This window comes from Hemicordylus capensis, chromosome 6 (assembly GCF_027244095.1).
Source record: "Hemicordylus capensis ecotype Gifberg chromosome 6, rHemCap1.1.pri, whole genome shotgun sequence".
NCBI lineage: Eukaryota > Metazoa > Chordata > Lepidosauria > Squamata > Cordylidae > Hemicordylus > Hemicordylus capensis.
The window spans coordinates 40,612,272-40,673,219 of record NC_069662.1 but is presented as its reverse complement, the minus strand read 5'-3'; the positions used below and the strand labels follow the sequence as shown (position 1 = coordinate 40,673,219).

At 43.6% G+C, this 60,948-nt stretch overlaps 2 protein-coding genes across 5 annotated transcripts; both read right to left on the bottom strand.

Annotated features, from left to right (window-relative positions):
* Nucleotides 1-334: 334 nt before the first annotated feature.
* On the bottom strand, nt 335-2,462 carry HOXB8 (homeobox B8). 2 transcript variants are annotated; one of them, XM_053262778.1, is made up of 2 exons: nt 2,042-2,462; nt 335-1,202 (listed from the first exon to the last, which is right to left on the bottom strand). In XM_053262778.1, exons 1-2 carry the CDS (start codon nt 2,460-2,462, stop codon nt 895-897), a joined length of 729 nt encoding a protein of 242 aa, XP_053118753.1. In that variant the 3' UTR covers nt 335-894. The 2 variants fall into 2 exon arrangements, with proteins under 2 accessions (XP_053118753.1, XP_053118754.1); XM_053262779.1 differs by having other exon boundaries at nt 335-1,199.
* Nucleotides 2,463-10,789: 8,327 nt separating this feature from the next.
* HOXB9 (homeobox B9) lies at nt 10,790-45,099 on the bottom strand. 3 transcript variants are annotated; one of them, XM_053266340.1, is made up of 2 exons: nt 44,167-45,099; nt 10,790-11,985 (listed from the first exon to the last, which is right to left on the bottom strand). In XM_053266340.1, exons 1-2 carry the CDS (start codon nt 44,756-44,758, stop codon nt 11,750-11,752), a joined length of 828 nt encoding a protein of 275 aa, XP_053122315.1. In that variant the 5' UTR covers nt 44,759-45,099; the 3' UTR covers nt 10,790-11,749. The 3 variants fall into 3 exon arrangements, with proteins under 3 accessions (XP_053122315.1, XP_053122316.1, XP_053122317.1); XM_053266341.1 differs by lacking the exon at nt 44,167-45,099 and adding an exon at nt 15,418-15,928; XM_053266342.1 differs by lacking the exon at nt 10,790-11,985 and adding an exon at nt 30,700-31,225.
* Nucleotides 45,100-60,948: the final 15,849 nt, after the last annotated feature.

The following is a 60,948-nucleotide window of genomic DNA, read 5'->3' as shown; positions in this document are numbered from 1 at the left end:
AAGAAAACACTTTTTACAACTTCTTCCACTGTGCGCATGCTAACTAAATGGAGGGAGGGAGAGAGGAAGAGAGAGAGAGAGAGAGAGGAGGAGGAGGAGGAGAGGGAGAGAGAGAGAGAGAGAGTTTTCTTCTTTCTTTTTAAAAGATAGAGACACTTAAAAAGACAAACGCATAAGCAAAGCAAAATGGGAAGCCAGGAGAGAGAGAGAACTACATTATAAGTAGGCAGTTTCATGTTGTCGGGGGTGTGTGTTTTCAGAGCTACCTCCAGAAGAGTTTAACCACAACAAGAGGAGAGAGTAAGAGAGAGAGAGGAGAAGGGGGGTTGTTTTAAAAGTGCACTATGTATGATTTTCACATATTTTCTATATTTGAGAGAGAGAAAGAGAGAGAGACAGAGTGAAGGAGAGAGGGGAAAAGAGGGAGGTGAGAGAGAGTCTTCAAAAGTGCAGTATATAATTTTCACATAATTTCTACAGCACTGAGAGTGTGCCCTCACCCCAATTAGTGAGGGGGCACGAGGCAGGAAAGAGAGGGGGGAGGAAGGGAGAGAGGGTGAGAGAGGGAGAAATAATGTTCACAGTCATGGTTAACAGAAGCTATTGCATTACACTATTACTAATTCTTAACTGGCAAGGAAACGAAAAATAACAACAAGGCTAAAAAGACCCCAAAAGCTCTCTTTTTTTTAAATATAGATATAGTTCATTGTATGTATCAAAGGACAATCAGGAGAAGAAGACGCTCACAGCTATAGTGTTTTACAGCAATGAAAGGGGAGATTCCCCTCCCCTAAGCACTGTTTATCCCCCACCCCATCACCTCTCACATTAGCTGGCATGAATGGAAGGACGAGGGGCTTTCTGGGGCTTGCCTGTCCAGTCTTCCAGCTCTTACTTCTTGTCCCCCGTCTGTGCTTCTCCGCCCTCTTCCACCTCCTGCGCCCTTTCCATTTTCTGTTTCTCCAATTCTTCCTGTTCGCATTTGCTGCTCGGAAACTTATCTTTGTTGTTTTCCTTTTTCCACTTCATCCTCCGGTTCTGAAACCAGATTTTCACTTGCCTTTCGGTCAGTCCCAGAGCGTGCGACACTTCGATTCTCCGCTTGCGGGTCAGGTACGGATTAAAAAGGAATTCTTTCTCCAGCTCCAAGGTCTGGTAGCGGCTGTACGTCTGCCTGCCTCTCCTCCGTCCAGCGGCTGCTGGGGTGTTGCAAAAGGGAGGTGGGAGGGAGAGACAAGGAGGTTGAGAAGACACATAAAACAGCTTAGGGGACAGAGAGAGGGGGGGAGAGGGAGAGGGAGAGGGAGACGGAGGCTGCACACACACACTCACTCACACAAAGGCAGGGACGGAACTGCCCTTCTATAATGTTACAAAGGGGAGGGTAATTATCCGGGGAAGGGTGGAGGGAGAGAGGGGCGAAAAGGACCACATATGTGTTCAATCCTCGCCGCCTGCATTACCACCCTGCTTTCTTGAGAGGAAATATTGCTCTCAACACTCGCCCCCCTCTATCATTTCTTTGAGAAAAAATATTCCCTCTTTAGTATCTCCCTTGCCTTGCAAGGAGCCCCCCCCCACTCCTCCCACGTTCCCAGTCCCTACAAATGCCCCCCATCATCTCCTGCCCCCATCACATCTCCAGAGGGTTAAAAGATAATAACTAATGCGGGGAGGGGGGTGGAGAGGAGGAGGAGGAGGTTCAGGAGAGACACAAAAAGGGGGTCTTGGAGGTTGTAAAAGTACCATAAACTTTAGGGGAAGCTTCGCACATTGAAAGCGGGGGGGGGAGAGAAGTCCAGTGCTCCCCATTCAGAAGAAAAAGGGTTCCTTTCAGGGTAATTAAGCGATAAAGCAATTGAGAGGTGCAAAAGTTTAGGCTCATAAAACAGTAAAAAGTCACTGAGTGTTGGTTGGGGGAAGGGAGGGGGACAGATAGTGGGAAGAGGTGGGAAAAGGAGGGCTAACTTGTTTTATGGGTTCAGGAAATGCCTTGGCGGTGGCTGGGCGGCCGGCCCTTTCTAAGATGCCTCCTCACCTTGCGGTCTCATCCAGGGGAAGAGCTGTGTGGGAGAAGGGCTCTGCTCGGAATTGTCCGCGTCTTCTCCCAGGCCGGTGGAGGCGAGCTTGCAGTCCGGATACTGCACCAGGTCGGATTCCTGGGCGCTGAAGAGGCTTTGTCTCTGCAACGGGTCATAGCCGTAGAAGTTCCCGGGGTCCCCGTGGCACGTTACGGCGCAGGGATTCTGTTGGTAAGGGGAGCTGGAGAGAGAAGATGCCCCGTGGTAGAACTCCTGGATCTGGGTGGGGTGCTGAAAGGTGCCCCCCGTGCTCGGCCCGTACACCACTGTCGGTCTCCCTCCGAGCTCCTGGGCGAACCCACAATCATAGAAGTTGGGGCGCAAGGAGTCCCCGGTTTTGTACTTGGAGAAGAGGGAGTTGACAAAATAGGAGCTCATTGTAATATAAATAGCTTATTTTAAATAGATATGGATATAGGTCTAAGGTAAGGTATATCAAAAGCCACAGGATATCAGCCACAAAATCAGAAGAAAGCGATGAGATGCTAACCCAGGAGTCTTTGTGATTTCCAGGAATATATACAGATATACATAGATTTAAAAAAAAAAAATCCCGAGAATTGAGTCAAAACTCTGTGCCACAGTACATGGTATCGGATTCCTCTTTTTATTGTTGTTATTATTATTATTCCTTTCTCTCTCTCTCTCTCGCTCTCTGTCTCTCTCTCTCTCTTTCTTCTCCTTTTTCTTCTTTTTCCCCTTCTTCTTCTTCTTCTTCTTCTTCTTCTTCAACCCCCCCTAAAAAAAAAAATCGGCACTTAAAAAGAGTTCTCGTTTTACATTTCCAAGGAGAGGTGCCAGTTCATAAACAGTTTTCCGTGATTTACTTCGGAGCAAATGAGTTTGTTCATATTTCGCAGTGTCTTTTCTGGATCATTTGCATCTATTACGGAACCCTCATCCTATTGGTTTCCACGTACTCCACACGGACTCTGAACAGCCTGCGAGCAGAAAGGAGAGTGAGACAGAGGAGGAAAGAGAGAGAGAGAGAGAGAGAGAGTGGGGGAGAGAGCGAGAGAGCGAGGGAGCGCGAGCGAGAGCAGGGAGAGAGAGGGGGGTGGGGTGGGGTAAATATAGAGATTAAATATGCTAAACTATCTACGTTAATGAGATATCTCTCGCCTCACGACAAATCATCTACCTAAGCCCACCCAAAAGATTGATATTTGGGGAGGGTTGAAAAATTAAAGAGAGGCTTTGCTCCCACCGTTAATTTCCTTTTTTTTTTTTTTTTTTAACGAGGCAGTTTTAGCCTTTGGAAAATGTCAGGGTTGCTTTGGAAAACTGTAAAAAGAGGCCGGATTTAATTGCTACCCGTTTTTTTCTAAAAGCCTCCTATAAATGTAATTGGTATTTTAATACCAAGTTATCAAATCGTACGGCGTCCTGTAGCCTCAACATATTTTAAAACAAACGAGGTAGTCAGATTTAACATTTTAATGATCAATTTCCTTATTATTGATAAAGGTTTAACTATCAGCGCGAAAAGGAGAGAAATGGCCCATTTGTAATGGCCCCCCAAAAAGAGGGGGCCGTAAACTGTTTAACAAACTATAAAGCGCAATAAAATAAAAAAACAAAAATAAATAAATAAATAAATAACACACACACCCGGAGATGTTCTTGCTGGTTATATCGCACTACATAAAAAGCTGTTAAAGGGTTTTTACGAGTTCTTTCCTCTACTGCTATAAAAACCCAGGCTTCGATTGGCGCCTAAACTCCATTATCGCAAGATGTTGGGGTGTCAATACTGAATTAAAATGATTATAGTTTTTCATATATAACATTGACTTTTCGGCTCTCTCGCATCCCCCCACCCCCACCCTCCCGTTCTCCCTCCTCCTCCCCTCTTCCACATAGGAGAAGAAGATGCGATGTTGCGTCTCTTATCACCTCCAAAATACCCACATTTATGGATATTATTAACTGAGCATTCAAATTCACCATTCCCAGCTCCACCATCACCACTCCCAGGAAACTTCGCAGCACAAGGTGTTTCTAGCAGGGGAATGGGGGTGAAAGGGGGTTTCTTAGAGAGGCTGGGGGGGAAGAAGGTGGGGGCTTTGTATTTTACCGACGTTTGTTAAAGTTGCCTTCAGCTTTTAACACGCTAACTCGGCAATTTTTCCCGATTTAAGCACACAGGGGGTAAATTCTAGAAACCCTTAACCGCAGTCAGCAACTATTGCGAAGACGCTTCCTCAAATCATAACACTTCGGAGCTTTCGACACACACACACGCCTGAAACCCCTAACCTCCGTCCTAATCACCATCAGCCCTTCAAAGAAGGGTCCCCATAAGATTCCTGCTGCCCCCTTCAAGTATCTTTCTGCAATAGAATTAAACTATAAAGACACTTCTTGGGTATCTGGACCTCTTTCGCTTGCCCTGGATCTGTCTAAATTGCCATATCCTCACCCCCACCCCATCACCCCAGCAGCCATCTTCTCTTTACACCCCAAAGGCGGATTAAAACATAATCTCAACACCTTTGGAACGGAAGGGTCTCCTCAAAACAAACCGTTACTAAAACATCATATCCTTTAATCAATATTTTCGGCTATATCCCTTGAAAGATAAGTTATATGATGGCCCAATAAATGAACAGAAGGAAGGAAGGAAGGAAGACTTTAAAGTTTATGCAGACTCGTTTCTATTAAACTAAGAGCTATTCTGTTTTATATCGTAAAAGATTATTTTTCTCCTACTTCAGATCCTTTCTCCCACGCAATTAAACGTATTTTACTGCTTGAAATGCCTTAAATGAGAGCTTTTCCCTCACAAAAGAATGGTCAGATTTTATTTTTATAATCTCTTTTACTTTCCACTAAGCAGAAGAAATTTGGCATTTTAAAAAATGATGTATTACTCTCCAGAAATTCGCCAAACATCAGAACAATACAGGACCCGGGTTTCTTTCCTCCCATCCACTATTTTGAACGATTTAAAGTTTCAGGTACTTCTCGAAAGATGGTTTGAGAAAGAAAGTGGTTTTGTTCTGTTTTACAATGTTTCTATTATAAAATGTGAACCAATGTGTATGAGTTCATAGACATTTGAGGTCACTAGTTATAAGTAAAATAGTATTTCCTAGATAGGCTTTCCCAACAGTTTAAACAAATAAGAATAAAAATATTAGTACTTGGACGTTGGCATTTCTAAAATATACATGTGTGGCATGCAGATATGTCTATTGCCCTAGAAATATGCACGCATAGGAGCCAAGAAGTGTGGACTTTATGTATGCATATAAGAAGAAGTGGGCAGGGAGAGAGAGGAGGGCTAAGTTGTCCTGCAAGTTAACATTTTACCAAATGTACTAGAGTTTCAGTGCATGATGTGCTACTAAGCGCCACCAATGGATCAAGAATCAGTCGCTGGCATTAAATCACTGGCATACTGTACTAGGGACCTCTGATGAAAGGAAAATGTTTCTATTGTAGAGGAGACGAAAACCAAGAGAGAAAGTGGAAACATAATTTACAAATACCCAGTGGAGGGGAGATCTATTAGCAAATCTCCCCCCAAAATACATCACTTGGTAAACTGTAACTTCCCATTACTTTATGGCTCCATGAGGGGTGTGTGTGTGTGTGTGTGTGTGTGTTCCACTTTAAAGGTCTTTCTATTAATGTGCACAAACTGTTTCTGGTTAAAGGATGACTTTTTTATACAGTGCAGAGTTCCTAAAATTTGCCTTTTGGGTGGAACTGGAGATTTGCAGCTGAGGATCCGGGCATTTCTTTTCCTTGTCCTTTGTTTCTTCCTGGGTTCCGTTTTGTTTTAAAACAGGCTGTGTTTCATTTTTAACAAAATTGTGTCTCAAATTGCACCAATCTGCGGCATTTTTTACTCCAAGCATTTCTACAAGACCTTGTAAGTTTTCGACAGAAATCTTGTATTAAGTTAGAATTCCGTTCCTAACCCCCCCCTTCTCTAGTGATGTTATTTTTGTCCAACAACGGAGATGCTTTATTTAAAATAATGGCCATTGATTATCATTGGAATGTTTTTTTGGGGGGGTGGGGGCAAATCAGAGGAAAGCGTTTTTTAAAAAGCGAATTTATGGAAGCAAAAGTGCTGCTGGTGTTCCTACTACTTGGACCAAAGTAATCTCACCAAAGGCTCATATCAGAGGTACATTCATATTTGCTCTTTATTCCTTCCTAACACCCCCCCCCCGCCCCACTTCTTATGTATGTATTGATAAACACATCAGACACAGGAAAGTGTGTGGAGAGGGCATCACCAAGGTTAACCAAAAGATGGGTGAGTGCCTGAGGAGGCTCAGTGGTTCAAGAGCCCTACAAGCCATTTAAGTGTTTAAAAACACTTAAGGATGGTCCCTTTGAATGGTTTACACAGTGTAATCTGCTACAACGATCCCCACCAAGGTATAATGGGAATAGATGTACGGTGGAATAAAAAATTCGTAGCCCTCTGCACTCAATCTGTAATCCATCCTTCGTTGAGCAAAATCAATCCTAGATTTTGGAAACTGGCATACAAATACCGTAGCCTTATAACACCACAAGCGGAGGAGCAAAACGACATTCTTTGACGCTGTACTGTTGTGCCACTAAACGAGTATTTGTTTGTTTGCTTGATGCAGATGCCTGCTTCATCAGGGCACCAGATACCCAAGGCAGGAAAGCAACGGGAAAATGTCCTGCGAAAGCCCCAGTCAAATGTATGAGACCTCTTCAGGATCTCTTGCACAATTACCCATCATTGCAGTGCGGTTTGCGCAGGAGAACTTCCCGACTTATTTGTGCAAATGTTTAACGTTTTGGGGATTTTCATCTTCAAATGCAATACATTTATAGATCCTACAGGGAAAAAGAAGGTGAGGTCGCCATAATTAACCCTATATTTTATGTCGGGGAATTGATTCACAATGGTTTTTGAGCAACAATTCAGTTTATTGTTTCTAATGAAATCAAGGTGTTGTGGACTCTAGAGAAGAAACTAAAGAAACCTCCGCTCGGAGGTTTCTAAAGTGGAGTAATAGCGCCATCTAACGATCATTCGAAGTAAGACGCTCTTAAAAAAAATCATACACAGCCAATACACGAAGATGGGTTAGGAAGATTATTCGATGCGTGCGTGTGCTTTATGGATCTCTCCTTCTTTTCCTTTGTGTATGCGTTTTGAAACATTGTTGCATAGGCTAAAAGATTTATGAAATTGTAAGGTTCGGTGTATGTGTGGGAATGGGAAGGGAGCATCGCCTCCGTCTCAGAAGTCTCTCGATTTGCACTGAGGCACCACTTTCCATCCGGTCGTTTTCAGGGCAATAAAAGACAGAGGCTAGGGTTTAGCTTTTGAAAACCACCATTGTTTCAAAACCCGAGACTAAACAATTGAAGTATTCTGCTCTGGAAGGGGAAAGCTGGGGCTGTAAATAGATTAAAGGGGGGGGGGGGAGAAAAGCTTTCGAAACCCAGACGTCTCGCCAGAACTTTGGGTGTGAGTCTATATCTGGGGTGGTGGTGTGTTGCCGGGTGGGGGTCGTTGCTGTGAGTTTATGATCCAGGATGCTGGCAGCGTGGAAGAGATAAGAAGCTCTCTAGACAAAGAGTGAAGCAATCCAGAACGCTGGGTTTTCACAGCATCCGCAAGAGGAGGATAAATTAATTTCTTTACCTCCTCCTTCTTTCTAAGAGAACACAGATTTTTTTTTTTTTTAAAGTCTTTCTTGTATCTGGGTAAGATACAGAAAGAAATATCTGCCTCCACGTTGGATTCCCACCTCTTCCTCCTCCATCTCTCACTCCCCTCCACCCCTTTTCTGAAGACATCCTAGTAATTTAAGAGCTTCTGAAAGTTTTCTACTCTTGTTTGCTTTACAGTTGCTTAGTTCCTTAACCTTCAGAAATTTATACCCTATAAAGTTTTATGGCGGTCATATTATTTTATTGCAGCCTACTGCGCTGAGTTTTCTTCTTCTTCTTCTTGTTCTTCTCTTTCTCTTTTATGACAAGCTACCCTCTTCCTCTACTGCTCCAGGAAGATCCAAACATCGTCCTCTCTCTCTCTCTTTTTTTCCAGAGTTTGTTAAAAGATTACAGGATTGGAGGGGTGGTGGGGTGGTGGTGTGAGAAACCGTGGAAATAGCGAGCCAATTTTGCTTTGCAAAGTTAATTTTCAAAGAAAAAGAACATTGTGGTGGATTTCCTCCTTGTCTGCTGGTTTGAACTTTGGACAGCGGTAATTGAAAACAAGAATATACAAATAAATATTATTTTTCCAAGGTGTAATGATTCTGTCTGAAGCACAGGTGCCCTTTGGGAAGCAGAATTACAAAACAGTTTATTGGGCGTGCAATGAAGTAACTGCTATGTTTATCCTTTTTTAAACTTTAAGAGCCAAGTTGTGGGATTCTGGGTTTCTACAGCCTCGTGGAAAGTGAACAAGAACATTTTAATCCACCTTACAATCATGGGATAAGACAGAGACGCCTCTCAAATTGAAACGTGTACACACAACATTCACTCTCACTCTCACTCTCATTCATTCATTCATCGTCCATGGTTATTCTCCCCGCCCCCCAAGTAATAATAAGGAATATCCTTTCGACACAAATGAAAAGACGGAAAACCGCATTTATTTTTCTTTTGCTGAATGGGTTTAGAAATGCAGCCGGTTTAACACGGAAGCAAAGAAATACACGAAAAATGACTTTTTATCATCTTTTCTAATCGACATTCTTTTACAAAACGAATCTCTGACCAAAACAAAAACAAGAACAAATAGATATTTATAATTCACTCTAAAAAATCTACTAAAGAAAAAGCAAACGAAATTGCAAATATTTCTGAAGTCCTTGAAGAAGCAGTATAACACAATGAGATATAGGTACAGGTCTCCCTCCCCACAAACAGATTTTTATTCTGAGGCATTAAACAACATAGTGACCTTAAGGGATGGAAGAAACAATAAAGGTGTTTCAACTCTCAGCTCCTAAGATAGAATTTTCTCTAATGAAACCAACTACTTTATTTATCCATGCTTTAGCAAAAAATAAAAAAAAAAATGTTTTTTTAAAAACATCTCTTAAATTTGCTAGTAGAATCTAGGAATGAGTATGACTAAAGTGAGTGAAAATGCTAATACATTTATAGAGAGGGTTTGCTTTACAAAATGTTAATGTTATGCTTGAAAAGGTTTCAGGACGATTTTCCCTGAAGTCGATTTTTAGATTCATGAGGGGCACCAGCAAGTAACACAGACAAATCACAGAATTCTACCAGACCTCTGCTGGCTCAAGAGACATTCTTTTAAAACAACAATAATAACAACAATGGTGTTTTAAATTTAAAAAAGAAAACATACACCGTCTAATTAATTTTTAGTAGAAGAAAACAAATGGGACACTTCCTTAACACTGTCACTATTAAATTGGTTTGGTAACCAATTTCTAATCAAGATGAAGTTTAGCTAGATATAAGCCAATGAGTTTTATTAAACTGGAGATTTTAAGCTATAAAAAGCAATTCGTCTACTGTTTGCCTTCTAGGGCAAACATTCTTCCCCCCCAAAATAAGACTTACTGAGGATATGAAGCATTCCGGAGAAAAGTGATCTAAATCTTACAACCTTCTTTTTAAAATGCAGAAAGGTTTTTACACGATATATGTGAAGTAAACCTTCACATATTTATTTTCTTCTCATCTTCAGAGAACCCTGCAAACCGGGCAATCCTATCTCGAAAGGTCAAAAAATGCCTATTCACTCTCTAAAGAACAACCGCTTACCAGCAGGCAAAAAATGGTATAAAAATCCTATACAACATTCTATGAAATTAGATTTCTCGTTGGGACTGTTTTGTCCGGAAAAGCACCTGAAAGATACCTCCCTCCCTCCCTCCCTCCCTCCCTCTCTCTCATTCTCTGTAGCGTATCCCACCCCCTTAATTATCTTATGAAAACTTGTCACCACATACAGTGTTATTTCTAGAAAGATACTGGCAGCGCAGAATGGAACTATGTAAAAGTCAGGGGAAGCATATTCTCCCCCAGTTCTGAAACTAACAGGTATATAGACCCCATTTTATATTTCTAAAAGACACAGAAAACGAGTGGAACATTCACAAAAGCACAACCACCAACACCTTTGAAAACAAAAACGCACACTCTACATAATCACCTTGTACTAAAGTTACTTACCTACCTACTTCTCCCCAAGCCCTCCAAAGAAGGGGAATAACTAATTTAAGCAGTCATAAAAGAAACGGAATCCCATGTTGGGTGTTTTTTTTGTGGGGGAGGGAGCTGGATTCCAGCAGCGTTTTCAGAAATGATAACCCCCTTTTTCTGAGTATGAAATTGATGCATATTTGTTACATTAAAAATAATGCCTCCCGCAAAGGCCAGAACGACCCTTTTATGCCACTTTAAGTTCATTTTCGTGTGGACGTAAAGCATGTCCCCCATGAGTGATGGGACATAGACGAAAACATTCCTGGGATATTCAAGTATTAAAACTTCTCAGCAGAAACCTGGACTAAGGAGAAGAAGAAAGATCCAGAGACATACCCCATACCATACTTGGCGGCACCTGAATGCTTTCCCCAATATTCCTTTTAACAATACATTATAAAAAGCCGGACACTAGGAAGGCTTACCAAGGTAGGCTTACCAAGGTAGGTTCCTGCCCTCCACCCCACCCACCCCCACCCCCCACCCCCCAGAAACTTTCCTCTCCTGCTCCGTCCCTGGCCTTTTGAAAGTCAGAACCAACTTGGTAGGATAAAATAGGCACACAGGCCCCTGGTAAGTTCTCCTGCGTACGCCCATTTAATTTAATGGGAGTCCTCGCAAAAAATTGTGCCTTATGATCTTATGGTGGTCTCTTTTACACCAGCAACATTGATCAAAATGTGGGTTTTATTTGTTAAAATGCATTGCTTTGTAAATAAATTTCTAAATTTCTGCTCGAAATGTGGCTTTATCTGCCAGAGGTGGATTCATGTTAAGGTGGGGAGGGGAATAAATGGCACAGTGGGACTTCGACTGATCCTCAGGAAAACGACTTCTAAAAGTTGAGTTGAATGGTTAACTTCATGGAAATCCCCACCGGGTTCTCTTATGTTCCTTTGATAATTCCACTCATACAGATCTACCTAATGATTTTCGATCCTCGAGGAAGAGGAACGTAGAATAGGGAAAGTTTGGGGCCACAATTCATCTGTAACTCCCCAGTGCTGGTGCGCAGCTCCAACTCATTCAGGGTGGCTTGCTTAGGGGGACTTCCGGGTGAAATGTACTCTGTCTTTGAAACAGCTTTCTTATCCTCAGTTTTTTTGGGTGGGGAATCAGTCCAAAGGCTGAATGAGGAGCATCCCAAGGAAGCACTTAAGCGTACAGATGAAATCATCACCAGTTATCTCATATAAGTAACACCAACATCATCACCCCAAATTATGTGTCCTCAATCTAGAGTTACCTCCTCAATAGTTTTAAGAGTGAACAAGACCCAATGGAAACAAAACAGGTGTAATCATGATGGACTCCTTGCATGCAAACCAGGAGGTCTTCATCTGGTCACCACCACACCATCTCAAACACTGTTCAGAAGTCATTGCCCATAAATAGAACAAAAGTTTCGAGATGGGCCAGAATTGGGGGAGAGGAGAGGGAGGGGGAAGGAGAGGGAATCTTCATTCTTTCCCCTGTTCCTTGTTCATTTTCTTCATCTTCATCCTTCGATTCTGAAACCAGATTTTGACTTGTCTTTCGCTCAGGTTGAGAAGCCTGGCCACTTCGTGTCTACGGTCCCTGGTGAGATACATGTTGAACAGAAACTCCTTCTCCAGTTCCAGCGTCTGGTACTTCGTGTATGGACATCGTTTCTTTCTGGAGGAGCGAGCGTGCAACCAGTTGGCCGCAGGGTTACCTGAAAGGAAAAGAGCAAAGACTTGTCAGCATCGACATACTCTCGTTTCTCAGAAGGACTCTTAGCCGACCATTGGTATCAAAAGAACTTTCGTGCTGGTGGAAGATCAGTACGTGTGAAGAGGGCGCCCTGGGTTTGACGGGTTACAAGAGAAGACCACGTGGAAGAAAAGTGTACAAGCAAGCTTACCAACGAATATATCAATTTTTATGCAAATATGCAAACATACGTAGGATAGGGGCTGATGGGAGGAAGAGAAAAAGTTAATGCCCGAAGGAAGGAAGGACATTCTTAGACGTTTAGGTATATGTGAGAGGGAGAGAAGCTTACAAAGATGGAAGGAAAGATCTATTTTGATATGAATATTATAAAGTTTCTCTTCACATCATGTTTGGTGGATGGAGTGTATGTGTTTGTCTATGTAGCGGAGTGTCGAACGCACGCACACACACAACAAATTCATTATAAAATCTGATGAATAATTTAGCAGTCTCTCTTCTTTGGCTGCTTCTACCCCCCTCCCCCCACCCCATTCATGATATAGTATCTATACTACCAACAGGAAAACAAATTGCCTGATGGGGTCTGTTCGCGGTGTTGCCCAGGAAAAGCTTTTTACATCACAGTCTTCCTAGAGCCACAAAGAACTATTGCGACGGGGAGGGTGGGGGTAAAATACTATGGGGCACAATTTACCCAGACGTAATTCAGCGCAAATCTTGCAGGAGCTACCCAGAAGTCCACCCCGCCTCCTGAACAATTTTAACCCAAATAGTAACATAAGAATCTGGGACTATCTGGGACTATCACAACCCACACACTTTTTGAGCGACGCTATTCATACTACTAGGACTACTCAGGAGTTAAAAGGAAAATTGTGGTTTAAGCTTTGATCAAGAATCTTAGAATACATCTATATTCTATATTCTATATTCTATATACTTACTCTCTCTCTAGAGAGAGAGAGAGAACAGCACATGCACACAATATGCACTGAGCTAAAATCCAAAGCGGGTATCTGTTAGTTTTTTTTCTTTCACAAAAGTGGAATCTTCTCACAAGGAAAAGAAATAAGACACGAAGTTTTGTATATGAAAGTCATACTTCTGTCTGACTTCCCTGATGGCTTCTGAAAATCCAGCAGCCCCATAAGCTCAGCTTCCTATTAAGTCCTTCAGAAAGCCATGCCATTTCCCTTTCCGAAAAATGAACTGCATGTTGCATTCTGTTTTTAAAAATCAGGTTGGACTTCTCCTGCCTTCCAGTCCAAACCCCTACCAGCCGCTTCCACGACAGAAGTGACTGGCTCTAATAGGCAGCATTAAATATTAAAGAAGAGGCATGCTGTTAATAATTAATACTGCTACCTATCTTTTAATGGCATTTGGATGAAATCTCCACCAATGACCCTCCTTTTAGTCGTGTTTGGGTATGTGTGTGTGATTTCTTGGCACTTCAAGGAACCATGACGTCTGCCACAGGAAAACGAGTTTATCTTTCATTTCACACTATTCCCCAAACAGGAAACAAAAATGAGAAATGTTTGTCTGGCACGCCACTCTTGAAAAACAAGGGAGAGGGGGGAAAGGGGATGAAAAGTTAGTGAGGTGGGGGGAGGAAAAAACCACACACATGTCTATATTCACAATAAGACATATTCGCAGGGTGAGCATTCTGGACAGCGAAACGCCTTGAGAAAGTCAGGCAAACCTCGAAAGGGGCTGCTGGAATGCCCAGGCACTAACGTCTGTTTCCGAGATGGAGTTTCCCCTCTCCCTGCTTTTCTGTTTGCTGCCATTTCTCTCCCCCCGCCCCCGCCCCGCATCTGACCAAACATACCTTCTACACTACAGTCCACAGAAAGCACACGGTACCCGGGCTCCCTGGAACCGAGCGAGTTTCTTAACCAATCGTTTAATATATTTTCAGTTCCCGGACTACGGCGGAGGGGGAGAAGCTTGCGGGGTGGGGGTGGGGTAGGGTGCGAACTTCCTTCTTCTGAATAGTCCACCTTTTAAGCCGCTGACCAAGAATTTCTGCCCAGTACCCCAACACAAAACGCGCATTTTCTCCCCCTCCCACTGTGCGCGCTTGAGAGAAATCCCAGGAAGGGAAACAGAAATACACAAGCGAGCAGATGCCTAGTAAATTGTCATTCACAGTTGCCCGGCTTTTCTTTCAGATTGGGGATTGAGAAAGAAAGAAAGAAAGAAAGAAAGAAAGAAAGAAAGAAAGAAAGAAAGAAAGAAAGAAAGAAAGAAAGAAAGAAAGAAAGAAAGAAAGACTAGTAAAGTAGGATAAATTAAAGTAATATACTAATAGGTGTATTACTGTTTTTCTTCTCCCCCCCCCTCCCAAGTTCTTAGGGAGCCATCCCCGCGGTGGAAACAGGAACTTTGAGCTTTTAACCCGTCAAGTAATCCCCCCCCCCCGCAATTCCCCTACAGAACCAAAATACTGAATTAGGTTATTCCACTGTTCAGAAAAATCTGGGAGGATTCCCCCCCCCCTTTGCGACAACTCTAGATACTTAAAGGCCATCGAGAAAGGAGTTTGGTTCACGGTTGCAGAGGAAGGGTGAGGAAAAGATTGTATTATATTTCATTACGCCCCCCCTCCTTTTCACTATTTTTTTTGCTCTAAGGGGGGGAAAAAAACGATAATGGCCACCATCCACCACCAGGTTGCAAAACGAAGCACACGATTAAGTTTAAGACTTTGCCAGTCTGTTCCCTTTAGCAAATAAAAGACCCAATTAAGCTCCATTCCCTTTTTACTGTTTTGTGGAAAGGGGTGGGGGAGGGAAGCTGTGGCTCTGAAATATTCATACGCACGTCGGGTGCATTTAATAAACAAACAACAATCAACTATCAAGAAAGTAGAGTGACAGAAGAAAGCCACGGAGGGAACCGGGGGTCCTTCAAGGTAAACAAGGGCACAGAGGAACAAAGCCCCCTCCTCACTTCTCCACGTGAACGTTTTCCCATCCCTTTTAAAAAACAAATCTCTTCTCCACATCCCGACCTGCATCCCGCCAGACCCACACACGCACACGCCTCTCAATCTTTTCTCGTTTCTCCCTCCGACAATTTTTCACAAGAGGACGAAAGACACAAGTCATCTCTCAGACTTTTTCAAGCCACTGGGTGAGGAGTGTGGAATCGCCTCCCCCCCCCCCTTTACATCATATTTAATTGAAGTTCAAACAAACAAACAAACAACAATCGAAATAAACGAGGCATCTCTGCCATTTCCTCATCTCCTCCCCCCTACCACCCTAGGTTAGCACCAATGGGTTTTGGGGGGTAGGAAGAGACCTTCTCTTTTAAGACTTGGATTTTTTTTTTAAAGCTTCCCTCACCCATTGTGCCATTTTATGACACCCCCTCTTAGGTTTTTATGCTGTTTACTTCCTCACTTTTTATAACTTACTTTGATCTGGCCTGCTTTTGTCCTCGCTTCCTTCACAAACTTTATTGTCCTCGAAGCTGGGCCTTTGATTGGAAGCGATCCCTTCCCCTCCAGCAGAAGTTTCTAAATGGTACTCCTGTGTCCCCTGTTTACGGATCTCCCCGGGGTGTCCCAGCAGCGGTTCTGTTTTAACTGGTCCCTGCCCGGCTATGTTTTCTGTTCTGGGCACTGGGTCCAGCCAGCTCCGTAGATACCTGCTATCGGAGGTAGGGATGTTTTGATGCTGGATGTAGGGATGGTAGACCGAAGGAAGGGTAGCAGCAGTGTGTGGCGTCAAAGGCGTCCAGGAAGCGCTGAAAACGGAGGATTTGGGCTGGAAACTACAAGAGGGGAACTCGAGGTGCTCAGTGTGGCTAGTTTGCCTGGAGTTTGAATACTGCCCGGAAGAGAATTTGGCGGCGGGAGAATCTTCGCTGTCATGACTTATAATGGAGTCGACATAATAATTGCTAAGAGTTCCAGAAATGGACATTCTTGGACATCATACGAGCCCCACGGTTCAGTGAAGGGGAAAGCAAGCAAGCAAAGCAAGCAATAAAAAAATGGAAAAAGAGTAGATCTCTAGTTAAGCTGGCGCTATAGATATTAAGGGATGGGGGGGGGCAGCTGTAAAAAAAGGCGACACTCTCGCTTAACCCCCTTTCCTCCTCCAGCATCAACTTCCTAGCCAAGAAAAAGTACAGTCGGGACTGCCGGGTTGGGAGCTTCCAGCAAAATGATTGGTCAAACTTTTTTCGTGAGGCTGATAAAGCGTCAGGGCAGGCGTAAATCAATCCTAGCGGAGGGGGTTGCGCGGGGCTGTCAAACCGCCCTCTGCATTCCATATCAAGGATGGATTGGGTTATGTTGATGCGATGTTGCAAAACGTCGGGAGTTCAGAAAGCGCGAAACGTACAGTGCAAACGGGGGCGGGGAGGGGAAGGAGCGTGGTGGGGGGTGATTGCCGGGCTGCCGGGGGGGGGGCGGTCATCGATCGCTTTCGTCGGGTTTGGTGCGGTTGCGTGTGTGTGCTTCTGAGACATGAAAGAGAAATGCTGAGTTTTGCCCTCTCTCTGCCTTCCATAATCCTCTCCTGGGGAATTCTCTCCTCCCCCAACTCCAAATCTATAAACTGCAATTCTAGACGGGCGCTCTTTCCTCCGATATGCCAATGACATTTAGCTGAGGGAAAATACAATATATACATTGCGGCTGCGTTACTTTGAAGTTTCCTACGAGGGGGTGGCGGGGAGGGATACCGTGCATGGCTACAATGGAATATATATATACATATACGGGGGGGGGAGGGTTCTGCTTTTTTTTTTTTTTTTTTTTTTGGCGGGGGTGTCGGTGGAAGGGTAATCATCTGTAAGCACGTTCTTCGTACAGTCTTTTGTATCGGACCTCCCTGCCTTCCCATCCCGGTCAAGTGCGTGTTGTATACAGTCATGTCTGTGTATATTATCTATTAAAAACTGCTGCGTGTATATGTTATATAATATGCTTGTGTGTACGTACCTGCAGGCGTGTATCTGCATGGATTTTATGTGTGCCTGCGTGAAATCTATCGCCTGTAGTGAAACCCATACAGTAAATGTATAATAAGCATATAATTAAAAGACACAATGAAACCTCTGGCCATGCATGCATATAGCTCTCTCTCTCTCTCTCTGTGGTATGCACACAAGCTTAGTGAGGCTATAGGTTTCAAAGTGCAATATCTTAATTATATGTGTGTGCCATTCTCTGATCTCACGTTTCAAAAAGATAGATAGATAGATAGATAGATAGATAGATAGATAGATAGATAGATAGATAGATATTCTGTAGGTTTCCTAGTGTAATCGCCGGTTTGTTTTGAAAGCATAGAAGGGGTGGAGGGAGGCTGCGAGAGGGGACTGGGCTGCATTGCTGAAATCAACATTCTCTCTCGCCTCCTTCCCTCCCCGCCATATACACGCACTTTAATTTTACTACCCTTGTAAAATGTCCAATCCGGTACGGATCCTCTTTGTTTCCTTACAGAAGGCGTTAGACTTGAGACGGTTAAAGAGTTGAATAAAACTTACATTAGCTTTCTTTGATTTTTATAGCCTTGAATTTACTGCCTGTGGAAAAGGAGGGTGGTTTAAAAAAAAAAAAAAAGCCAGGGGGTACCTCGCAGCATCGCAGAGCCGGTCTTCCTCCATCCCTCTTTCTCCGCAACCTTTTTTGATGCTCCAGATCCCATCTTGTTAAGCTCTAGCCTTTTGGATTTCAGTTGATGATTCCGCCATAGGTTCCACAGTCACAACGCAACGTTTGCTCCAGAGGAATCCTATTGATGTTAACGGGTTGTGGGGTGTAGAGGGCCCATCCCGATCCTATGCACATATATGTGCAAGTTTATTTCCACTCATTTCAGGGGGAATTACTTCCAAGTAAGTATTTTTAGGACCGCAGGGTGTATGTCAATAGATAGTAAATAGATAGTATGAGGTTGATAGTAACGTGCTTCGGCTTAACTGCCTCATGGACAGAGGTGATTGTGATTGTCTTTGTCATAGACTCCACGAAACCCTTTTGTGAATTCGTCTTTTGTAACCTGGAGGATTCCAGGTTTATTTCATTTCATTTCATTTTTGTCCTACCACAGGAGGAAGGGATGTTTTAACTAGAGACAGTTCTGAACTACTCCAGCGCTGGAAAAGAGAAAGATCCTTTAGAGTGCCCTAGCAAGTGTTGTCCAACACAATTCTAAATGCTATGCTGAAATGTCAAATATTAGTGAGAGAAAGGGGGCAAATGTATTCCAAACGGGGCTTCTCCTGAGCTATTGTCCTCTTTACATTTAATTCCACTCATCGTTATGTAATTCCTACTCTGAAGAAAAGCTTAACAACAGCAACAGTAGCAAAGGAAATTTGTTCTTTTGCTCAAGTATTCTTCTCCCAAGGGATGGAGGTGCTGTGTGTGTGCGTGTACCTGTGCCTGCATGCGTGTATTGTACACAAAGGTATTGTGTAGGTAGAGAGTAAAACCGATCTGAAATGGATGAAAGTATATATAGATGGATAGAAAAAGAGACAGGGAAATAAGGTAGGTAGGTAGGTAGGTAGGTAGGTAGTCAGTCGAAAATATCTGAGCAAATATGTTTAAGTGTCATTTAAAAAAAAAAATCCAAAGGAATAATATAACTGAACTCCTGAGAACACTTATTTGGAAGTATTTTTAATAAGTGTCTTACTTCTGAGTAAAAGGAGAATTTTGAAAGAAGAGGCTGAATGTGGAAGGAAAGAGGGGAAGAAATGGAAAACATAATGAAGATAGGATGGTGGAACTGGTGGATGGCACAGATATTCGTATGGAAAGGGGGACAGACAGGCAGACTAAAGTACAGTTTATCTTGGTGATAGGACCTGAAACCAATTCCTAGAACCTGTCTCCCTCTCAAGCAACTGGATAAGCTTTATCACTAGGATACGAGAGGGAGAGAGGGAAGGACACATCTAAGTCCAAAAAGTTTTTAAAAACCTTTTGTTCCATTGATTTTAAGGGTAGATTTAAGACATTGTATCACTCTCTCACTAAAAGGAATGGGAGTTAAAACCTTGAGTGGATCCTGTCCTTCAATACCCGGAAAAGGTTTGGCATCAGCAATATGAAAAATGAATGATTCTTGCATTTGTGGTAGACTTTTGTAGCTAGTTGAAAAATTGATATGGGCTCCAAGGAAAGCCACATTCTACTTGCTCTTTGGCCAAATATTAGTCAAAGATAGGCTTCTCCTGAGAAGGGCAACACTGTCCAGTGATATTAACCTGACATGGCTTTGTTTATTCGAGGATAATCTTTCCAAAATAAACACAAGTGTGTCCTTTACAAAAACTACTGTCCAAAATACGACCAATACCAAACATATATTCCAAACAATTTCCCACTGAGGTCTCTGTGTTATGTAAGCAATATATACAATGTCTGATGTTCCTAATTTCTTAAAAACAGAACAAAACCCTTACTCAAGAGGTTTTATTCAAAATAGAGGAGTCCCCCAGTGTAATTAAAGCTGAACATCAAGTATATATTCAGTTTTATGCCCTTCCAGAAATAATTGGATTTCAAATCAGTCTGATTTGTACGATCTCTCCAGATCTTTGAGTTGTGAGAGGGGGCATCAAAAATATAAGAGAGATGATTTAAAGGCACTGTGGAAAAGGAAAGTCAAGCTTGTTGATTGGCGGGAGTGATGGATAAACAGTAATTTTGGGTTGTTGTGGAAGGGGTTAAAAATTAAGTAGCTTTGAAATTTACTGATCATTAATTGAAAGGAAACACCTGTTCAGGGTTTTGCAAGATAAATTGTCCATGTTGTACCTGTAATAAATATATTATTGGAAAATCCTCGGGCACCTCCTATAAATAATTATGAGGCATGTCAGCAGCGGAGTATATAATTTTCTGGAGTATATAAATTCATAATAAAATGACTTAGGGAAAGTTACCCTGAAGTAGAACTCAGGGCTTTGAGGGATTCCCCTGTGCAGTAAACCACACAAGAAGACCTGCAAAAGCAATTTGCCTTTTCATGCTTTGGAGTTTTACCTAGGGATGTATTAATTTTCATTTCTTCTCCTCCTTTAAAAATATACATTGGCATGTAGGTCATTCCCTTACATCCTTTAGAGAGAGGTTAAATATCACTTCTTTTTTAATGTTCTGTTTTGGAGAGAGGTGGTTATTTTGCTCAGTTTAAGGGGCTTGTTTCCTTTAAGAAAAATACTAAACATCATCCAGTGTTTGGATAACAGTTGTCCCTTTTGAACAATTAAGGAGCTTATTACCTTTAAGAAAAATACTAAACATAGTTCAGTGGTCAAAGAACTACTCTCCCTTTTGGAGAATTTCCTCCTAGGTTGTTATCAAAGAACTTAAAGACACAGGATTTTTGTTCGTTTGTTTCACTCAGTGTTTTTAAAGGACTATTAACTGGCCATTACAAAGATTTCATTTCAACATCCTACAGGACTTTCTACATGCTGCTGCAGTATGTAACTCCAAAAATCATCCCACTTCTCCTGACATCAGGCCTCAGTCCAGTTAACCTACAGAACACAGACTTAAACCAGCTTAGCCCAACTGTATAAAATATAATCTAGTTCGTGGAGATGCAAAAGCTTGAGTTTGATTTGCATTGTGAACTTACTCGGGTTTGCGAACTGGATTGCCTTAGACAAATGCGTTTGCGCTGGTACAAGATTTTAAAGATAAGGTGAAAAATCCTGCTCCATTAATTTCTTATATAGTTTTAAAGACTTGTGGCACATCCACACAATACATCTAGAGGCTTTAGCCAACAACTAAAAAGTTATCTTCCATTCATGTTAAAAACAGAATACCCAAAGGTCAGGGTTTTCTAGGATTTTGAACCTGTGGATTGTTCAGAAATATCCTCATTGTTTGTGAGTAGTGGGGAAAATGTTCAAAGAACACGGAAACTCACTTCTACATTGTACTTTCACACACTAACCTTCGGTTTGATGTTACGCGTCCTAAGAACATTTCCTTTATAAACAGCCAGTAATGTTATTCAATGTGAAGATATATCATCTTTAAGGCAAAATAGCCCCAGTTTTATATAAAAATATCCGGGGTGCAAATTCTGTGTAACCCATTTGTCACCCGAAACGTATTTCAGTGGGGCAATTGATCTCTAGAACTTTGGAATCCCTATAACTCTGGGGATCCCTAAAACTCAGATAAAATATAACTTCTGACTTATATCAGTATAAAGAGAGCTATATGTCTACACACACACACACACACACACACGGAATGACCAGTCCGTTTTTAAAAAGAAGCATGCAAATTCCAAGTCTTCTTTAAAACAGGCCGCTCACCAAACATTCACTTCCGAGCAGAATAAATGTTATCCAACTTTGGAACGCTTTTATGTTGGGAATGGTTGGAGAATGTGACACCTTCAGAAACTACACCTTCTTCAACAGGCTCCCACACAAGCCAGCTAAGGCCGCAATCCTATGCACACTTAACTGGGAGTAAGCTCCATTGCACACAGGACTTACTTCCGAGTAAACATATGTAGGATTGAACTGCACGTCTTTTAAAGGCTATTTTAAGACTGCAAGCAGGACGATGACTGCTTGGAACATCCCTGCTGAAATCACACAGTGGTGTTAGTCCACTTTAATTGAAACAAGTGCTTGGATCCAAATACATTTGCTTGGCAAAGTGGTAAGCAAAGTCAGCAAAGTCCTTTGCTTACAGTGGATTTGATTTTAGGATTTTAGAATCCTAAAGCCACCGTCCAAACGTATTTATATTCGGCAGCAGTCCGACCGGCTAACCAAGGGCTACGCTGGAGCGCATGGCTGGTAGGTTGTGCGTCAACCAACGGCTTTTTTGAACAGGGGTGATAACTTCTAAAAGGCTTTGCTGGCCTTGTAGTCCTACTGAAATAAAATGGACTTTGCTCCCAGACAACGTGTGTAGGATCGCAGCCTAACACTTCGCTCCTGAAGGCATGCTTAGGAATAAGATCTACATTCAGTTCTGTTCGCTTACTATCAGTTTGCTTGCTACCGAGGAAAGGTGATTAGGGTCGTGAACCCGCGGAGACGGGTGTTAATCGCGTTACTAGAAGTTACACAGTTAGGAGTCTATCCTATAACAACTTCAAAACCTCCTCTAAGGATTCTGCCAGCTCCTAATATTCGCTATTGTTCAGTTTACAGCTAAGAACACGCACACACACAAGCACAGGCCCACAGAATCTTTCTTTCTTTCTTTCAGTGGAAACAGAACCCTAAGCCTAGCACACAGAAAACAGACTTCAGGCCAGTCTGTTATAGGTTATGAAAGGAACTTTAGTTCTGAGGGTGGTAGGGAGGCAGAAAAGCCATGCAGATGAAAGCTCTATTTTATTTAAAGTAAAACCCATTTCTGTTCCCTAAACCTTTTTTTAAAAAGAGAAGAAATCTAGCTTTCTCCACTTCCCATGACAGCGTAGAGTTTTGAATGCTACCGTTTTGGTTTGTTTGGGTGTTTTAAGCAAGTGGAGGGAGGGAGGGGAATTCCTTGTCTGAAAGGAAGCAAAACAATGTTCACATGTGGGCAATACTCCAGGAGCTGAAACTAGACCTGACTTTCAAAACCCAATTCCAAATGAGGTTTATAATCTTAACAGTTAATAAAGCAGTTAGAGATCCCTTGTAAAGTTAGAGGCCTGTGTGAGTTGCAAGAGGATAAGCTGCTTAGGAAAGTCAGGGGATGGGGGAGGGGATCACACAATGTATTTTTGTTGCCTAAGAACCAATACTGGGCATCAAGATTACTCTTTCCATTTAGATGCGCTTAGAGTATTGCTGAGATGAGAAAGGACAAAAATCTACCTCGGCAACATAATTTAACTTCAGGCCATAATTCCAGGTAACAGAGTTACTCCAGAATACATGGCTAGCTTGCATGCAAGCCGATGTGTCTCCTACATGGGCTAATTCCACTTATGTAAGAGTAAATCCCATAGAAACCAATGGAACAACTTACTTTCAAGCAAAAGCTCAAAAGACTGGGGCGAGAGGAAGTGTTAAATCAAACAAGCATTCTCTGCTTCTGAGTTGTTTCTAAATTAGCTCCTATGTTTCAACAAATAGCTAATTTATACACAGATGTTCAGGCGTGGGCTCAGGAAGGTAAATGCCATAGATTCCACTAGAATCTTCAGGTGGGTACGCTTAATTTCTTCACACTATGGCACTCCAGAGGAAAGTTCTCCTGCACAAGCCCCATTCACATGAATGGGCTCTGTCCACACCATTAAAATATGTTCTACTGAAGTTTATGAAATTTGTCTCCCAAGTTTTGGAGAGGTCACACATGGTTGTGGGTTGAAATCTTCATCACTTGAAGTCAGTGGGAGCTATCAGAAGACTGCGATGCTTAGTGACTTTACCTGTAAAATAAACTTCCATTGTTGCTTAAATTCCTATTGGCGTTTCCTAAGTAAATAAACTTCGGTCTGTTGAGGTGCTCTGGAAAAGGGAATGTAGCTTTGTGGTCTCAGGGAGCTGAGGTGGGGGCAGGGAGGTATGGATTAGAATAAAGTTCTAATATCTCTTCAAACATACATGAACGAATCTCCAAACATTATTTAAAGCTCTATAATGTGAAGAGCCAGATTAATAGGCCATGAGATGTGGTGGTTGGTGAGGGGTCCAAAAAAGGGGACGAACACACACACACACACACACACACACACACACACACACACAGAGAGAGAGAGAGATTACATTTGGATTCCTCAAGTATTCCTCCATATTATCTGTGGAAGGAAGTCTTGCTTTTAAAAGGTGGGCGGGGAAGAGGCAGACAGAGAATGTTCCTTTCAGATTGTACCACGTTTGTGGAAATAATTAACATCCTAGATGCGGAGGAATGAGAGATCCCTCCAAAAAAAGGGGATGGGTGGGGGGAGAATGGTGAATTTCAGAGGCTAGATGTGTCAAAGTTAGTGTTCATTGTCTTTCATATGTGGAGTGTGTGTGTGTGTGTGTGGAGCGGGGGGGGGGGCATAATCCCAGGCCCGGCAGGAGTGCTCTTGTTTTTCATTGGCAAAGAGACTGTATTTATGTGGCGCTTCCTTTAGTGGCCAAAGGCGTGGACCTTGCTCCAGGTAAGCCCGGTCTTTTTCTTACTTTGGGATGGACAGAAGCAAACAGGCCGTTTTAACAGAAACCAGCAGATAGATTTCCGGCCACCCCACCCCACCCCTCGGTTAATTATCTTCACTCCCCTCCGCTCATGCAGGACTTGGTTTGATTCCAACAATAAACCAAGAAAAGTCTGTACTCAAGAAAAGTCTACTTCCGTTAGTTTGAAATGACATTTTAGCTTTGTTTTGGTAGCCAGGATACTCAGGAATACATATAATGGGTTTTATGTGTAAATTATTTTACTACTACTACTACTACTGCTACTACTACTACTACTACAAACCTAGTTTAACCGCGGAGGTTATTATGTGAGCAAATTTAAGACTGAAGTCCTCTTGAAGACTCCTGCTTGGGAGCAAGTCCCACCGAAATCAGAAGTCTGGGTTAAGTCTGGGTACATGTAGGTTAAGATCAGGGCGTGACCCAATTGCTTTAATCGAAGCAATCCAGTTTAACTGGGTTCTGGATCGCCGTGACTGGATGCCACCCTGCCTTTGTTTATGTATTTGTGCAAACGGGGAAATGTGCGGGTCCGCTTTTATTCAGATACCTCCGCCGCAATCCACCACCTATTTGCTCTAAAGTCCGACTTCAGCTAATTGGACTGTTCCGGAATGAATTGTTAATTGAGGTCAATATACATTCATAGATTTACAAGCCCAGTATTAGGCATGTAGGTTTGCAAGTAAATCCTGTTGACTTAAATGTTATTTGCTTTCGAGAAAGCATACTTACAGCCCAATGATCTGAAGCATGTTTACTCTGATGTAAATATTCTCAGAAGTGATTCCAATGCAATTTAGCGCCAAAATTTAGGAAAACATCCTTGATGTGTGATTCTACTTAGTTAAATTGGAAGCAAGTTCCGTCCTTTAAATCAATGGGTCTGACTCTATATCTTATAATATGTAGGTAATATGTTGAGGATCCGGTTTGGCCAAGCAAGATAACACGCACAACACTTCCCACAAATACAGAAGGCAAATACTGCGGTTTTCATTTCCCAACCTCTCCTTCTATCCCCCATCACCTTCTTCCTCTCATTCTGAAACTGTTGCCAAATTCCAGTGCATAAACTTTTGGCACGCTTCGCTGCCTTTTTACTAGGCATAAGTAGTGGTTCCAAAGTCTTGGAAAAGAAGAAAAATCACAGCTACCCAGTACCCACCAAAGTAGGTTCCCGCTCTGCCAGAAAGCTCCATTCACACGAGAGAGACAGCAGTCTACATTCGCATTTCGAAGTTTTTGGTGAATTACCCTGTCAGGTAAAGCTGCCCTACTTTGGATGGCGGCACTAAACACACTCACTGGATCCAGGAAAGGATTAACACAGAAAGAAGCCCCACGGATTGAATGGAACTTCCATTTACTTGACTCAGGACTGCGGCCTTTCTGAGAAGCAGGTTCTGTTGAAATCGATGGGATTTGCTCCCAAGTGCATATGTTCAGATCATGTGAGCATAAAAATTGCCATCATGGATCAGAGCAAAGGTCCGTCTGGTGCAGTTCTCTGGGGCACCATTTAGAGAGAGTAGGGGGCAGTCGCCTCCCCACCCCTCCATTTCAACCGACATGTGATTATTCCTCAGGAGCACCTTATATCTCTGAAGATCAAGGGAGATAAAAAGCAATAGCCACAAATGCCCTTAAAACACAATTGCCTCTGCTTTGTCATTTAATCTTGGACGGATCCAAGAGCAGGCTTTGAACTTTGCTGTATTTCTTTATCCCGTTATCGAAATCTCCCCAGCCCGCACCCCTGAAACGTGGAATGGTACCGTTGCTGGCGCTCTGTCTCTAGCAGCAGCTAGTCAGATGCCCCGGGGAAATGCACAGGCAGGGTGAGATGGCGATCGTGCAGCCATCATGGGGCGGGGTGCCCAGCCTTTCTGCCTTCTCTGTGAAACCGCGTCGTCATTGCATGAACTCAGCAACTTGTGTTAACGCGGCAAGGCCTCAAACGAACCACCTGCACGCAAGTCCCTCTGAAATTACAGACCAGTGTAAAGATAATCGGGGCATTTAAGCCTAACGTTACATTCTGCGGCTTTCAATGGGAATTTTCTTTCCAAGATAAGTTTTTAGCAGAGAGGGGCTTTCCTGTGTAAACCCGTTGAAATTACTGGAAGTTGTGCGCTAGCAGGACTCAGAGGCTGTATGCATGTCTCCTGCACCCAAGGCTTGTTTATGTTTCTCCATGTACGAAAAACTGCGTTTGAGTTCCTTATACCACTGTGGATATCCTTGGTGTGGAAGAAAAATCGAATGGACATCCTAGCGAGGTAAATTTTACGGTAAGGTTGTAGGCCATTTTAGATAAAACATCTTCTAAACTACCTTAGCACCAGTATGAAAACAACAACAAAAGCCGCCAGCTTAGCTAAGCTATATAATGCGTTCCCACGAGCGAGCGCTGTGCTTTGTTCGCGCTCCCAAAGCACGCTAAATCTGTGCCTTCAACTCATTTTACGTTGCAGTACAAGCGTTAATGGCCCCAGTGGAACTTCTTCCCACATGAATGTAAGAGGTGTTAGTGTTTCCCTCTGCCTTAGTTCTGCCACTGAGGGGGTTTTCCTCCTCAGTTCTGTCACCATGTTATGTCAACAGCCTAGTTAAACCCAACATTCTAGAATGAATTAGACTTCTCTGGTCTCTTTAGAGTCTAAATCGTCTTAAAAATGAGTACCTACATTGGGTTGTGGACTGTTTAGGGAAGGCTGCTCTCTAATCTTCTACTGTAAAATACCCCCTACTGACTTACTGGGTCTATTCGTGGTCAATTATAAACACTTTCCTTGAAGGTGCCTTTTATTTCAGTGGAATTTGCTTCCAAGTAAATGTATTCAAAGAACTTAGTCTAATGCCTCAACCTTAAAGTTTCCCCCATTGAACAAGCTGGGCCCACTCCATTGGGGAATTATGTTGTGCAAGCTCAATTGACATGATTTGGAGCTGCACAAGAGCACATTTCAGTGAAGCTTGCACAGGAGAACTTCCAGGCAGACTGGACCCCTTATCTGGAAACACCATGCCCTGCTGGTTTAGCTAGGACTTAATTGAATAAGACTGCAATCTTTTGTAGACTAAGTCCACATTTAATTCAGTGGCATCTACTGTTGGATTGTGGTGCACATAACAAACAGAGTGGAGTCCACTCCAGACGAAATCTGTGTTCAGACTCTGAACTGGAAGTCTGAAAATCCTGCCATGGAACCCTAGTTGTGTGGGGACTAACAGAGGAGGAAAAGCAGACTGTCCATCATGTTCAGAGGGGTGTGTGTGTGTACCGGAATGCTACATAATGCTAATGTAGCTGAACATATGGTATATATGAACATAGATTCCAGGGCAGAGCCTTCAGCTGCATTAGCATTATATGATACCCCACTACAAACACACACACACACCATTGAACATGGGCAGACTGTTTTTCCTTCCCCACTTGTGGAAATTCAACTGAAACCTCATAAGAACATAAGAACAGCCCTGCTGGATCAGGCTCAGGGCCCATCTAGTCCAGCATCCTGTTTCACACAGTGACCCATCAGATGCAACTGAAGCCTACAGGCAGGAGTCAAGGGCATGCGCTCAGCTAGTTAGTGCAAACAATAATGCTAGTGAGCATTACTACTACTACCACCTACTATTACTACTATGGATGTTTATATCTTGCTTTTCAACAAAGGTGCTCAAAGCAGTTTACACAGAGAAATAATTAAATAAATAAAATGGTCCCCTGTCCCAAAAGTGCTCACAATCTAATAGGAAAGGAAAATATAGTAGACACCAGCAACATCCACTGGAGGGATGCTTGGATAGGAATAGTTGCTCTCCCCTTGCTAGATATAAGAGAATCACCACTTGTAAAGGTATCTCTTTGCTCAGTTAAGGGGCCGGGAAGCAAGTCTGGGCCTCAGACATAGGGAAAATATTTCTAATATGAATGCAGCACCTCTGTAGAGAGAAACTTACATATCTGTCAGCTAAAAAAAAGAAGGAGGCCTGTTAGATGTGCGCGTCATTGTGAATGATATCTTTTGGGAGAAATCTGCAGCTATTTTTTTCAGCTGAATGGCACATTCTCAAGTACATTCTCCTAATTCAAAATTGCTTTCAATGCTGGGAATGCATTCCCAGTTACGGATATTATAGATTAAGGGATGTTAAGAAGAAGCAGAGATGAAAAAGCACTGAAGTCGATATTAGTATTATTGCCTTAAAACTCAACATGTTGGGTTTCTTAAAGTCACATTTCAAAAGCCACTTGTGAAACCGCATTTTGAAGTTCGTCTAGTTGTGCGAAATTTCATTTTAATTAAGGTGGCTGACACAGTGAGGAAAATTACTCAAAGTCATCCCATCAAAGTTAAAAATACAACTAGGCATTGTCCTTTTAATGTCAATGGGATTACTTCGAGTAATTTTCTTCATCATATCAGCCAATGTATGTAAACATTAACTTAAAAAAAAAAAAACATTCAGAAGTTTTCGTCTCCAAACCCCACCGCAATGAGAAATGCCCTCCTGTACAGCTCTCCTATGGGGTTTTGCCGCAGGAGAACTTTTAGACTGATTTATAATAGATCATAAGAACCATTCTGAAAAGAAAATGAATCAAATATTTCTGTCGGGTTTCCAGACTCGCCCCCTCCCCCCCCAAGCATCTGAGTTCCCCCTGACTTTACTGAACTCTCCGCACCAAACCTAATAACATACCTTCAGCCCCCAAAACATATTGTTCTCCCCTTCACCGCAAAGTGTATCCCCACCCCACCCCAAGTGATAAGTTGTTCCTTAAGCCTGTCTGCCCCCCCCCAGCCTCCTTTAATTCCTTGGAAACTTGTCTTTTAAAATATCTGGCAAATTCCATATAAATTATGTCATCATTAGAATAGTGGAAGTATGGACTACTAGAGCGCCAGAGGAGGCGGAGGCGCAGGAGGCGGGGAGGGGCTGAAATCTTAAGCACTGCACACTTACTTGAAAGTTAGTCCCCCTAAAACCAGTTCCAGAAGAATGATTTATTGTAGAGTAGTATGAACGCCCAAATGACTGAGAGATTTCTATGAAGTGGCTAATTTCGTGTAGAGCTATCTTCTGAGACGTCTCCCTTCGTCAAACTGAAGGGAGCTGTGCACGAGCTCTCTAGATTCGTTCGCGTCAATTAGTTTTGCGCAGGATAACTTCCCACTGGATTGTGCCCACGGACTAGGGTGCCTGGTGGGATAAACAAAAGACTCCCATAAAGTTGAGGGAACTGACAGGAACACTTTCAAGGAACACTTCCGGCGTCTGGTGGAAGCGGGCTCCGGCCTCCCAAAACTGCAACTGCTGCAACAATCGAGCGTCCTAACCCTTCTTCCTGTCATATACGGACTTCATACTTCTGGGAATCTACACGGAGCAACTTTGAACCAAGCAGGCGCCTCTTTCTAACGCGCCCGTCATAAACCAGCTAATCCGTTTTAAAACCAAACACTCCCGTTTAAAGACGATCGCCTCTGGAGGATTAAACAGCTAAGACGCCATACGTCTCAAACCCTTTAAGGCACAATCCTGTGCGCTGCCCCGCTGCAATAAAACAGAGTTGCACAGTCCTTTATTCACACAAGCAAGAGTTGCCAGGAGCACAGCATCCCCCCCCCTTCGAGCTGTGAATTTAGGGGCGGGGGCGCTGTATTAGTCTCTCCCCCCACCGTGCGAATTCAATGGCGTGGGAGGGAGATTTTAATTAACGGGCCCTGAGTTCTGCAAATAGGTCTTTAAACGTTTCGTGACTTAATCTGTTGTAAATATAGAGCGAGGGCGGGGGTGGGACTCTGTAGCGTCCCATTACGCCAAGATTTGCTGTGTGGTTTCCGCTGAACTGTAAATTCAATAGAGGTCCTCTCTCTCACACTGCTTCCCAAGAGCCTTGGATGAAATAAGATTCGTACAGCGCACGTTTCAGGTTTAAAATTGCTGTCGCTATAATTAGAAATGATAAGAATTCTCCATCCCAGCTTAAAAAATAAATAAATCCCTATATTAAGGAAAGCAAGCAAGCAAGCAAACAAACAAAAAAGTCGAGGAGAATAAACTGGAGTAAATCAGGTAGTTTTATGTTCTTGCGTGTTAAAATCGAATTCCCAACAACGTGAAACTACCTAATTCACAAAACAGTTCTAGTTCATGCTTGGGCGTCAAAGGCTAATGTGGCTCAAGGAAGCGCCCAGAGCGGCCATTTTGTTTGGCCTCAGCTGTGGTCGTTACTTTCTTCTTCTTCTCCTAATAGAAAACAGTTGCTAGGAGACAAAAGCCACAAAAAGACCTTTCAAAGGCTAAATTAAAAAAAGGAAAAAAAGGGGGGGGAACACAACACCCTGCCATTTCCCGAAACCACTATTCAAATTATTTCCTCTGTAGAGTGTCTAAAACGGATCTGTCCTGCAGGACATTACAAAGAGCAGGACAAACGCACCAGGGGGAGACAGTAAAAACGCCGTTGACATTGAAAAACAGCACTCTATTTTCGGATCCTAAAGTTGAAGGCAAAAACAAAACAGAGCAAAACAAGTCAGCTAAGGGTTTTTAATGCATCGTTTTAATAAAAATCGCTCACCAGGTTTGGCAGTTTAAGAAACAAAAAATTATGGCAAGTTTCTAGAGTGCTCCTGTAACCTGAATTTTCAAAAAGCCCACCGTTCAGGTTTCTAGCTTCGTACAAAGCATATTTGGCTGGCAGCAACGCGCGTTTTTGGAGGCATTCCAAAGGAGAGACTTGCTCTCGATTTAGACGGAACGGACAGAAATCCAAACCCGGACAGTGGCGTGGGTGGGGGACACGCAAAAATGTGATTTTCCTGGTCGTGCCGATCAGATCTCTCCCGTTAGATCACGTTGAGAATCTGAACTGCAAGGTGCAAGATTAGGGTATAGTTCAGAGGGAAGTTCTCCTGCGTAAATCCAGCCCCACTGAAATGAAGGTCTCCTGCGTCCGTCCCACTGCGTAAGGGAAGTTCTCCTGAGTAAGTCCCACTGAAGTTAAAGTCTTCTGCGTAAAAGTCCCACTGCGTAAGGGAAGTTCTCTTGCGTAAGTCCCACTGAAATGAATTAAAGACATTGCCGATGGTGACTTTGAGTCATTTTTTGCTCGACAGTCTCTGAAACTTCTGACGGAGGTTACCTTCTCCTAAGAAAGAACATGTTCTTGGGCAAGTAAACCACGTTAGTGCTATTAAAGTGTTGGTTGTATCAAGCTTGAGCCTCCTGGTGAATGGTGCGCATTGACAAATTGGTCACTGCTTAGTTTATTAAAAGTAGAGTGAGTGAGTGAGTGAGTAAGTTAGAGAAGAAAGGGGAGAAGGAGGCTCTGGAATAAACCGGCCAAAAGTAATATTCTCATCCGAGCTCGAGATGGTGTACATAGATGCCCCCCCCAGTCTTACAACAACCCTGTGAGGTAGACTAGACTGGGAGACAGTGACTCGTCTAAGGTCCAGTGGACCTAAGCAGAGATTTGAATCCGAGTCTCCTCAAGCAAGTTGGTGATCCCTGCTCCAGTTACTCTTGGTGAAGGAAAGGCAGTCTACGGGTGGGAAGTCCCCTTAATTCAGAACTGGCCCTGAAAACAGTTACCAGGGTGAGGAACTGTTCTGAGCAAATGAAGATCTGAACAAATGTAGACTATGTTGTGGTTCTGTGTTGTATCTCATTGCCTTTCTGTTACTAGTCGCTCTAATTGGTGCCCCTGCATCCGCCCAAATTGATGGGCACATATATACCCACTGCCTCCTTGATGCAGTTGATGAAGCTGGCTGTTGCTCATGAAAGCTCAAGTCACAGTGAAGTGGTTACAACATATTCCATCCGGATAAATTCCGGCGGGAGTCTCATTCATCTCAATTCATCTTCCACTTGTGCAGAAGGACTTCCCAGTGGCTGGCATTCTGGCTAAATCACCCACTGAAATTAAGTCGTAACTCCTGAGTAGTACTACTGAGTAATTTAGTCTGGATTTCAGACATTGAATTTTGGGTGGATCCTTTATGGTGCTACAGGATTGTCCGCGCAATCCTCCATGAATCAAGTGTGTTCAAAGGGACTTACTACCAGATAAATCGGCCTAGGATTGCAGTCTGTGCATCTTCTTGCTGCAGACCAACACAAGTCTTCTGGAATGTGTGTCTAGACACCTAAGACAACTTTCCATTTTGTCTTACGAACAGTCTTGTGATGCTGAAAAGCCTGCACACCTCTGCCTGAGCCGAAGTGCCGAAGTTCTGTCCTATTAAATGCCAATGCCAATGCCATGTTATCTGTTTTGTACTCCTGAGGCTTTTTTGCCAACGTCCAGAACAAGATACTTAACAGTGTCAGCCACGACGCTAACAGGACACTGATTTTGTGGAACAAGCCCCTTCCCTTTTTACTTAACCAGCAACACTCCCATACTAACTGCGCTCTTTTGGAATAAGCAGAGCTTAATCTGGAAGCTAATCCCACGTGTTTTTAGATGGGGTTATTACTTGGAAGGGAACACAGACGGGCTGCATCATATTCATGTCCATCGATTGAGTTAATCATCAAAGAGCAGGTGTGACCAGACTAAGGCTCTCCAGCTGTGGTCGGATTACATCTTCCAGCATCCCCAGACACAATCTATCGTGGCTGGGGATGATGGGAATTGTAGTCCAACCACAGCTGGAGAGTCTGAGGTTGGCCATCTCTGCCATAAAGCCAGGGTGGTGTAGTGGTTAGAGTGCTGGACTAGGACAGGGAGACCTGAGTTCAAATCCCCATTCAGCCATGATACTTGCTGGGTGACTCTGGGCCAGTCACTTCTCTCTCAGCCTAACCTACTTCACAAGGTTGTTGTGAGGAGAAACACCGCTCTGGGCTCCTTGGAGGAAAAGTGGGATATAAATATAATAATAATAGAGGAACATCTCAAGACTTCACAAATAGTCTTTTTCAATCATGTCAGTTCAAACATTGGTGAGCAGGTCTTGTGGTAGAACGCATGAATTGTCCCCTTTGCTAGCAGGGTTCACCTTGGTTTGCATTTGGATGGGTGACTACATGTGAGCACTGTCTGCTGTAAGATATTCAGGGGATGGGGCCATAGCTCAGTGGAAGAGCATCTGCTTGCATGCAGAAGGTCTCAGGTTCAGTCCCTGGCATCTCCAGGTAGGGCTAGAAAGTCTCCTGCCTCAAATCCTGGAAAGCTGCTGCCAGTCAGTGTAGACAATCCTAAACTAGAGGGGGAAAGGGTTTAGCTCAGTATAAGGCACTCCCTGTGTTCCATATTCAGCTGTGAGCCACAAAGAATTGAGTAATCCCAAAGTGTACATGCATGTAATATTACATGGCTTTTAATGGAACTCCTAATAGTTAGCTGAGAGGAACCATCCTTTGCATATCTGTTGGAGGTAAGTGTCCTTGAAATCAGTAGGACCTATGCCTCAGTTTAGGATAAGGGTACCAGATAGATGAAGGGCTAGTTTCCAAAATCATTCTTAGAGAAGATGTGGGTAAGGCAGTTTAATGCATATCTGCCTTACTTAATATAATTTTGCCTTGCCCAATATAGCATAACATTGTGGCCATTGAGCTCATACAAATATCTAAGATTTTCTTTTCTATTCTTAAAACATAATATTTTATGAAATAATGGCCATTAACACATGACTTCTTTAAATTCAGAGGGAAAAGGCTGCAACCCTAACACACTTCGTTCAGTTCAAAACTGAATTCTGTGCAACAACTTGCTATTAATTGTGTCTTGATACTTGAATTGTGTCTCATACTTGTGCAACAGCCAAAAAAGATAATTCTATGGTGAAGTTTTCACAGCTGTAACAGCACTCCTTTTAAAGTATTCTTCCATTGCAGGACAGATCTTTGGAGCCAAAGAAGTTAACAAAGGAAACAAGGCAATTTCCCCTATGAAGAATTTCATGCCAGTCCCTCATTAAATGACATGTTGAAATTTAAGATAAACACCATACAGGAGGTGGGATGGAACAGAAGATATATTAGACTTTAGGCAAATATAATACTTTTAAATGATGGGCATTTGTTGTCTTCAGTTCAGCACTAGCAGCCCAGTCCTAAACTTTGGAAGCAAGTCTCATTTACCTTAATATTTAACTTATAATTTAAGAATACTTCAACAAGTGAGGGGCAGTGGGGGGCACTAGTATGAAAGAAAATAACAGAAAATAATATCCTATTTTATTACAGCAATAATATAAAACAAAATTTTAAAAATGGAACCTCTGAAGCAAGATCAGCATGATCACATGATGTCCCAGATTAAATCTGGGATGCAATTTTGGGACAGCAAGTCTAAAAAGAAGTTGATTCCCCACTCCTGCAGGATTCTAAATCAAATACAAATGTTGTGCTTCCCTTCTATTATCACAGAGTGGTGAAATACGCACAGCTTAATTCATAGAAGCAAATACAACTTGACTGTGCCAACATAAATTCATGTTCTTGGCTACCACCAAGGAAATCCTTTATAATGCCATTATCTCTAGGAATCAGTCAGTCAGTCAGACAGACAGACAGACAGACAGACAGACAGACAGACAGCAGCAAGGATCTTAGTATACATACACTTATCTACATATATGTGTGTTCATATATGCCATATTTTGCAAACCATTCCTAAATTATGTCATATCTTTAAGGCCTTTTAAAAACCATGCATCAGATGTTGCACCATTTTAGCCCGGTTTGTCACATCTTTGCTACCACTTTCCACCCTTTTGAATAGTGACATACTTTATGGATGGTTCCAGTGTTGGAATGGGAAACATCTGTCCCTTAGTTTGCTTTGTGCTAAAAGGAGATATAAATATGTCATTTTTCTTTAGAGTTGTCTAATAATCATGATATATTGAGTTACAAGTATACCAAATTTAATTTTTCTATCTGATGTGGAAATATCTTGATTATTTTGATACTCCGTGAGTGTGAGAGTGAGTGAGTGAGTGAATGAGGTGTGTGTGTGTGAGAAGGGGGGCGCTCAATAATATCTTCCCAATAGTACCTACTTAACCATTCAGATCAACTTCAGGGAACTAGGTCCATGACCTTCCACCACCTGAAATACAGTGACTGAGCATGACAGGCAGGGTCTTTTCAGTTGCAGCACTTCCACTGTGAAATGCCTTCCCAATGGAGACCATCACTACTGACCTTCTAGTGAGTTGTAAAAACTTGGCCATTTCAAAAGACTTTTCTGTGAAGTCGTTCTAGATTGCCTTTACTAGATATTGTTCATTGCCTTGGTTATGACAGAGTTCTAGAAAGGCAAGCAGACTGATTGTCAGTCAAGCAGACTGAAGACAGCCTGTCCGCCTATCTGTCTGTCTGACTGTTTACACCAGGGCTGCTGCACAGCTTGGTCTACAGACTGGACTCTGTGCATTCCTATTGGTCACTGTGGCTGGTGATGATGGGATCTGTAGTACAAAAACAGCTGGAGGGCCAAAGTTGTGCATGCCTGGTCTACATCTTTCTGTAAGAAGTGATGACCAAATTAACCAACAGGCAAGCAGACACACAGATATTCTTACATATAAAACATGCTTTATCAGAAATACAATTGGAGCCAGGGCATTTTCCATTTTCTATTCAGGATCTCCCTCCCTCCCTATAATGCAAACAGCCAGTGTTTCCTGTAACAAGGATCCCCAGATGTTGTTAACTACAACTCACATAATACCAAGCCAAAGGCCACTGCAGCTGGGGATGATAGGAGTTGTAGTCAACAACATCTGGGAATCCCTGTTACAGGGAGCACCGCATAGAGCACACTCATACTTCTTCAGTTAAGTTGAGGCCCCTAGAAATGAGATGCAATACCCAGAAGCACTTGCACAGCCAAATAGCAGTAGTGATGTTTAGTTTCACTGGAGACCTGGAAAGATCTGATTATGTATAGGAAATCTAAGAGTAGTTAATAAGGCACTGGAGGCAACATAATACCTGTATTCCATATTAGGTGCCAAATAACATAGGTGCCAACTACTGGTGCCAAGGAAAATAGTGAATGGAGAGCTGGTCTTGTGGAAGCAAGCATGAATTGTCCCCTTTACTAAGCAGGGTCCACTCTGTTTTGCATTTGAATGGGAGACTACATGTGTGAGCACTGTAAGGCATTCCCCTTAGGGGATGGAGCCACTCTGGGAAGAGCATCAGCATGCTTGCATGCAGAAGGTTCCAAATTCCCACCCTGGCATCTCCAAGATAGACTTGAGAAAGACTCCTGCCTGCATCCTTGGAGAAGTAGCTGCCAGCCTGTGTAGGCAATACTAAGCTAGATGGACCAATGGCCTTACTCAGTATAAGGCAGCTCCCTATATTCCTATGCATTTTGTCACTGGTGAGTTTTATACCTGCTCTGCCATCCATCCTGTAAGGAACCAGTGCTGCAAGTTATAACTAGTGGTAAATTTATTGTATGTGGCTCCTTATCCACCATCTTATGTCACTGGTGACATAAGCACAGGTAGTAATTCGCTTACATACATTTTTCAGAAAAGTACTGTTAGGGAAGTTATTATAATCCCATTTTATTCACAGAAGTAAGCAAACTACTAGTGCTGTTCTTGACATTTATGCCCAGGACAGGCTCACAGTTCTGGAAACCCAACCCTGGGAATCAGCACCAAGGCAAGTTAAGAAGAATGTTTGTGCTAAAATTGTTGTTAGCATTCCAAATTCTCATAACTGTAGAGACAGCTCGTGCTCCATAGCTGGACAAGCAAAAAGCCAACAAAACAAAACAAAAAACCCAGCTGGCTGTTACTGTCCAAAAGGTCTGTTGGCTGCTGCTGTCCATCTGTCTTCAATTTTCTTCTCTCTTTCATTAGAAGTATTCAATGTCTGAATGTGTTTTACTGTGTTAGGCTGTATGCACATGGCAATGAGAAGTCCCCTCTGCATCCTCTGCTGAATGACCCCTATACCCAGCTGGAATTAAGTTGAAGTGTTCCTGGGTCAAAGGGCATGATCTGTAGGCAGCCAGACTTGGAACAACATCCAAAATATAGGCTCTACCTTTGAATAGGTGCAAATTACAGTAGTAGTACTCATAGTCACAGATCTTATATTTCAATTATAATATAATTAAAGAAGCCTTGACATTGTTCCTTGTAAGCCCCAGTGAAGACTGGGCAGGATCCAGGCTAAGTTACTCATGACCAAGCCACAGTGAAATAAATGGGACATGCTTAATTTAGTCCCAGTAATTTCAGTGGGACTTAGTCATGACTAACAGTCTGGATCCTGCCCATTAACATTTACTCATGAGTAAATCAGTTCAAAATCTCAGACATATCCTACAGAAAGCCACACAACTGCAAAACATTTGTTTAAGATAAATACCATTAAACGTGTGCATATCCTTATGAGTATACCTTCCCTCTGTGTGTGTGTGTGTGTGTGTGTGTGTGTGTGTGTGTGTGTGTTAAAATTAACAATGTTCCTTCATTTTGAAAGATAACACATTATATGCTTTTGTTTGTGCATTTGTTTCCTGCACACAATATTATTGTAAATATTATTAAAGCAGCTGTTTTTACGTCAGTACCATTCATCAGAAAAATAGCCCCTGGGGTTTCTCTGATGTGCGTCTCTTTAAAAGATACAAGACTATTCCTCCCACGCCTCTCCTTAGAGCAAAAAAGAACTGCCACATATAGGTGGTACTTATGGTTTGAAAAGTAAAATAAAATTACTGTATGAGTTCCGTTTGGCAAAAGATGTCAGCGGGGCAATTACAGCAGAGTTAATGCTTTACAAAATCATGTATCCCACTGCAGGACATTAAAAAAAAGGTAGGCATATTGGGTAATTTCTCTGTTTAGACTAAAATAAAACATTTATTTTGGATGGAGGGAGAGATTAAAAATGTAACTTCCGTGGCAACAAGATTCATAAAAATGAAGGAATGCTTCCTTAGCATCATCACCACCTCCAGCTCAATTTCCTTTCCTTTGGTTATATTTTAGGCCTAGAAACTGAAGCCAGTTTATAAACGGGTAAGTTTCTAGGGAAGGGGTTCATAATAGCTTTCTACTTGTCATTAGGCGTTGTACTGTCCTACGTGTAATGATAACTGAGATGTTAATTCAGAAGGCTGACCTATCGCCCTCGACCAATTGTTTGTTCAGATTGTTTGCAAAACCAGAGTCCTCGTTAACACTTAAGTTCACCTCTAGGCGGCGCTGTCTGGTCAAATATACGTAACTGTTAATATATTTTTATAAGGATTAAAAGACAAACAAAAATGATAATGTCGTGCCCTAGTATTTTGAGCGCTCTCTCTCCCTTTCCCCATTCCAGAGAGCCCGTTACAACTTTCATCTCATGATCTATATAAAACCAGAATAAACTATTTAAATTGGATGAGGGAAAGGAAAGTTTTTTGGCAGTGGAAAAGCTGTTATTGATACTAAAGTACTGACTGTATAATGAATTTGAAATATTAATTAAAAAGGACAGGAAAGGATGACTGAAGAGACTGTCGTTTTTTAACTGCACTGAGATGGATGGTTGGGTTGTTTTCCTTGGGTACTGGGAAATTATATCTGGACTAACTTTATTTGCTTAAATTCAACTTCCTCCTGGTGTTCTTTAGTGCCTTTTGCAGGGGCCTCTACCAGGGCAGGGAGCTGTTTTTGTTTTTTTTTTTAATGTAGGAAATTGCTGCTAACCGTCCCGACATCATCAAATCATTTACTGGAATCAACTACAAGAGAAACTCACGATGCCAGTAACAACCCGTAAGCTTTTCTATCTCCCCGGGATAAAACAAACAGGAAGAATACGGAATTGTTATTTTCAAAAGCAGCAGTTGGGTGGATTGAGTTTTTCTATTCATGGTAGGAAAACTGCTTTTGTAGTTTAAATCAACGGTTGACATAGCCTAATGTTCTGTCTCTAACAATCGCCAGCGATACAAACGTGATCATTTAGCAAGACAAACGCTAAATGTCGATCAAGATATGTCCGTAGTTGAAACGTTTATAGACGTATGGATCCCCTTCACTGTAATTAGAGCAATGTGCATGGTTTTAACCGCTGCATTCACAAGACTGAAGAGGGCTGTAATCTAAGTAATCCTCTTTATTCGGAAGTAAGGTCTATGAACATATTGGAACTTTAGAGGAAAGATTCACAGGATCGGGCTCCCACACACCGACCCTAAGCATATTTATTACTTGGAAGAAACTATTTCATGGACATTAATATCCTAGTAAATGCAGTTAGAATCTGGGTTTCCAAGTTTCAAAGGAGGGAAGGAGTGGAAGAGAGGAAGCCAGATTGTGTCATTTGCAATTCGGAAGCCGACATGATTAAATGTTAAAAAAAAGAGAAAAAGGTTGCCTGGAAACATATAATCAGCAAAGAAGGATCATTATTGTTGTTGTTATTATCTCCGTGATGCCAAAGTACCAGCAGCCCTGCTTGGCGCTGTACCACGCTCCCGCCAACGTTTGTCTTGGACGTCCCTTTAGTTTCAAAAAGGGCTTAACTTTTCCAATAAACTCAGTAGGTCTCCAAAGTGCTTACTTCGGGCTAGATTGTGCTCTAAATATGCAGACCCTTGCAGCCTTGGCTGGATGGTGGGGGCGCTCGTTTCCTGGAAGCTGACATGCAGCTGTAGAGGAACTTTTGCAAGTATTCGTTCAGGTCTGAATCGGAATTTTGGATTCGTATCAGTGCTGGTCAACGACCGTAATAAAGATTATAAAGGATTCGTATCACACTGCCCAACTTGAGCCGAGCTAGTAGGATTTGATTATCAACAATTATCTGTGGATTTTAAAGAATTGCTTCTTTACATCGATTTGTCTCAGACTGTACCTCTTGCATTTCATAACTATGTGGCCTAATTGTTGAGATTTTGTTTTCCTTCTCCTTCTTCACACCCATTTATACTATCTGGATCTATATCTCTCTACCAACCAAGGATAATGCATCTGATAAAGTGGACTGCAGTCCATTCATTATGCTACGATAAATGGGTGAGTCTTTAAGGTGCCACACGATGTTGCTGCTACAGACTAGTATAGCTATCCTCTGGAAGTAGTTGCTGGTGTATGTGTGTGTAACTCTAGTTGAACTCAGCCAGACTTATTTCCCAGTAAATACTGGAATCACCAAACAAAGCACTCTGACTAATAAAAAGATCATTGCAAGTTCGTCTACTACAAATACTACTACTTCTACACAACCCAGGATATAATTAGACATAGATACACACGCACACACACAGAGATCATTCATATGATCCATATAGACCATAAACTGCATCCCTTCTCTCCTTTAGCCAGATATCATGTCTTGCTATAGCTGCTAGAAATGCTCAGAACAGAACCTGGTTTTTCGATCGATCCAAGAAACATTTCATTCAACACGTGTCAAGGTCTTGAAAAGACCAACACTTATAAGCGGAGGAAATTAAACTTCAGCCGAAGTTCATGGTGGCTGTGTTTTTTTAAAACCACCCGGTTAAATTGGTTTCTACATATGCTTCGGAGTTACTGATTCGAGCAATTAAGCCTTTCTTTAATTAGCAGGAGTGGTGCTGTTTGTTTTTTCTTCAGCAAAATGGTTAAGGGCAAAACCTTATCTTTTAAAAAGAAGTGTAATTTAACAGCAGGTACAGAATAAGCCAGATCGTTGCTTTGAGTGTTTTTCCGATGCCATAAATTGCCAAAATGTTTCCGAGAGACTCGTTGGACGAACCCAATGAGCTCTCCATCTGTACGGCGCATTTTAAACTTTCCTAAATTGGATTTTTTTCTCCCTTCAAAGGATGACTGAGTCACATATAGCTTCGAGGAGCCATAACGGAAGAACTTATTTCCAGTCTGTTTAGGTCACAAGAGGACCTTGTTTTCGAGGCGTTTTGTTTTTACCCAACCGAGCGGAACCCTATTGCATTCCAAGGTTATTTCAGGTTTGTTAACGTTCGGAATAATACCGGTGAGTAAAGATCTTAGGCTGAGGAGACAAATGCCCGCCGGCGAGAATTCTTATAACAACAAGCTTAATTGTTTAGATTCGAGGTTTGGGTGCACAATATGAGTGCTCTTAGCCGTCGCCAAAGTGGGTTGCTAGGTCATTGTAATGAATAACTAACTTACACGTTTCTCCCACAGGAGGCGGGGGAAAGGGAGATCTCCCCTTGGCTTCAGTCAAGATCAAAGATTTTTGAATCATCTCTTAGGTTGCGAAAGCTCAATGTTTTGTACGATGTATATTGTTTCAGCCACTTGTAACATATTTCTTTTGCCATCATCCATTTTTAATGATGCCTGGGCTTGAACTGTCTGAAGTTAAGCGTTTTAGATCCCATTTATTTGAGTAGGATAGTTGGGCGGGGGTGTTACCATCTTAAATCCGTTTTGATGGAATTAATTTCGTTTTAAAATGCTTAATTTTGGCTGTATCCCACTCCACCTTTCCAGATCTATGAATACCGCTTTATCAGCAACGTGAGGTTTTTTCTCCCCCAGGTTGCTTGCAACCCTTTCTCCCCCCCCCCCACATCTCTCTCACACAGTCTCTCTCTTAACTTTCAGGATCTATTGGCTTAAGTTTAAAAAGCAGACCCTGACAGAGAAAGGGACAAAGGAAATGAACACAAAGTAAAGTCAAGACCTATGGAATGTAGATATGATGATGCAACAGAAGAATAGCCTTCGCACATAGGTATCTCCTACCTTACATTCTTTCTTTCTTTGTTTTCTCTAGCTTTGGGTAGCGCAGCAGACAAGACAGACTGACGTGGACCCTTAAGAGCCTGATCCTATACATGTTTATGGGGAAGAAAATCCCACTGATTTCAGTGGAATTCACTTCCAAGTGCATAGGATTGTAGTCTAGCTCTTTGTCGCCTGAATGAGAGTTGCAAAAGCAGGTTCTTATGCAGCTTCTCTTCATTTCAACAGGGCTTGGGCAGGAGAACTTTCCCATATATTTGTGCCTCATCTTTTCATCGCGATGGCTGCAGAAATAACCCACCAACTTCTTAGTCTGCTCTGCCTCTTCATCTGTTAAGACATTTCTCTCCCTCTGTCCCTTTCTCCCTTCTCCATCGTTCGCCATGGGGCTCTCTGTCTGCATATACATGCCGCTGACATCTGCTTAAGCTCATTGAGTCCACTTGGAAATACTTTCCCATGGAAATCAATGGGGCCTTAAACGTCTTGACTTTGGCTGGATCGTGTCCAATTATATTACAACCCGGGTGCCCATATGGTCAAACAGTTTAGCCATGCATAACTCCTTTACATCTGAACAGAAAACATTAAAAAAGGAAAATAAGGAGACAAAGTTTCTATATCAATTGGAAGGATCCTATAGCTTCAAAGCCAAGAAGCCGAGATTCTTGCAGACGGGTAGGTTAGAAAATAAATGGAAAATAAACGAACACATCAACCCCTTTTTGTCAGTTTGCTTGCATTATCTGGGTACTTTCAGCGGTCCGGCCTGTTTGCTTTTTAAAGCGATATAAATACATTCGTAAAGAAGTATCACTGCCACTACTTCAAACAGCCTTGCGAAGTACATACACCCCCTTTCCAGGAAAAAAAATAGTACATCCCAAATGCAATTCCAAGTTATGCTTTCTTATTGGTTCAAATTATCTTCGAAAACTCCATTTAGTGGCGCCCGGGGAGCGGAAGAAATATCTCCCTCTCAGGCGCCTGTACCAGTTCGGAATTCTCTTTGATTTTGAACCGGTCGTTTTCTACACCCCATACACTTGGGCCTTGGGAGATCGCTGTTCAACTCAACTGGAAGGTCGTCCTTCACTTGAGCTTGGGTAGGATCAATGCCTTTCCCTTGGTCGCTTATTTCTCTCTATGACCGTATTTCAGTCATAGGTAAGGGTTGTGTGCAACTTAATTTCCCTCGATATTTAGAAATTATCTTTGAGTTGTTGTTGCTCTTAAATGTCCTCACTTCCATAATAAAGTGCTAATAGTAAATGGAAAGAAGGCATGCATATTAAGTTTACTTTTACATTTAAAAATAGCATTTGATTGAATGTTTGTTTATTCCTCTAAGATGTCCTCAGTGAAGGGAAAGAAGGATTATGCACTATAGTTCCCCTTTACATTGACTATGAGAAAAGCTACTTTCTAAGAATATTTCTGAAAAAGGCTTCATTATAAAGCGGGGCGGGGGCTGTCTACGAAAGCTCATAGAGACACAAACTGATAGGCCGAGCAGGTGTTTCATACCCACCAGAAGCGCAACACTATCATGCTCTTAGACTGCTCCCATCCAGTTGAGAGGGGCTTCCGCATGAGAACTTCCCGTTGGGTTCCTTCCTTTGTGATTTGCTCTATAACAGACTGACTCCGGCTATCCCGTGTCCACGTTTTCCAGCACTTCCTGGGATCGCGTGGGGAAATCTGTGAGTTTCTTTAAACCAAAGGCCCCCCGCCCCGCGTCGTTCCTTGTTCTGTCATGAAGCCCTTCTCTTCTCCTCGACCCCCGCAGCTCATTTTTAATTACGTTTGTAGTGGCACTTCACATCTATTTCGGTACCCAGCTGACCTACTTATGTGCAAGTTATTACACAACCCACCCCAGGGACAGCCTTCAGGGACAAATGCACACCATCTTTTCCATTCCAACCACTTGTTACAATTCCGCGAGAAAGATCGGGTTCTCTTTAGTTTTTGAGGGAGAGAATCTTTATGGCATTTGGAAAGAATCTCCCGCAAAAACTGGTATATTATAAGTCTCTGGGCGACTTATTTTTCAGTCGCCCAGACCCTCCCCCCACTTCTTTTTGGATTTCACCTGTCAGGAATTCTGTATGCGAATTCCGCAGGCACAGAATCAATGCGTCTGAAGATCATCAACTCTGTCATTTCCTCCACATCTTTGCTCGGACCATCACTTTCCCCCAGTGTTCTTGTCTTCCCCGCCCTTCAACCTAAACCCCTCCGTTTTCCTGTTCGGGGGGGGATCCACCATCCCTATTCCGCAATGTACCCACCTTGTGAAGTTTTATCGCATTTGGATAGTCCTAATGAGGGAGTTTTTGGTATGAAATGTTTATCTTCCTCCTCCTCCTCCTTCTCCTCCTCCTCCTCGTCCTCCTCCTCGTCCTCTTCTCCTCCTTTGCTCTCCCCCAATCCATGGCTAGGTTTTAGTAAGATAGACACCTCATAATCTCTTTTCTGTGTGAAGTCCGAAGAAGAGGACGAAGGGCTGCCTCCCTGTAGCTTCCCGTTGGGAGCGGCGGAAGTTAATCCTTGACAAGACGGCGGCGACGGAAAGATGGTTAAGGAAGGCTGTTGAAGGGAACTAGGCGCAAAGGTGGGCAGCGGAGGTCCACCGTGGCGGGCCAAGAACGCCGGTTTTTTCGTCTCCAGCCCTGGGAGCGGAGGAACATCTGCCTGAGGGGCTGGAGGAAATTTCTCGGCCTCAAATTCCAAATAGGAGGATTCCTGGTCTTTGCGCTTCGCAGCGTATAAACAAGAAGGGCTGATTTTCTGGGAGAGAAACTCATGATGAGGATGACCTCGCCAGCCTGGGTGATGGAAAGGAGGTGGAAGGAACCGCAGTCCAGACTGCTGGCTATTCATGTCTCTTCCCCATGGAACCCCCACCCCACCTCAGTCTGCAACCTGAAGCCTTCCTACAGTTTGGAAGAAGACTATAAAACCCAGTTATGATCAGTACGAAGTGTGTGTATGTATGTGTGTGAGAGGGAGGGAGGGAGGGAGGGGGGGAGTTTTACAGAAAAGTTACGGAAATAAATCCTCCAGGCAAGAGGTTTGGAAAGGAAAAGAAGAAGAAATACCGACAGATTCCGTGTGTATGCGTGCGTATATGACAGAGAGAGAGAGAGAGAGAGAATGTTTAAGAGAGAAGGTCTGTAGCAATGGACTTATCTGTTAGCAAATGCGTCCGCCGAGCCACTTCCGGCGGGCTGGCCAATCCCTGATGGACATGGCTTCTACGGACATCCCCTGGTGTCAATTTTAATGGCAAACTTTACTGGTTTGCGGAGGGACTCATCTTTTTTTTTTTTTTTTTTTAAAGAAAGAAATCTTTGGTGCAGACATCTGTAGCTACAATTCATCCACTCCACGCCACCCCCACCCCCACTCTCCCATCCACTCATCCGAAATATAATGTGTCTGTAACAAAAGAAGATGAAAATGGTAATACCCTTTGAATACTGAAAAGCGACAATAATACTAAAAAATCACTACCATGTGTCCACACCTACCGTTTTAAATGTCCTGCTTGTTATTCTGTGCGTGCCCCAGTCACAACTCAGAAAAGGAAGCAAGCTCCACTGAAGACAATGACACTTACACTTACATGCGGAGGATTCAAACTAGCGGGAAGGGTTTCTGCGCCAGGGCCGCGGAAGTGAATGGGAGCCTGAAGTTCATGGTCGGGTTCAGTTTACTGAAGTGAACCGAACCCTAAAATATCTAGAAATCAGTGTGGGCTAATTCTAAAAAGAATTAAAACCCAACAAAACATAGACGTGAATAGGATGGAACGAACGAACTGGGGCGAGTAGAGAAGAAGACCCACATTCATTTCTAAACGCGGCCGGTTCTACCATTAGGCAGACCCGAGAAACAGTAAATATGGGGCAACAATAAAGGACAGCAAATTGCCCATTATTTAATACGTTATTATAGTTTATCTGAGGTGGGGGGAGCAAGGTTTGGATTGGCATGTGTCATTAGTTTCATTAAGGTTTTGCGCAGGTGATCTCGTCGGATAGTGCCGATTGGCTTCTACCTGAATCAACGGGGCACTCAAAAGCCTCTTGAGGATCAATTATTAGAGTTGCAACCCCCAGTATGCTTACTAAGAAGAAAGACCTATTGGATCTAGTGAGACTTACTTCTGAGTAGACATGCACAGAATCGCGCTGCACAACAGTCAAAAGGCGACCATGGGCATTTCCTCGTAAACAGCCCTGTTGAAATTAGAGTGTGTCTGCTATAGATTAGGTACCGTGGAAAGAAAACTATCTTTCGTGAGTAGCGAGAAAAGTTTGCTGCTAAAGGTCAAAGCCATCGCGATTACCAAAATCTATGGAAAGTTTAACGATGAACCAGAACGAGTCAATACAATAATTCACAAGAGGTGGTGGGGGTCGATGCAATAGCAATCCCCTAAGATTATTATTTTGAGACTTTCAAGTTTTTTTAAGTATTGCTCCTCTTCAACGGGAGGAAAGTTTCTAAATTATGCGTTCCCACCTACATATTATACTCTTGCACGGTGCAATTTACTTTCCCTTGTAGTCAGTGGCAAAACTCAAGTTGATCTGAATAGAGTTGGGTTTACAGCCATCCGTCCCACACATGATCAGTGGAATTTACATCCAAGGGAAATGTAAGGCCCTCAGCCTCGATCCTAGGATAAAATGAGATCCGCTGATGGAAAGGCTGTAGAGGGAGACCGGTCTAAGTTTCCAGAGACTGACACAACGGATGGGTGACAGTAAAAACCAAGGGCACAAACCACGGGATGTTTTCCTGGGCAGTCTCCGCTGAAATGAAGGGAAGCTGCGCAAAAGTATTGCTGTATTGATTTGTTTCCGTGGGGCTTGAGGAGGAGATCTTCCTGGCCTATTATTCCCCAAGGCAGAAATTACGGAAAGGTGTGTTTCAGCAAATGTCAGGCGCATGAAAGTCTTGTTAAGTCCATAGCATGGAAGAAGCACACAGTTACAATCAGAATCTAACAGTCGTGGCACCATTAAAAAAAAAATTGATTGGCCGGGGAAGGGACGCAAAAAGGACAAAGTGCATTTATTGGGGGGGGGGGGTTTCTCCGCATGTTATATTCTTGAAGCAGTCTTTCTGGCATTAATCTTCCCATCCTAAACGTATTTTCTCTGAAGTAAATTCTATTGATGGAGTTAAATTTCAAGTAAGCATAGGATTGCAGCCAATTTCCATATTTTTATCCAGCAATGTGTGTGTGTGTGTGTGTGTGTGTGAGAGAGAGAGAGAGAGAGAGAGAGAGAGAGAGAGAGCGAGCTACATGTAGAGGAGACTTGCTTCCCCTCCCCTGTCCCCTCCTGGTGCCGCTTATGGAACTTCTCCAGGTTTAATGGGATTTACTTCCAAATATAGCGGTACAGCCTTCCACTGGCCTCACTACTCAAAAGTAAACATATTAAGTTAAGCGGGACTCATTTCCAAGTAAACATAGGCTTGGGCCCCTAGAGTTACAATCCCAAACACGCTTACTTAGAAGTAAATTCCATTGAATGTGAAGACTTTACTTCCCGAGTAAATAGCCTTAGGACTAAGTTGTGGGTGTACTTTGAAAGTACTTTGACACCCACATCACTCTTAACTAGTCTGTATGTAAGATGTTCAGTTTTTTCTCCGCCCTCGTTTTAAATCTTAGTGGCTTGTGGTGAGACAAAGGCACTCTGCCCATGTTCTATTCCCCTGCCTCCAAACTGAATCGGGAGAGGGGATAACAAAAACTCAGAAGATCCCGAGGCTGACTTTCTTGTCCCCGACACACGCTAGATAAAGGCGGGGCTTGTTCCCCCCAAAGCGCATGCGCTCTTTGACGACGTTCCGGAAAACGTTATTCTGTACAGTTTGGGTACCTTAAAGCTGTAATCCTTCCTTGCACACTTAATCGAGAGTAAGTCCGATTGTAGGGGAGGGGACTTACTTCCGCATTAAAAATGCATACATCAGGATGCAGGTGTGTTTCCATATAAGTTGCAGGCAACTGATGGGACAGAAACCTCCTTGCTCGATCCTAACCTATCAGTGAATATCCGCGGAGGAAGTTGGAGAACATTTCAAAGGAAGCGGGATAGACATTTTTGGCCATTTCTCCCCGCAGTAAAACCTCAAGCGAAGAAGTAGCCACTAATCAGATACAACGGCTGAATATAGCACAGCCCATTTTCAAACGGGTGTAATTAACTCACCACAATATTTGTACATGGTGTGTGTTTTGTGTGCATTTGTGTCCGTGCGTTTCTGCAACAACGTCCTGGGGGTTAGTGGAAGGTCTCCCTTTCACTTTTTTATGGGATTTGGATCTCATCCAGAGGGGTGGGGATTTGGTGCCAACATTGCCCGGAAACTTGAATTTGGGTCTGTTTTCGGCAAGGCACGGATTCCAAATAGTACACTCGAGTTTTCCAGAGAGAGGAAATAAGAAGCAGAGGAAGAAAAGACTAAGAGAAATCCCACAAACTCGCCACTCTGGGTGAACTGGGAGGAGAGCGAAGAAGGAAATCCCTGTATATTTTTGAAAGGTCCCCAGGGTCATGTGTTTTAAATGTTGTAAATATCCTTATTATCTATGGATTTTTCGCGGTTATGACCGAATCCATTCCCCGCACCCCTTCAGCAAGATCCGGGCTGAAAAGGAGTGGAAATCTTTCAAATTCCGCGGCGAAGGAAGCGAGGGTGGAGCGGGGAGAGATTTAATTTATGCAAAATCTCACCGGTTTTGGCCCCCGATCCCATATTCAGTGACAAGTCTCAACTTTGGAATGTAGGAAGCAAAGAGAGTTCCTCTAAGCATGTGCGACATGTCTTGCCTCCACCACCAAGTAACCATAATTTTCTAAACACAATTAAAGGGGAAACAAGTAAAAGAAGGATACATCTTCAAATCACGGCCGGGTTTAAGGAGCCCCATGATATAGGCAGGTGCTGAAGGGCATCATTTCAGACTGCGCGGGAGGAGGCAATGGTAAACCCGTCCTGTATTCTACCAAAGACGACCACAGGGCTCTGTGGTCTCCAGAAGTCTACACCGACTCGACGACACACGTTTACCTTTTTATCACTGGGTATTCAGACATAAGGTCCTGGGACTCCGCTCATGAAATTTCTGATTAGAGTTCTCGGAGGATATGAGCACTTTTAGATCAGAAAAAGAGACAGAGGAGATCGGATAGGAGATAGCAAGGCAGACAGAAAGAAAAGTATACCACTACTATTGCGAATTTAGATCCAAAGTTGTAAGACGTTGGGCAGGATCCAGACTAATTTCAATGGGAAAGATTTAAGCACACTGACTGACACCCTGACTAAATTTACTCGAGAAAGACCCACTGAAATTAAAGGACAAGTTAGACATACTTGTCCTTTTCATTTCAGTGGGACTTCCTCGAGTAAATTTAGTCAGGATGTCATCCATTCAAATCAATTGAGATGTCCTATTTGTGACTTTGACTGGACTGGGCTCCTTAATAATAATGATGTGCGTGTCAAAAGGCATTGAGCGCATTAAGTGCCAGGATAAACAGGTTTTACATAAAAATATTTTTTTTCCCTGGATTGGGAGGTATTTCAGTGAGACTTGAGAAGAAGAACTTTGTGGTGGATTGTGGTTTGAATTTAAAAATAAAGTATAGAAAAGGAGTATTTCCACTACTATCAAGGAAGATAAAAGATTTGGGTTTCGATTCAGGGTGGGAAAGAAGTACTGCGACGTTATTTAATGCAAGCCAATTAATGCCAAATAAATCGTTGGAATGGGATTGAGCTGGGTTATAGATATGCACATAGGTTCACGTTTTCCTTCCTTCCTTCTCATATTTTGTAGAGGATTGGGAATAATCTAGCCAATTTATCTAGCGTAAGTATTCATAGGATCTGGATCCATCTCTCTCGCAATGAAAGCAATGGATCTTGAATGTTCTTGTTTTTGTGTGGCTCCTGCCCATGGTTTCTTCGTGTTCTCATTGCCTGCCCTCAAAACATTCACCTTCATTTCTCTGTATTTAAAAATCTCTTTCCAATCTCACACTTGATAGCTTATCCCGCATTTCTGACAACTCTTCTTCCGCGGTTCCACTTCCATGCAGCCTTGGGCCCTCATTACACGGTTGCTAAACGCCATGGACTCCAAATCTTCGCAACTGGTAGGTTTGGGATTTGGGAAGCTCTTACGCTGCAGAGAGATGGCGCGATTTCCATTTAAGAGCCGTAATCGATCATATGGAAAATCTATATGAGCAATTAAATGTCGCTTACCAAGAGGTCATTGCTGCGTTGTTTGGAAGCCACTTGGGATGCTCTCCGATCTGAGGTATCAACAGATCTCTAGATTCCTGTACTTACACAAGTATATCTCTAGTGCAATTTCTAAGCCAGTTAGCTGGACTTATTCCCAGGATAATATCAGAAGCACGCTGTTAATCACCAGTCCTTATCTAAAACAAAATCTCTCTCTCTCTCTCAGCCTCCATTGAAAAAGGAAGGAGATCTACTTATTGATCCTGATGGTTTTGATATGGAGAATATTTATTCCTATAGATTTTTTGTTTAACTTGTCTGGCCTTGTACTTGATCATTTCTTTACATTTGTACATTGTTAAACAATGCAAATTACCATATGATATATTCATGTACATAACATGCACTCAACAGAGACAGTCACCCAGCTTTTACCAAACCTCTTCAGTCTTAACAACCTAGTGATTCCCTTCCTTAAAAGAGGAAACCAAAGAGGAAACCAAAGCAATAGAGCAGTGGGGGGGGGGGGAGCAACAACCATGTGCAGTTTGGACCCACCCAGAAAGACACAATATTATTGTTATAGCCAGTATTTCAGAAACACCTCAGTTCCCTGTGCATATGTTCTCTTTCTTCCTAAGACTCCCTTGCCTCACCAGGATGAAAGTAGGGTATACAAACTATAACTCTGATCAGATTTAAGTAGTATGGTTTTAAAGTTAAAATATGAATTTTAAGTATAATTTCAACATTCAAACCTTGCAAGGACGAATGCGCAGGAGAGTCCCATGTTCTGATGCTGAACTTTGTACTCCTCTGGTGGGTGGAATTTATCTGTCAGGGATGAAGTAGGGTTTATGTTTTGTTTTCATTGCCATTAGCCCAAACTGCAAGAATTTCAACATTTGGACATGAAGTAGTGAAAGCTATAGTTCCAAAAGTCAATGGCATCTCCAAGAAAGTGTGGCTGATCTGTTAGTCCATTCCATTTTTAAAAGAAAGAAAGGGGGAATGAACACGCCCCCACTCCAAAAATCCCATAACATGTCCACAGAAATGGTTCCATTAAAAAAGCCACACTTAAAAAGAAGAAGGTTCCAATTAACTGGTCTGTTGAGGAAGGAAGGAAAAGAAAAGAGGGAAGCAACCACCGGAAACTCATTCAGAAAAAGAACCCACCCACCCACACAAAAACACCAAGATGAAGGAGACTTTAAAGCTAAGAGATCTGAAGTTCCTCTCTCCTTGGTCTCCAGACTCCTCAAAAGGTTTTATGGGGTTTTTTCCCCCCTGTGCAGTGTCAAAGTCTCCCACATCTCTCATGAAAATGACCCCCCCCTTCACTAAAGCAACAACTAAACTTGGCCATATATTTCTTTCTACTCCGTCTTTCACTGTCTCCCTTGTATAAACAAAAGGGCTGAAGAGTGACATTGTTTCCCTAAACAACTGAGAAAAGAAGTGAAATTAAAAGAAAGAGCCTCAATTGGTGGGAAAATACATCTCAAATCTATAAACCTAACATCTGTTGGGATTTGGTTTTATTTAGCCATTTCTAAAAAGATAAAGGCATCCACTCACATCTCCATCCTACTATCTAGCAATAACTCATATGAAAATGAAGACCTTTAAAGACTTATTCCCCTCCTCAAAGGCCAATCTTTCTCATGCATTATTTTTACTAATATGGAATGGGGTAATGGAGGACATTTCCAGATGTATTCGCTCTTTGTAGTACCACCCAGTTGCTGCTTTTCCGCTTTGAGTCACAAGCCGAACTGCATTGCTACTTCCATACCAGAATATTTTTGTGCACACTTATAGTGCATGTTCTGTCCATACTAGTGGGTGGTCCATATTGTAAGAAGGTGTGGCTGACTCTATCTATCTGGGCATGTGCAGGCACAGCAGGTACACAGCAGGTACACCTCCACAAGTAATTTGGGGGTTTGGGGAAAATGATAGATATCTCCTGTATTGGTGCTCCCCTTCAAGGGCCATAGCTCAGTGGCACAGTATCTGCTTTGCATGTAAAAGGTCCCAGGGTCAGTCCCTGGCATCTCCAGGTAGAGCTGGGAAGGACTCCTGTCTGGAACCTCAGAGAGTGTAGACAACACTGAGCTAGATGGACCAATGGTCTGACTTGGTATAAGGCAGCTTCCTGTGTTCCTTCCCAATAGTAAAAATATGGTACTAACACAACGAAAGTACTTAAACAATATAAGGAGTGATGAAGTATTGGCACCAATATACTATTAGTGCTAAGTTATTATGTTGTTACATTGTAACATGTCATATCAAATAATAAAATATCTTATTGCATAAGAGCAAAGAGGGGAAACTCTCCTCCTCCTGATCCCACAGATGCATGAACGAGAGTGCTACACTAAAGGAATCCTAGGAAGAGCTTCCAGTTGGTACGGCATTTGCACCAAGATACTTCTAGCTCTAAGTTGATGTGGTGATGTTGCAAAACAATTATGTGTAAAAACATGGAATAATGATACAGCCCCCCCTCCAAACAACAATAACAACAACTCACCTCTAATGGCTGGAGCTGGAAACCAAACAAAATGAAATGGAATGAAAAAGGTGTTGACTCAGCACCCATCCGCCAGACTTCATAGATTATATTTTTTAAAAGCCTATCCAAAAAGAGAGAACAGTAGTGCTAACAACAGTCCTCACATGTGATCATTGCATAGCTGTACCACTGTTCTCAAAGAAAAGGTCAGAAAACTTCCATTAAGCAATGCAAAAATTTAAGCATGGGGAAGCATGGCTGGCAATGAATGGATTTTGACACAGTGTTAATTCCTCATATAGAGAGAATGAACGACCACAGTGTGACAATCCTGGAATAAGCACCCTGTCTGGAAGAGCCCAGACTGAGTGGCCATCCTGAATGTTTCAAGAAGAAGGGGAGAAGGCTTCCTCTTTTGATAAGGGAAATGTTGTCTATGGGATTAAACATGTTTGACCTTGAAGGTCAAATGTCATTGCCTTGAATAAGGAATCAGCTGTTCTGGGGAAAAGTGTCTCAATCCAGTTGTTCTGGGTTGTTTTGCTGGAATGCAGTGGAAATTAGGAAAAGAAGATAATACAGCAGACAATAGAAATGGCCTCTTGGCTGTGTCTCAAAGGATGAGATTCTGTGAGCTCCTTGTCTTGAAGAATTATAGTCTATGACTGGCTCCAAACATTTTGTTGCCTGTCAAGAAAAATCTGAAGGAAGCCTCAGATTTGACACAGGACACAATCCCTTCCTGAGTATTCTCCTGTAGAAGCCTCACTGAAGTGAGTAAGAGCTGCATGCATTTCTAACAGCTATGTGCAGGGGAACTTCTAGGAGAATGCATTTTTCTCCTAGGGATCATAACCTGCTTGAACTCAGATCCTGACTCTGCTGCTCTTAAATGTCACCAAGTGGTGCAGATATCTCTTCTTGTTTCATGATAGTGTCACATCTCATGGGCCTAGTTGTCTAGAGAAAGAGAAGTCCATTCTGGTGGGGGAGAAGGTTTAGGAAAACATGAAGACCTTATCCTGAGCCATGTTTTGATGCATCCCAATAGTGAATTGGTATAGCAGGAGTGTGGATGTGGTGGATCTGGGCAATACTTAATTCATTATTTATCGCATTTGAATTGTGTTCTTCCACTAAGGTGCTTTGGGTGGCATATATAGGACTCGCAGGGGCGTAACTATAATAGGGCAAGGGGAGACAGTTGTCTGGGGGCCCACTGCCTTAGGGGGCAAGTCACATGACTGACTCCCCCAGCTGTGCACCTGCTCAGGCTTCCTTCAGTTGTATTCATCCTCCAAAATTGATGTGAGTGTTAAGACCTGGAGCTACCAGAACAGTATGTCTTTCTCTAGTACCATTAAATGACTAGCATCATCCACAATTTACAAAACCTTAAAAAAAATAATTTAGGATGATGTTCTATTGTGGCACATAGGTGTTATATATGTATACTAGACGACCGCGCACAGAGCATCTGTGCGCTCTTTGGGGGAGGCAGTTACCTCTCCCACCCCCCCTCCTGCCCCAGTGTCTGCTTCTGGACCCAGCTGCCTCTCCTCCCCACCACCACTTCTGCCCCCCCACACTTTCTTTCCTCCCTCCTGGGCCTTGCCTCCGCGGCCGGGCCTGCCGCCTCTGGCCTCCATGGCCAGGCAGCAGCGGCGGCAACCAATCCTCCTGGGTGTGCCTCAGCCAATCAGGTGCATCCGCCGCCCAGCCAATCATCTGGGCGCTGGGACACACATTCTGAGGCACACCCAGGAGAATTATATATATACTAGCCAACCCGCACAGAGCATCTGTGTGCTCTTTGGGGCCGGCTGTTCCCCCCTCCCTCCTGCCCCACTCTTCCTCCCCCTCCCCTCCCTTCTGCCCCACTCTCTCTTGCCCTCCCTCCCCTCCCAGCCATCTCTATCACCCTCCCTCTCACCCTCCCTCTCACCCTCCGGCCCTCCTTCCCCTCTGCTCCTCTCTCCTGCCCTCCCCTTCTCCCTCCTGCCCCAACCTCTCTTGCCCTCCTCCCCCTCCCCTGCTCCTCTCTCCTGCCCTTCCCCTCTCCCCCTGCCCCACTCTCTGTTGCCCTCCCCCCACTCTCTTACCCTTCCCCTCCCCATGCTCTTTTGCCCTCCCCCTCCCTCTTGCCCTCCTCCTCCTCCCTGCCCCACTCTCTCTTGCCCTCCCCCTCCTTTTTTAAAACGCTACTTAATGGGGGCGGGCGGCCAAAACGGGCCCCGCCGCTGCTCCTCCTCCCGGGTGGTGAATAGGAAAGTCCCGCTGCCTGGTTCCCTCCCACCCCAGCCTCCCACGGCCGGCTGGCCTCGGCGGCCAGTCCTGCCACCTGGCAAAGAGCCGCCTCCGCGGACGGGCCCAGCACCTCCACGGCTTGGTCCGCCGCCTGCCCGAGTGTCACCATTGTGGCTGCGGCCGCCGCGCCAAGTGCTGCCTTCATGGCCTGCCAGGCCCGCTGCTGCCGCTTGCCAGTCTCTGCAGCCAGCCTCTTTGGGGCCGGCTACCTCTCCCCACACCCCCACCTTTTGCCCCAGTCTCCGGGTGGGCTGAGCATCACTGCCGCCGGGCCCACCACCACCTCGCCTCCATGGCCGGGCCCGCTGCCTCACCTCTGCAGCTGGGCCGGGCCCGCAACCACTGTTGCCGGGCTGGTCCGCCGTGGCCTGACCCGCCGCCGGCCAATTTTCCTGGGCGCGGCAGCCAATCAGGCGCCTCCACCGCCCAGCCAATCAGCTGGGCCACCGGGACGCACATTCCATGGCACACCCAGGACAGAGATCTATTATATTAATTCTCCTGGGTGTGCCTTGGAATGTGCGTCCCAGTGCCCAGCTGATTGGCTGGGTGGCAGATGGGCCTGATTGGCTGAGGTGCACCCAGGAGGATTGGTGGCCACGGCAGCGGCAGACCTGGCCACAGAGGCCAGAGGCAGCGGCAGGCCCAGCCCAGCTGCGGAGGCAAGGCCCGGGGGCGGGGGAGTGGAGACTGGGGCAGAAGCGGAAGCGGAGACTGGGGCAGAAGGTGGGGGGGGGAAGAGGTAACCACCGGCCCCAAAGAGCGTACAGATGCTCTGTGCGGGGTCGGCTAGTGTGTGTGTGTATATATATATATAGAGAGAGAGAGAGAGAGAGAGAGAGAGGGAGGGAGGGAGGGAGGGAGGGAGAGAGAGAGAGATGTATTTTACTATGCTTTTTGTTACCACTATTCAGCCTCATTTAAGATTTCTTTACTTCATGAGCTGAGCTTCAGTGAGTGGGGGCATTTTAAAATCTTGTCTCTGGGCCCACTCCAACCTTGCTACGCCCTGAAGACTCACAATAGGCCTATAGGGCATTGTCTGAGGACACATGATAGAGCCACCTTGCTAAAGCTAAGCATTTAAGAGAACATCTTTTTTGCCATAAGCCCTCATCACCCATTGAGATAATTGAAAGTGGTTCATCTGCAGCTGCCACCAGCTCATCTGGTGGCTACTCAGGGATGGGCCTTCTCTGTTGCTAACCCAAGATTCTGGAATTGACTCCCTGCTGAATAAGAGCCTCACCATCTCTGACAACTTTTTAAAAGTTCCTAAAGACTCTTTCCCCCCACCCAAGTATTTTAACTTGACTGGGGTTTTAAATTGTTATAATGTTTTCATTTTTGTTTTAAATTGATTTATGTTGTTGTAAACAGTGTTCCCTCTAATTTTTTGCACCTATGCACAAAATAAGTTTTGTTCTGGGTGGCAGTGTGTGCACATGTGCATTCAACTGGGGCCTTCATGATTCAACCCGAGTGGGATCTAAAATTAACTGAGCAGACATCAAAAAACTTGTGAGTGTTCACACATGCACATGCCTTAGAGGGAACACTGGTTGTGAACAGCAAAGAAATAGCAGTTTGGGGCGGTCTAGGCTGCCTGGTCAGTGCCTTATGGGTGACTGCCTGGAAAACCTGTGTATGCCACCTTGAGTTCCACTGTGGGAGAAAAGTAGCATATAAATGTATCAGTAGTTCTAAGTAGAACTAACGGAAACTACTTTCCACTTCTTTTATCATGGGGATTTTTAGAACTGCCTTCCATGTGCTATTAATTTGGTTTGTATCCACCCGTCTACACAAGAGTTACAAAGGGTTGTTGCCTATATTTTGAGTGGGTGTCAACTTCAAAACTTATGTCAGTTTACGAGGGAAATACTGCCATTGAAATCCTCTAGGACCCATTCAATGTGCTGTGAATTCGACTTGCATTGGATTGTAAATACAAATGTTATTAGAGGGGGATACAAGGACACATGCAGACATGGTGATCTCATAAGACTTCTTCCCTTTGGAAAACATGCTAACAAATGAATGCATGAATTAAGAGAGAGAGGCTGGGAACAATGGGTTCCAACAGGAAGGCCCCTGTTGTATAAACAACAACAACAACAACAACAACAACAACAACACTGGTTCCAAGGTCACCCAGCAGCCTTAATAACAGAACAAGAATTTTACCTAGAAATAAAGTGCAATGGTTATTGTATTGCTTTGCATACATGTGCCAGAAAACACCTTGACCACATTGTCATCACAAGCCTCTTCACAACCTATATCACTCCTGAACTCAAATGTTAGCAGAGCACTATGGGAATCAGCAACATACAAGGTGTTCCCTCTCTTCTGTGGTAATGAACTTTACTGACTCTTACTTTTGCCTTGTACAGGTTTGCTTCCAATTCTGAGTTCTGCACTGGAAAAAATGACTTATCTAGAGGCTAATTCAGTCCACCATGATTCTTCTGCTTTCCAAAATGACAATCATTGAGATGGTACCTTCACATGCTGTTCTTACCCAGCCAGCTTCGCCCTTCTCCAAAGATGTTCAGGGTTCCCACACTCAGAACAATCTTGAGGGATTTAGGCTGATATGGCCAGATAGCCTGCAGCTTGGAGTTGGCTACAAAGCTCATCCATATGACCACCAAAAGGTTTTGCCAGATATGAGATAAGAAAACAAGAACATAAGAACAACCCTGTTGGATCAGGCCCTAGGCCTATCTGGTCCAGCATCTTGTTCCTCATAGTGGTCCACCAGATGCCTCTGGGAAGCCCAGAGGCAAGAGGTGAGGGCATGTCCTCTCTTTAAATCCACCCAAACTAGTGGCCAACACTACATCCTATGGCATAGAATTCCATAGATTAATAATGCACTGTGCAGTAATGCAGTCACAAATGGGCTTTTCAGAGGCATCTGGTGGGCCACTGTGTGAAACAGGATGCTGGACTAGATAGGCCTTGGGCCTGATCCAGCAGGGCTGTTCTTATGTTCAAATTCAGAAGTGCAGATACTCTCCATGACAGCCCCCATAGCCACACCCACCCTGAGAGTCACATCCCATGGCCTCGCCCATTCCAATGGCCATACTCCTCACTTAGATAAATGCAATATTTTTGGGGGTAGGGGTGGGGTTGTTACTAGAGGTCAACCACCTCACATCCCCAATTATGGGGAAAATTGGAAGCCTCCTCGAATGATCAGTATCTGCTATTCCTCATTCATATTCTGCATGATGACACACTCCTGAAAGTTAGATGCAACCCCCCAAGGACACCTTTCTAATGCCACCCCAACCCATAAGGGCATCAAACAAGGTTGCTCCTCTCCTGTTCAGCTTCTACATAAACAACACTTTGGGCCACCTAAACAACCCAGACTTACACACACACACACACCCAAAATTGGCAGAAAAACATATCTCCACCCTGCTTTATGCCAATGATGCAGCAAATCTCTCAAGGACCCCCAAAGGACTTTAAAAAGCACTGAGGGCCCTTGCCCAGTACAGCAAGGAAGACTTACTGGAAATCAATTGCCATAAAACCAAAATCATGGTCTTTGCTAAGAGACATAGGACACACTCCTGGTGTATAAATGGGAATGACATGAACCAGGTCTTATGTTTCAAATACCTGGAGGTGGTTTTCCACACTTCTGGGACGAGGAAGGCCCATGGCGACCATGTTGCCTAAGACGCCCAGAGAAGCGCTGCTGACATTCTAAAATTCTTCCAATCAAAAGGGGGCCAGTACACATACCTGCAGCCCTTAAGCGATTTGAAGCAGTCGATGGCACAACTTCAATATGGTGTCCAGCTTGGCCCCTTTTCCAGCTTTGCCCCTCTAGAGCTCATCCAATCCAAACTCCTAAGAGCAGTACTGCAAGTCTCCCATTGTGTCTCTAATGCCACCCTATGACTGGAAGCAAGCCTGGTGAAAGTGGAAGCCAAGGTCTGGCTGTCCATACTCAACTACTGGCAGAAACTATCCCTCCTCCCAATGGGTCTAGCCCCCTCCATATTGATGGACAGCTTCCAATCCACATGGAAGTGATCTCTATCTGCAAAACTATCCTTACTTGGATTCTCCCCTCCCGACCTACTTTCCTTGGGGTACGAGTGGGCCAGAACACTTTTCAAGCAGCGCATAATGGACGCAGAATGCCAAACCAAACTAGATAGGTCCCTGAACACTCTTCTCCCTGAAAGTTTAAGGTATATAACAACACCTGCTGGATACCTTACACAGCTTGAGTATCTAACCACAGAAGTGCCTTCACTTTCACCAGGTCTGCTTCCAATCGTAGGAGGCGTTAGAGACACTCCAGGGACTTGCAGTACTGCTCTTAGGAATTTGGATTGGACAAGCTCTAGAGGTTACCCTGGCTAGCTGTGATGCCCTTCCCTTGACTCTATTTGAAGGAAGATACAGGAAGATCCCTTTCCTGGAACGTCTGTGCCTCTGAAACTTGGGACAAGTTGAAACGATTGAGCATTTCTTCCTTCACTGCCTGTTCTACAGAGATGTACAAAATGCCCTTATTCTCCCACTACTTGACAGGTTGCCAGGACGCTCAGGCCAATACTACATCTCCGTATTACTTTCAGACTGTAAGCCATCTACAACATACAGGGTTGCCAAGTTCTGCATGGCAGCATGCAGAATTCGTGGGGCCCTGACTGCCAGCAAGAACTAACTTCTTCAACCATTCAGCCCTACTGCTTTTAAAGTCTTAGTTTATCTTTTACAGATTTTAGCATTGCAGCAATTTATAACATATCCTCTATAATAAAAGCCTTGAGCGTGATCCCGTGTCCTTTTCCGGCCCGTGTCTTTCTCGGCCGTTCTGGGCATGCGCAGAGCGCATGCTCAGAACGGCCGAGAAAGATACGGCCGTCCAGACACGGGCAGCCATGTTGAGCAACAGCAGGGGGACCAGGAGGACAGAGGCAGCAGCGGGGGAACCGGGAGAGCAGCGGGGAACAAAAAAAAAAAAAACTGGCAGGGAGAAAAGTAAAGAGTTAAAAGACGGGCCTGCGGGGGGACTGGGAGAGCAGAGACGGCAATGGCGGGAAGCGGCAAAACAGGAACCGGGGAGAACTCTGGGCAGCGGCGGCAGCGGAACTCTCCGCCTGGCTGCCCACTGCAACAGCGGCGACGGCGGCAGAACTCTCCGCCCGCCGCCCACAGCGATGAGCAAGCGGCAAAGCGGGAACGGGGGAGAACTCTGGGCGGCAGCGGCAGCGGAACTCTCTGCCCGGCTGCCCGACAAAAAAAAAAGAAAAAAAAGGAAAGGAGGGCGAGAGAGAGGAAGAAGGAATAAAGGGGGGGGGAAGGTACTAGCGCCCGTTATTTTAATGGGCTGAAAAATACTAGTAACATATAACGTTTAACATCATCGCATAGATTTTAGCCCTAACGTGACTCCACAGTCACATGCTACTGTTTTAGTAATTTTATAACTCCTTTATAGCTTTTTACAGACATTCATAGTTTTTATAGTAATTTTATAGTAGACTTACATTCTTTATTCTAATAGGCATAGACCCTATCGCTTTTGTCTGGTTTTAATATCACCCTTTACCTTGTGCAAGTCTGAGACCATAATAAAGATTGATTGATTGACTGATTACAAGAAATCAAGGATGTCAATTCCAGGGAATGTACTAGAACGAATGACAGAGAATGCCCACTGAAACGCAATGGTTCCTCTAACAGCCATTTAGAAATTCTTTTTTTTCTTTATGTTTTATATCCCACTTTTCCTCCAAGGAGCCCAGAGCGGTGTACTACAGACTTAAGTTTCTTCTCACAACAACCCTGTGAAGTAGGTTAGGCTGAGAGAGAAATGAAGGCCCAGAGTCACCCAGAGTCTGGCCCAGAGTCACCCAGCAAGTATCATGGCTGAATGGGGATTTGAACTCGGGACTCCCCAGTCCTAGTCCAGCAC

Bases quoted from the DNA above. Each gene is read 5' to 3' on its own strand.
- HOXB8 (XM_053262778.1), bottom strand. From the start codon at position 2,462: ATGAGCTCCTATTTTGTCAACTCCCTCTTCTCCAAGTACAAAACCGGG. The intron at 1,203-2,041 runs GTGAGGAGGCAT...GCAACACCCCAG, and splicing joins CCCCTGGATGAGACCGCAAG to CAGCCGCTGGACGGAGGAGA.
- HOXB9 (XM_053266340.1), bottom strand. From the start codon at position 44,758: ATGAATAGCCAGCAGTCTGGACTGCGGTTCCTTCCACCTCCTTTCCAT. The intron at 11,986-44,166 runs GTGGGTACATTG...TTTTCCTTTCAG, and splicing joins ATGCGATAAAACTTCACAAG to GTAACCCTGCGGCCAACTGG.